Raw genomic sequence first — 72,089 nt, 5'->3', positions numbered from 1 at the left:
CTGAAACGAATTATTTGTGACTAGATTCGAGGCATTCGGAGGCCGATTTGCGAGGCAAAAGCATAGCAGAGTAAGTGATAAGGGCGGTGAGTTGTCCGTGCAAATTGTAGCGCTTGGGCTGTAGGAGCCCCTCCAGAGTCTGTACACCCCCAGTGAGCACAGGTACCCATTGAGAGTGAGTAATGAGGGCTGGGTGCCTAGGGAGTGATGAGGGTTGGGAGCCCAGTGAGTGATTGTTGTCCTAAGAGGTTGTACTCATACTAAACCCTGCACTTCGTGTGCAGATCCAGGTGTTCTCGAACATAGCGGGTGTTGATTCTTCCGTACAGCTGATTTTCAGGAGATTTTGAGGTAGCTGTCGTGTTTCGCAGACCTTGTCTCTCCTTCTCTATCTTTTTGTTTACTGTATTTGGTCTCAGACTATTATAGACTATTTTTCAGACTTGTATTCATATTAGATGCTCATGTAATCAGTGACACCAGGTTTTGGGGAGTGTTTGTATTGTATTTAAATATTATATTTTTAGCATTAAAGAGAAGCTTTGGTTTATTGAGATTTTTGATTTGCCTAGTATCGAGATAGGCGCCATCACGACATATTGAGATTTTGGATCGTGACAACAACTTCTAGGTGCTTACGCTACTATAAAATTCCACGCGAATCCTCTACAATTCTTACGCAGCCACGCGGTAAGAGCAAAGCGAACTATTCTTTCGCCTTTTAATAAAGAATACCGTCTGTGTGCCGCAAATAGTGGCTTACGCCTATTTTTTGGAGGGTTTCTCATATTGAGTTCCCCTGCAATTCTAGTTCGCCGCAAATAGTGGCATACGCCTATTTTTTGGAGGGGTTCTTAAATTGAGTTCCCCTACAATTCTAGTTCTAGTGTAATGATTAGATCTCGTTTTCTAATTATAAGAGGTTTTGTCAAAAACTTAATTTAGAATTTAAGCTTCGTATTTACTGCCTCCCAATTATTACAATTTTTAATGAATTTTAATATATGAATTTATTTTCCGTAAAGCTTCATCCGTCCCTAGTTTTATGGTAACTTGATATTTTTAAACTATTGTTTCAGTTAAAAGTGGTATATTTTTGGTTTAGAGGGTGTTTGGCTAAGCAAACATGCACCCGGTAAAATTAAAAATGCTTATAAGTAAGTGCTTACAAGCTAAAATAAGTCATTAGTGTTATAAAATAAAAGCAATTTAGTAAAACATGAACAAGAAATGTTATGAAATAAAAGCAATTTAGTAAAATATGAACAAGAAATAGAGATAGAGAGAAGGAAGAGATTTTCTTCTTCAATTGTGTGTATTTTTTTTATCTATTACAAGGCCTTTATATATGCATGAAAAGTGAAGAAAAATATGTCATTTAATATGTCATTAAGCATAGAGGATGTCATTCATGGAGGAAGAGTAGACATCCACAATAATTTGATTTTTCTTATAACACCCCCTGGATATCCATAGATAATGTGCCTCGTTAAAATCTTATTAGGAAAAACCCTATGAGAAAAAATCCTAGTGAAGGAAAAAGAGTACACATGTTTAGAAATACGTCTTTTGGTTGCCTCGTTAAAAACCTTGCAAGGAAAACCTAGTGGGACAAAACCTTGTAAGGAAAAAAGAGTACAATGCATATTAACTCCCCATGATGAGAGCATCAATTCACATCCTTGAGCCTTCGCATCCTAATCTTGTATACTAGTTTCTTGAAGGTTGACGTCGGTAGAGATTTGGTGAACAGATCAGCCATATTATCACTTCAACGGATCTATTGCACATTGATATCACCATTCTTTTGATGATCATGTGTGAAAAATAACTTTGGTGAAATTTGCTTTGTTCTATCCCGTTTTATAAATCCTCCCTTCAATTGGGCTATGCATGCTGCATTGTCTTCATACAAAATTGTGGGTAGTTTGTCACACTTCAAACCACATTTGTCTCGAATAAGGTATATTATATACCTCAACCATACACATTCTTGACTTGCTTCATGAATAGCAATTATTTCAGCATGATTAGATGAAGTAGCCACGATTGATTGCTTAATCGATCGTCAAGATATGGTAGTGCCTCCATATGTAAACACATAGCCTGTTTGAGATCGAGCCTTGTGTGGGTCAGATAAATACCCAGCATCGGCATAACCAACAAAGATCGGGATTGCAATCATTGCCATAAAATAATCTCATATTGGTAGTCCCTTTTAGATACCGCAATATGTGTTTGATTCCATTCCAATGTCTCCTTGTAGGAGCAGAGTTATATATTGATAAGACATTAACTGAAAAAGTTATGTCAGACCTTGTAATATTAGAAAGATACATTAGTGCACCAATTGCACTAAGATATAGTACTTCGGGACCAAGAAGCTCTTCATTATTTTCATGAGGTCGGAATGGATGTGCTTTATCCATATAGAATCGCTTTAAAATCTTTTTAGTATATGCTGATTGATGGACAAAAAATCCATCTTTCATATACTCAATTTGTAAACCAAGATAAAATTTTGTCTTCCCAAGATCTTTCATTTCAAATTCTTTCTTTAAATAGTCTATTGTTTTAGGAAGCTCCCTAGGAGTTCCAATGATATTTAAATCATCAACATACACGGTGATTATAATAAATTTAGATCCAGATATTTTTATAAAGACACAAGGACAAATTGAATCATTCTTGTACCCTTCTTTCAACAGGTACTCACTCAGGTGATTATACGACATGCGCCCTAATTGTTTCAATCCGTATAAGGATTTTTGAAACTTTATTTAATAAATTTCTTGAAAACTTTAATATGCTTTAGAGCAATTTAAATCCTTCAATGATTTCTATTATACGCATATCATTTTTCTTGTATTGCCAGATTAAAATGTGAAATGGCGACATCCACCACAGGAGAACATGTCTCTATATAATCAATGCCACGATATTTATAAATCTTCTTGTGACACAAGTCGTCTTTATGTCTATCGACTTGACCTTTTTTTCGCACAAGAACACATTTATACCTCCACTGCTTTATACTTTCAAGTGTTGGGACTATCCATCCAACTTCATATTTTTCAGGTGAAATCAATTTTCATTGCGTATTTTTCATTTGGCAATCATTTATCTGCCCAAATTTCATGACAGATTTGAGCTCAAGATCCTCGTCAATATTAATATATTGAGCACTACATTATATTAACAATATCATCGACGATCATTTTATATCGGTTCTACTATTACTCAATAAAGGCATAACTTATTGAGATCTCTTTATCTTATTATTTGCAGGTACCTGAGCCTCTCCCATGAGGTCTTATGAAGTGTTATGTCGTGGTGCTCTTCTAGAGCACTTGCTTCCTTATTATGACCATCTTGAACATCTGCTCCTCTCCTTCTTCAAGGAGTTTTATCTTTGGAACCGATTAGTCTATTATGCTTCATGCATGCCATAGACTCTATTCATTATGAACTTTATTTTATTTGGAACATTAGCAGCTGAATATGACATTTAGCTTTGGGTCAGCAAATACTCCTGACAATATTTTGCAAATGAATTATCACTTGAACTTCAAGTTCACATTTTCTCGTACGAGGATCTAGATGTACTCATAATAATTCATTACATGCATTACTTTTTCAGCTATCCATTTTCTCCCCCTATTGTTGAGATCACCAACACATATCCTTAGCCTTATTTGGGGATCCATCTTTGTGCATTGTGGTGGAACAATTAAATCATATAGCACATTCATATTTTTAGATGAAAATTATTCGGTTCCTGACCCTGAACCGATTGTGATAGAGAGAACTTATCATAACTTGGCTAGATGCGTACAAGTGTTGTTGTATATTAAATAATACATCACATACCAAATTTTATTTTGGTAGTTTTGTTCTCATAACCAATGGTTTAGATATAATTGGAGGCATACAATATCTGCTAAACCAACTTAGATTTAAACCAATATTATCAAGATAAATCATCATAATTTATATTCTGGAACTGTGCTCTAATAATTTGAGTAATCAATCTTGCAAAAGCCAAACTGCAAGTTGATAACAAATGCACATGTGACCATAGATGTCACGACCCAAAATCCAGCTAGTCGTGATGGCACCTAACCCAACCCGCTAGGTAAGCCAACTTTCAACTATTTAATTCCAATAACAATTATTAAAGAAATTTAAGTAAATAATTATCTTAACCTTATACATTCCCCAAGAACTGGTAGTACAAATCATGAGCTTCTAGGAATAGAATATACAAAGCGAAAATGAAATAATACATAGTCTATTTGAATAATACATAAACAAAGCTTTTATAAATCTACGGCTACCCTGAACAAAAAGCAGCTACAACAGGAACGCAGGTACATCTTCAAGTCCTGCAACCATTGAGCACAGTAACAACAGTAGCCAACATCTGCACGCAATGTGCAGAAGTGTAGTATCAGTACAACCGACCCCATGTACTGAGTAAGTAACAAACCTAGCCGTAGGTTGAAAGTAGTGACGAGCTTCCACCAAGGTTGGTTCCAAAACCAATAGTCCACAACTATCCATTACAACATAAAGCAAATAATGCCACAAGTAACTCACAGATAACATACCCAACCAAATCATGATTTCAAAAATAGTAGTTCTTTCTTTCAAATACATCAGTGAAAAAAAAATCAAATCGTTTGCTGGAGTTGCCAAAAATATGAATAGTTTGAAAACAATAAATTTCTCCCAAAATCTTGTCAATAATAAATAAGATGTTTTATTTTCCTTCCAGATAACCTGTGTAAAAATAAATGCATCACTATGCCCATCTGTCAACAATGTGTGAAAAATCATGAATGATGTGATGCAGTACAGCATGAGGAAATACATCTCTATGCAAGTATGTCATGTGTGCATGCCAATGCAATGCAACTCAATGATAAGATCATAAACAGCCCCTCGGGCAGAACATCACTCATATACAGCCCCTCGGGCAAAACCTCACAGTCACTCGTGCCACTCGGGCATACCTCACAATCACTCTTGCCACTCGAGCATACCTCTCAATCACTCTTGCCACTCGGGCATACCTCACAATCACTCATGCCTCCCAATCACTCATGCCTCCCAGTCACTCAGCACTCAGCACTCGCACTCAGTAGGTACCTGCGCTCACTGGGGGTGTGTACAGACTCCGAAGGGGCTCCTACAGCCCAAGCGCTATAATATGCACGGACAACTTACATGCTGCACGGACAACTCACGTGCTATAATAATAAAGTATGCTGCAGGCGGGCAACCCCAATCCACACTCATCCTCGCAAATCAGGCCCTCGGCCTCACTTAGTCATAAATATGCTGCAGGCGGGCAGCCCCGATCCACACTCATCCTCACAAATCAGGCCCTAAGCCGATATCAAACATGCTGCGGCGTGCAGCCCGATCCCATAAATATGCAACATGCTGCGGCATGCAACCCGATCACATGAATATGCAACATAAATCAGGCCCTCGGCCTCACTCAGTCATAAACCTCTCAAGCCACTCGGGCATCTCAGTAAAACAGGGCATTCGGCCAAAAATATTTATATGCATCAAAATAGAGTCATAAAACGGAGTTATGATATGCAATGAAATGAATATGACTGAGTATGAATTTTTTAATTTAACACAATAATTCACAATAATATGACCTCTGTGGGTACCAATAATACTGGTACATAGCCTCAACATGATTTTTAATATGCTTTTCAGCTCAATTTCTTTAACACATAAAACCGCATGGAAAATGCCAAGATTATTTAACTATAAAATTCCACAGAAATAATTATGTCACAATTTTTATAGTGCACGCCCACACGCCCATCACTTAGCATGTGAGTCACCTCCCAACAATTCACAAAATACATATATTCAGGGTTCATACCCTCAACTCCAAGATTAGAAGAGTTACTTACCTCGAACAAGCCGAATTTAATGTCGAGCAAGCTAAACAATGCTCCAAAAATCCCGTTATGCGTGTATCAACTCCCGAACGGCTCGAATCTACCATAATTAATTTGATTCAGCCCACAAAATTTATAGGAATTAATTCCATATCAAAATACTAATATTTTCACAAAATCCGAAATTACGTCCCAAAAATCACTCGTAGGGCCCACATCTCGGAATCTGATAAAACTCACAAAATCCGAACCCCCATTCAACCACGAGTCCAACCATACCAAAATTACTCAAATCCGACCACAACTCGGCCTCAAATCCTCAATTTAAACTAAGAGAGTTTTCAAACTTTTCTAACTTAACTCACCAATTAAATGATAAAAACAACCATGGATTCGGGTAATTTAACCAATATTGAGTTAAGAACACTTAGCCCGTTGTTTCCTATGAAAATCTCCCAAAAATTGCCTCAATCCGAGCTCCAAATCGTTAAAAATGGAAAATGGGACGAAGTCCCATTTTCTGAACTTAAACTTTCTGTCAAGACCTCTCTTCTTCGCGAACGCGACACGTCCCTCGCGTTCGCGAAGCACAAAATGTGCTTCCCAACATTTGCTCTTCGCGAAGGCGAGACACTGCTCGCAAACGCGATGCTTAACGGAGCCCTTCTTCGCGAACGCGAAGGCAAAACCCAAGCACACTATGTTTCCCTTCGCGAACGCGATACCCCATACGCGAACGCGATGCACAACCCAGCTTCTCTTCGCGAATGCGAGACCTCCTCGCGAATGCGAGACCTCCTCGCGAACGCGAAGAGTAAATCCTGCCTGCCACAAATTCCTCTTCGCGAATGTGAGGGCCCACTCGCGAACGCGAAAGAGAAAATCCGAAAAATGCAGCAACAGATACCAGCAATCTCACCAAGGCCAAAAATGATTCGCTAACCATCCAAAACTCACCCGAGCCCCTCGAGACCTTAGCCAAATATACCAACAAGTCCTAAAATATCATACGGACTTAGTTGAACCCTCAAATCACCTCAAACAACGCTAAAACCATGAATTATATCCCAATTCAAGCCTAATAAACTTTAAAATTTCTAGTTTCTAGAAACGACTCCGGAACCTATCAATTCACGTCCGATTGACCTCAAATTTTGCCCACAAGTCATAAACGACGTAACAGAGCTATTCAAATTTTCAAAATCGGATTCCGACCTTGATATCAAAAAGTCAACTCCCCGGTCAAACTTCCCAAAAATTTAACTTTCGGCATTTCAAGCCTAATCCCACTATGGACCTCCAAATAATTTTTCTGGACACGCTCCTAAGTTCAAAATCACCATACGGAGCTATTGGATTCATCAGAATTAAATTCCGAGGTCGTTTATATATAAGTCGACATCCGATCACTATTTTAACTTAAGCTTTAAACCTTGAAACTAAGTGTTCCAATTCATTCCAAAACCTCACCGGACCCGAACCAATTACCCTGGCAATTCACATAACAACTGTAAAGTACAATTTGATAAGTAAAGGGGGAAGCGGGGTTGTAATACTCAAAACAACCGACCGGGTCGTTACATTTTCCCCCACTTAAACATACGTTCGTCCTCGAACGTGCCAAGAGTTGTTTCCAAGCCATCAAATCACTGTTCCATCTTACCACACACGTACCCGGAGGTGAACCCACGTCACTCTATCCCACATAAGCTTGACTACACAATGCAACTGAAAATCATTAATTTAACCTTAGCCCATAAACCTTGGGGTTTAATTTCCAACCTTTAAAATTTCTTTCAAGACACGAATCTTACATTTACACACTGTATAAGTCCGAATAAGCTGCATCGAGCTATAACTATAACAACAGATATAATCACCCAGCATATTACACAACTCGCATGCTCGTAGCACCATTCCCGATCGCAGTGACTACTCCAAAACCAACCGCATACTACTATTAAACCCACATCGAACCAAACCTCATCCCAAAACCTTCGTACACTATTGATAATAAAAGAAACACGCAGAATCTCGTAACCCTTTATCAAACCAACAAGTCATGGAGGTCTCTTGCCCCAACCGGAACCATAATCACTTTCTGAGCCGACTTTCAATATTATACTCCTGAATATACCGAAATTAAACCTGATAATACCCATTCCAGGTCCAATGACCTTATATTACTAAACATAACTGCTCCACAGACATACCGCACCAATATAACTCGGAGCCACAACTCGTGCCATCCGTGCACTAATATGCAACAATTCAAATGTACCCAGTCATGGAAAATGACTCAAATGAGAGAACTGCCCCGCCAAATTAACAAGTACTTCCACAACGAAACGCTGAAAATTTATCATACACTGTAGAACCATCACCCGATTCTAACACGTGGTTCATATTATATACTCTGAGCCACCCTGCTCCAATTTAATAACGACGGAGAGGCAAATGACAAAAATACCACACAAAACCTGAAAGGACATAACCATTATGCTATCGATCATGCAATACCTAATTACTCATCACACTCAAATTCCGCTATAAAGCTCAAATAGAACCGCACCATCTGTGCACATAACCAATGAATCACAACTCCTCGTAGCATAAAGGAATAACTCACAGATCATCTGAGAACACGAATAAGTTTGACATCAACCAAATGACACATCCCTCAATAATAGCAGTATGGAGCCAACCTTTCCGGCTCGGTGTAGAATACACATCTTAATTGGGCCTACCTATGGACCCCCAAATCAACTCGGGTTACCCATAAATAGATAAAAATTCTTCCAAAAATCCATAATGACTGAATCATAACACATTCTATCATATGGCTAGCTCCGGCCACAACTTCACAGTCCACAACCATGAAACAAACCGCTCCTGAGAACACCCAATCTCCAAATCCATAGAACACGCGAATCACCATATTTGATTCCATCTCCACCGCCCGAATGCCTAATAACTCTCTCATACATGATCATCCCACGAGAAATACTTTAAAAGTTCTTCCATGCCAATTGATAAAATTTGAATATCAACAGTCTATCAACTATGTGAGTACCGCAATACTAATTTATACCTCCGTAAGTAAAAAAGATACAATGCGCCTTATGAAGTCCGCCCCTTTCTCATACAACACCAAGTAGTAATAGTATTTATCTAATTATTTGAAACCGTCCACATTGTCCAACATTCGTTACCTTCTCTTCAAGACTGTACTGCCACCTTGTATATGAAAATTTAGCTTTCGTACAACACGTAACATCTATATTGCCATCATGTGAAAGGCACAAGAATCTTATTATCAACTTTGAGTCACCAATAATTTACATACCATTTTAGTTAGAAACCTTTCTCTTGCTTCTTTCCAGGAGGAAATCACAATACATAACACGTTCTCCACACCGGTAGAAACCATCAAGAATACTTTGGAATCCATTTGCACATAATCAAGCCCTTAAAACTAAATTCCTCTAACTCGACCAAGCCACGCAGGTCGCCAAGTCCAGGTGTATTGCCACAAAGCACCTGTAGAAAACCCCCACATCATAAGCACTCAAAGAACCGATCATATCCATTACCATACTGATCCAACCTACTACCAAGCTGTCCTATTTCTCCAAGTCCCTTCCGAATTTGTCTTCAGATTGATACTTCTTCTTGCTAAAATACCATGATCTTTAACCACAACTTACCCCACAAACATTAGCATAGAACCACAACGCCCTACGGCCCATAAGCAACTGTATTCTTCTTAAGCACCTTCAAAAATACTACAACTATAATACTCACTCTGAGAATACCTTACGTGAATTTGAAATTGTTCTTCTTACCTTCCTTACACAAAAATGTAGAATCCATACACAAGTCCGGAAACATTCTCACTTGCTATATATAATTCTCAAACCCACTGAAATTTTCTTTCTCGGGAGTCACCCACTTTGCTAAAATCTAATTGCACTGCCCAAATGGGCCAAAAGACACGTGCCCCATTAGCACCACAATACTCAAAGAAGTAACTCTACTTTAACACCACATATCAAATTCATACTCCGTGCGTACTACATCATTCACCAATAACAACTCACTCATCCCGCAAATTTTATTTACTCATACGTGAAATATAATCCTTAACCAGAAATTTCCTTATTCGAGTCATCCTCGATCTCAACTTCTACAAGTCATAGCTAACCCACAAGTATGCCTCAGACCAAAATTAAAATTTAACACCTAACCATGAGATTAAATTGTCAATAGCAGACTCCCCCACTTGGCTCAAAGCCATAGATTAAAACATTTCATAACTCACAATACCAATACTCTCTTACTTCCATAATGCCACAGTCAGTCCAACGAAACTTCTTCCCAAGTTCATACAACGCCAACCATAAAAATACCTCAATCATCCGCTAAACTAGTATTCATTCTCTTAACACACAAGTCAACTTTCTCAACCAGATTCAGATTCAAATCTCCACCCATACACCCCGTCGGCAGAAAAGAAACTCTCCACTCACATCATAAGAAATACTCCTACATAGATTACTCCGCAGGGGATAATCCACCTGCTTAGCCTCAATCTGGTATCTTGTTATATCTTTTCGCAGTCACAATTACTATGCAATCACTTAGTCAATCTGCGTCCAAACTCATTACCCAAACACGAGAATTTAATTTACCCTAAAATTTAACAATATAAAAGATCCTTCAAAACATTCATACCCGAGACTGTGCGTCACATTAAAACGAAAATCAAGCATCCCATGGACATTTCTTTACATTTCAAGGAAACACTTCTCGTCATATTCAAATCGTCTTAATACATCCCGCATTTACATCATACTCATCACAAAGCCATTCCGCTGCTCATCGAGCCACAACTTCCACTCGTAGGGTCATTACCAGACATATGAGTCCAAATGTACAGATTACAACTGAAGCTACCGCGCCTAAGCTGCGGTCTAAACCTGGCCTCAAGTCTTCCAGACTGGCCCATCACCAAAACACAGAATACTCACCTCGAACCTCGTTCATAGAATCACAATCCGGTGATGCACAGCTGATACTGAGCGCTCATGTGCGCATACGAATACGTGGAAGGAATTCAAAGAGTTTATATCTCAAGCTGAATCAATCTCGCACGATAAGGAACGAAAAATGGGAAGTATTTATCCTAAATGCCCTGTAGCCTCTCGAAGATAAGTATGGACGTCATCATACCGATTCGCAAGACTCTACTAGACACTTGCTCATGATTTGTAGAACCTATGAACCTAGAGCTTTGATACCACCTTGTAACGACCCAAAATCCAACTAGTCGTGATGGTACCTAACCCAACCCACTAGGTAAGCCAACTTTCAACTATCCAATTCCAATAATAATTATTAAAGAAATTTAAGTAAATAATTATCTTAACCTTATACATTCCCCAAGAACTGGTAGTACAAATCATTAGCTTCTAAGAATAGAATATACAAAGCGAAAATGAAATAATACATAGTCTGTTTGAATAATACATAAACAGAGCTTTTATAAATCTAAGGCTACCATGAACAAAAGGCAGCTACAACAGGAATGCAGGTACATCTTCAAGTCCCGCAACCATTGAGCACAACAACAACAACAGCCAACATTTGCACGCAATGTGCAGAAGTGTAGTATCAGTACAACCGACCCCATGTACTGAGTAAGTAACAAACCTAGCCGTAGGTTAAAAGCAGTGACGAGCTTCCACCAAGGTCGGTTCCAAAACCAATAGTCCACAACAATCCATTACAACATAAAGCAAATAATGCCAGAAGTAACTCACGGATAACATACCCAACCAAATCATGATTTCAAAAATAGTAGTTCTTTCTTTCAAATACATCAGTGAAAAAAAACCAAATCGTTTGCTGGAGTTGCCAAAAATATGAATAGTTTGAAAATAATAAATTTCTCCCAAAATCTTGTCAATAATAAATAAGATGTTTCATTTTCCTTCCGGATAACCCGTGTAAAAACAAATGCATCACTATGCCCATCTGTCAACAATGTGTGAAAAATCATGAATGATGTGATGCAGTACAACACGAGAAAATACATCTCTATGCATGTATGTCATGTGTGCATGCCAATGCAATGCAACTCAATGATAAGATCATAAACAGCCCCCCGGGATGAAATCATAAATAGCCCCTCGGGCAAATCATCACTCATAAACAGCCCCTCGGGCAAACCTCACAGTCACTTGTGCCACTCGGGCATACCTCACAATCACTCTTGCCACTCAGGCATACCTCACAATCACTCATGCCTCCTAGTCACTCAGCACTCGGCACTCGCACTTAGTAGGTACCTGCACTCACTAGGGGTGTGTACAGACTTCGGAGGGGCTCCTACAGCCCAAGCGCTATAATATGCACGGACAACTTACATGCTGCACGGACAACTCACGTGCTATAATAATAAAGTATGCTGCAGGCGGGCAACCCCGATCCACACTCATCCTCACAAATCAGGCCCTCGGCCTCACTCAGTCATAAATATACTGCAGGCGGGCATCCCCGATCCACACTCATCCTCACAAATCAGGCCCTCAGCCGATATCAAACATGCTGCAGCATGCAGCCCGATCCTATAAATATGCAATATGCTGCGGCGTGCAACCCGATCCCATGAATATGTAACATAAATCAGGCCCTCGGCCTCACTCAGTCATAAACCTCTCAAGCCACTCAGGCATCTCAGTAAAACAAGCATTCGGCCCAAAACATTTATATGCATCAAAATAGAGTCATAAAACTGAGTTATGATATGCAATGAAATGAATATGACTAAGTATGAATTTTTCAATTTAACAAAATAATTCACAACAATATGACCTCTGTGGGTCCTAATAATACTGGCACATAGCCTCAACATGATTTTTAATATGCTTTTCAGCTCAATTTCTTTAACACATAAAACCGCATGAAAAATGTCAAGATTATTTAACTATAAAATTCTATAGAAATAATTATGTCACAATTTCTGTAGTGCACGCCCACACGCCCGTCACCTAGCATGTGCGTCACCTCCCATCAATTCACAAAATACATATATTCAGGGTTCATACCCTCAACTCCAAGATTAAAAGAGTTACTTACCTCGAACAAGTCGAATTCAATGTCGAGCAAGCTAAACAATGCTCCAGAAATCCCATTATGCATGTATCAACTCCCGAACGACTCGAATCTACCACAATTAATTTGATTCAACCCACAAAATTTATAGGAATTAATTCCATATCAAAATATTAATATTTTCACAAAATCCGAACCCCCATTCAACCACGAGTCCAACCATACCAAAATTACTCAAATCCGACCACAACTCGGCCTTCAAATCCTCAATTTAAACTAAGAGAGTTTTCAAACTTTTTCAACTTAATTCATCAATTAAATGATAAAAACAACCATGGATTCAGGTAATTTAACCAATATTGAGTTAAGAACACTTAGCCCGTTGTTTCCTATGAAAATCTCCCAAAAATTGCCTCAATCCGAGCTCCAAATCGTTAAAAATGGAAAATGGGACGAAGTCCCATTTTCTGAACTTAAACTTTCTGTCCAGACCTCTCTTCTTCGCGAACGCGACAGGTCCCTCGCGTTCGCGAAGCACAAAATGTGCTTCCCAACATTTGCTCTTCGCGAACGCGAGACACTGCTCGCGAACGCGAGACACTACTCGCGAACGCGATGCGTAATGAAGCCCTTCTTCGCGAACACGAAGGCAAAACCCAAGCCCACTATGTTTCCCTTTGCGAACGCGATACCCCATACGCGAACGCGATGCACAACCCAGCTTCTCTTCGCGAATGCGAGACCTCCTCGCGAACGTGAAGAGTAAATCCTACATGCCACAAATTCCTCGTCGCGAACGCAAAAGAGAAAATCCGAAAAATGCAGCAATAGATATCAGCAATCTCACCAAGGCCAAAAATAATCCGTTAACCATCCAAAACTCACCCGAGCCTCTCGGGACCTCAACAAATATACCAACAAGTCCTAAAATATCATACGGACTTAGTTGAACCCTCAAATCACCTCAAACAATGCTAAAACCATGAATTACATCCCAATTTTTAGCCTAATGAACTTTGAAATTTCTAGTTTCTACAAACGACTCCGGAACCTATCAATTCACGTCCGATTGACCTCAAATTTTGCACACAAGTCATAAACGACGTAATGGAGCAATTCAAATTTTCAGAATCGGATTCCGACCTTAATATCAAAAAAGTCAACTCCCCGGTCAAACTTTCCAAAAATTTAACTTTCGGCATTTCAAGCCTAATCCCACTACGGACCTCCAAATAATTTTTCGGACATGCTCCTAAGTCCAAAATCACCATACAGAGCTATTAGAACTATCAGAATTAAATTTCGAGGTCGTTTATACATAAGTCGACATCCGGTCACTATTTTAACTTAAGCTTTAAACCTTGGAACTAAGTGTTCCAATTCATTCCAAAACCTCACCGGACCCGAACCAATTACCCCGGCAATTCACACAACAACTGTAAAGTACAATTTGAGCAGTAAAGGGGGAAGCGAGGTTGTAAAAACCAAACTACAAGTTGATAACAAATGCACATGTGACCATAGAATAGATGCATCTATTAAAATAATATAATAGTAAACGGTCCACATGGAAGGTGACTGGGCCCATATATTTATCACCATTTATTCGTTCCAGAAATCAAGGGATTCATTCCAACCTTAACTAGTATATCATGAGAATAAGCAGCACAAGAGAATTCTTGAAGAATCTTATATTTCTTCAATATATGCCAATGTAATTCTCAATTAATTTTTCGCATCATAATTGAACCGAGATGGTCAACCGGTCATGCCAACTAATATTTATTTAAGTAAACCTCTAGTTTACTTGTGGTTTGTGATTGCATCATCATACTTATACTTGTGTAGTACAAATAGAAGAAAAGTCAGGTAACCTTTCATATTTACCCGGTATGATTATAGTAATATAAAGATATTCAATCTTCTTTTCATTTATAGTCTCAATATGCCAACCACTTTGGCTAATATATTTGTAAATCAAAATATTTCTTTTGAGACTTACTATAATATTAATGTCATGAACAATTTCATTCATCCGGGTAGTAATAAATTAGTTCTTTCAGAGCTCTTAACTGCTTTTGTACTACAAGATCTTTTGTCACACCATCCATATAATGAATGTCTCCATCACAAAGAGAATCATATCATAATAATTGTCATGTTCAAAAATCATCATAAGCAAAATAATTTCTTGCTTTAATTTTACTTTTAATAACTTTCATAAGGCATGACAAAATATTTTTGGCGTATCACATGTATGCGACCAATGATATATTCATGTAATTACATAGTAATGTTCATTATCTTTCTTTGTCTCAAACCTCCCTTAGATGTGAGTTGTAGTATTTATCCAACCATGCACAAGTACATTATTATGCATAATCTTTATCACATATATATTTTCACATTTCACTTTCAGGAATGAGTATGCATTCTCAATGTTTATCACAAGTCATATTCTCTTCAAAGAATGGAGTATAATCATACAATATGCTTTATTTTTTTTTATACCCATTTGATGGTAAATATTGTCTTGTTCTCCCTTTTAATAATTACCATAGTGATAACTCTTATTATTTTGGCCTTTCGCACGCCCACATTCATTGGCCAACCACTTGTCTTTATTTAGACTTATCATGCATTGCTATCACATTCACTTCAAGAATAGAGTAAATCAAGTGGGACAAGCTTCATGTTTTTTCATGAAAAATACATTATTTTTCTTTAGTTAATATTATTATCAATATGGTGCATTAGGACTCAAATCCAATGCCTTACTCATATAAAGGCATGCTAGGCCATAATGCGTTGGAACTTGAATCCAACGTCATTTCATCAACATAGTGTGTTGGGACTTGAACCCACCATCTTACCCTCAATCTCTGGCATAATATGCCAAAATTCACTAGGACTCGCACTCGAGCTTTTAAAATATTATTACTTCATAATTATAGGCATAAGTAAATTAACTTTCAAGAAGACATATATAACTATTTCAATCTTGAAACAGTTCCTCTGCAACAAAAATGCTAGTTAGGATATATACTAATTTTTATTTATTTATTTATTTTAAAATGAAACAATCACTTTTATATTTTAATAAATTAATCAGGGGAAATGTGCAGATAACCTATAGCCACTTATATTTCAAAGACTATAAGAACTTCACCCAAAAAATCTAATACGGAGGAATGAGCCTTATGTTTTCAGCAAAAATATTTAAGGCTTAATGCACAACCGTGACTATTATAAATTATAACTATAATGAGTTTATATTGATTGTATATTCGAATGCCAAATTTGTAAGGTACTGTAAAATCGCCTACATATTTGATAATTTTTCTTTCAATGAAATACATCATGTGATGATAAAAATATTATTACTAAATTATCTAACATAGTATGTAAACGGTCAGAACATATATATACGTTGGAATATTATCTTTGTCCTATAAGAGATGTAGCAAATAAATACATACCTTTTCAGTTCTTTATTTTACTGGATACAATTGACTAAACACTGCACATAAAATTAATGCAAAGATATGAAAGTATGAATGGGTTTAGATGGATGTAAAACTTATCTTTGTATTATCATCCAAGACATTTTTTATTGTACTTGATCTCATTGTCTGCTTATAATTTATATAGTCTTGACGTAAAAGATCATGAAATGAGCAATTCGTGCTGATAACATGTTATAAAATAAAAGCAATTTAGTAAAACATGAACAAAAAATGTTATGAAATAAAAACAATTTAGTAAAACATGAACAAGAAATGGAGATAGAGTGAAGGAAGAGATTTTTTTCTTCAATTGTGTGTATTTTCTTATCTATTTCAAGACCTTTATATAGACATGAAAAGTGAAGAAAAAATATGTCATTGAATATGTTATTAAACATAGAAATATGTCATTGAATATGTCATTAAACATTTGAGAAGATCCATGAACAAGAAATGGAGATAGAGAGAAGGAAGAGATTTTTTTCTTCAATTGTGTGTATTTTCTTATCTATTTCAAGACCTTTATATAGACATGAAAAGTGAAGAAAAAATATGTCATTGAATATGTTATTAAACATAGAAATATGTCATTGAATATGTCATTAAACATTTGAGAAGATCATGGAGGAAGAGTAGACATCCACCATAATTTGATTTTTCTTATAACAATTAGTTGATTATCCCCAACATATTATTTTTCAATTTATAAGCACTTTAGATTTGACTAAAATACTTACTATTCTATTTCTATACTTATTTTTTAATTTCCAAAATACTCTTTATAGAAATAAAACCCTAACACTCTACCTACCTTTCATTCTTTTACCTTTTTCACGACTTTTCTCGAAAACCAACAACTCTGCCGCCAACCTCAAGAAACAATCAAAAGTTCTGAAGCTCTTCCATGCGTCAAAAGCATGTGAAAGCTTTCTAGTTTAGAAACTCTTAATTCGTTCATCTTCTTTATTTTAAAAAAAATTGTTTGCCCTGTGTTATTGAAACGAACGTGGTAGATGTATAAGTTTTTAGCAAAGAACTGATATGCTTGATGCATAAGTTTTTAGCAAAGTGCCAAATATATTAATTATTATATTATAGCTTATGAGTGTATTTTGGCTTATCATAAATTAATTTAAGTTCATAAAAAATAATCTTATCTGATTAAATTTGTATTAAATAAAAAGAGAAATAAATTATTTTGTACTTGAATCAATTTGGTATCCAAAATCTTGTAAAAGTCATATTTTTATTAATATAAATAACTTTAAGGGCATTTAAGTCACTGTAGCAGAAAAACATGCTTATTATTAATTTTAACACTTTTATCCAAACCCGTAACTATTTATTATTTAAATCAGTTTCACCACTTAAAAGTATTTTTCAGCACTTAGCCAAACGGACTCTTATTCCGTTTTATATTGTCTTTGTGAGGATTTCATGTTTTTTTACCAAATCAGTGAAACAATTTATTTATGTTTTACATGTAGGATGAGATTCCACTTAGAACAAACTTGTTTCTCCAAGAGTTTGCGTATAAGTGTACGTTTTGGCTGACTGTTGGACATAATGAATGAAACATAACTTAACACTCATGCAAGATATCCCATATCGGCTGACACATAGGAAAATCAAAAGCTGCAGGGATATAAAATATAGGGCAGAGCTTCCAGATAACATACTTACCTGGACGGGGTCAATGGGTGATCAATAAGATCCATGGCCTAGGTTGGTGACCTCCATTGCACTTTGGAGGGATGCTTGCCTAAGGTCGATCCAAGTGGTTGAGCCTACGTCATAATTTGTGACAGTGGGGTCTGCGTTCGCGCGGCCCCTATCCAATTCCTAAACAAAACTTTTGGGTAGCTTATGCACTTCCTGTTTTGGAATGGTTTCTTTTTATTATACTTCATAGTCAGTTATCTGATTCCGTGTATGTGCTTTTATACTTCCATCTTAATGTGGAATCTTGTAACTCAAACCAATTCAGATTTTTACAAAATCTTATTTTGGTAACAACACGAGAAAGATGACTTATATGTTCATATCTGAAAATGCTTTGAAGCAATGCTGAAACAAATATTTTGGGGGGGGAGGGGGGCTCAACAAAGAACATGAAAAGATAAAGTAGAATATTTCAAAATATCTGAGGGAGGCAAAAGACAGTTATATAGAGACAGCATTGAAATTTTAGTCTTTAGATGATTTTAAATTTGTTAAAAACTAGAATGGGAGCAGCCACCAGCCCCCTGCTGTAGCACTGCCCTTGTTGTCATGCTTCTTAATACATATACTTTTCCATATACAAAAAATCTATTGATGAAAAAAGTCTCAAAATCTTGCGCCCTCTCATATGCAAATATTTGTTGTAATTACAATCTGAAAGGTTTATCTTCCTTTTTTTAAAGTTAAACATCAACTTATTAACAACTTCAAAGAACCTGATTAATCTCAATCAACTTCCATACCTTCCTTTTCTCATTTCCCAGTTACATGTTCTCCTTGCTGTAAAGTTGGAGAAAAGAAAGGAAAGCAAGGGGAAAACGAAGCGAAAAGTGAAAGACCTGGCCAATTTCTTCTTCTTTTTTTAATTAAGTAGGAAATTTCAATTTTCTACCAGTCAAAGACAAAGACTAATCGAAGTTATTGCTTTAATTAAGGAGTTGTAATGAATTTTTATTACATGTGCGTAAAAGGATGTATAAAACTGAGGTATGTGTCTATAGTACCACATCGAAAGAGAAGGTAACTGCAGGGTGTTTACACTATTATAAAATTCCACGCGAGTCCCTCCGAATTCTCACGCAGCCACGCGGTGAGCACAAAGCGAACTATTCTTTCGCCTTTTACTAAAGAATACCGTGTCCGCGCCGCAAATAGTGGCATACGCCTATTTTTGTAGGATTTCTCTATATTGAGTTACCCCAACAATTCAAGTATAAATTTTAAAACTCGTTATCATCTTAGACTAAATAAATATGAGATGTCTTGGCATTGTTTTATTGTTAAAGTATTGTTTCAGTAAAAAGTGGTACACTATCGTTTAATTTGGATTTGCTAGTTTGGTTTTACACATATTTTTGTGAGTGGAAATACTTATAGGTAAAGCAAAGTAGTAAATTGTAACAAACTTAGTCTCCTCATCCTTTTTTACCTTTGTCAGTGAGGGTAAGCGGGCATACTTGCTTTCCCTTCTTCCAGGATCAAATGCGAAAATGAGACCTCCCTTTCGGTCCCCCCACAAAGGGGGAGGGAGTCGACTGAACATCTCAGCCATTGGCGGGAATTTCGCCCACATCCGATCCCCAATTCTTGTTCACCCCGGATGATCGTGTTGGGTGAATTGTTTCATCGTGGAATTTCGAATTTAAAACTTCATCACAGTACTTACTTATGGGCTAACAGGTCACACTTTGGCCAAGTATCCTACAAAGAGACTCCCGAGAGCCAGAAGTATTAAAGGAATGGCCATAGGAATGGGCGCATCATGACATCGTAAGATGTCTCGCCCGAATGAATTAGTTGGTACTAGAAATGTTAGAAAAAGTGAACGAAAGGAGTAATAAGAAGTGAAAAGGACAGAGACACTTCCCAACCAGGAGATCAACAAGGCCCTGGCCTAGGCTAGTGACCTCCATTGCACTTTGGAGGGGTGCTAGCCTAAGGTTGGCCCAAGTGATCGAGCCTATATCATAATTTGTGGCAGCGTGGGCCTGCGTTCGCGCGGCCCCTGCCCAATGCTTAAACAAAACGTATGGATAGCTTATACAAATCCTGTTTTGGTATGGTTTCTTTTTATTATGTCGCATTAGTCAGTTATCTAAATCCGTCTGCTTTTATACTCTTACTACTTAATGTGGAATCTTATGACACATTTAATATTCAGAAAGAATCCAATAAACTGTTCAATTGGCGGAAGCTCGTCCTGAAACCATATAGGTTAAATTTTACTTGACCCATAGTTGTGATATTAGAACTCGAGACAGGTAATTTATATATTCGTCTCTTTAAAGATATAAGATTACTCAGGAAATCTTTTGAAGCAATGCTGAAATAAAGATTTTGGGAAGTTGGTGGTGGGGAGGGGAGGACTCAACAAAGCACATGAACATATAAAGTAGTTAGAATATTTTCAAAGATTTGAGGGAGGCAAAGGAGATCTATATAGAGACAAAATTGAAAGAACCAGATTTTCCCTTTTTCATGTTCCAGGTAGATGTTCTGCTTGCTGAAAATTTGAGGAAAAGAAGGGAAAGCAAGGAGAAAACGAAGCAAAAATCAATGACTTGGCCTCCTCATTTTTTTTCATATTAAGAAGTTCAATTCGATTTTCTACCGGTCAAAGACAAATCAAAGTAATTGCTTGATTTGCTTCACTTAAGGAGTTATAATAAGTTTCGATTAAAGTACATGTTTATGTCATGTTGATAAACATCTGAAGATTGAAATAAGCAACCTTAATTAACAACGCTACGGTACATATGACATCGATTTTAGAATGAATTAACTTATAAAATGTGGATTAATAAAATGTGTTTTAATGTTTGCTTATTGCCTTGGAGAGCTGACAAAAAGAATCAAAGGTATGCAATTGAGGTCTGTGTCCATACCACACCGAAAGAGAAGGCAATTGCCAAATGCCAAGTGCCAAGTGCTTAGACTAATATAAAATTCCACACGAGTCGCTTAGAGTTCTCACTCAGCCACGCGGTGAGCACAAAACGAACTATTCGAACTAAAGAATACTGTGTGCACGCCGCAAATAATGGCATACACCTATTTTTGGAGGTGTTCTCTTTATTGAGTTCCCCCAACAATTCAAGTATAATTTTTAAAACTCGTTTTCTATTTATACTACGCAAATAAATACGAGGCTTTGTGGTAATTTTTTGTTGTTAATCTTATAGATTGGCCGTTCAGGCATTTACTCAGGGTCTCAACCCCCGAAGCTTCTTGGTTTTGCAGCAGCTGAAACAAAACTTGATAGAATACCCGGCGGTAACTTGGGCCGACGTTCACAATAAGTACCAGTCAAAAATCAGAGTCGAGGATGACCAACTCGGAGCCCCTTCCGGGTCCGTTTATCCCATCAGAACCGATGACATGCCTAAGAGAATAGTCAATCATGAATCAAGGCCGGTCTGAGATCGGTATCAACCATACAGTGTAGATCGAAGGGGAAATAGGTCCGGGCGCAACTCTATAAGAAACGAAAAGAGAAGCGATCGAGGGCCCAATAACCGAGGCCTGATAAGCAAAAGTGGATTCGACAGGCCGATCGGGGGGAGGGAAGCTCCAAGATTGTTAGAGTATAACTTCAACGTTGACGCAACTAGCATCGTATCAGCCATTGGACGCATCAAGGAGACCAAGTGGCCTCGATCATTGCAATCTGACCCTACCCAGAGAGACCCTACTCATGGCCACAGGACCGAGGACTGCCGACAACTGAGGGAAGAAGTTGCACGGTTGTTTAATAACGGGCATCTCTGGGAATTCCTGAATGATCGAGTCAAAAACCACTTCAGGAACAGGGATTCCAACAAACAGGCAGACCAAGAAGAACCTCAACATGTCATCAACATGATCATTAGAGGGGTCGATGTCCCTCAAGGTCCCGTGATAAAGCGCACAAAAGTATCCATCACGAGGGAAAAGCGCACCCGAGATTATATCCTGGAGGGGGCCATTTCGTTCAGCGACGAGGATGTCGAGGGCATCGTTCAACCTCATAATGATGCACTGGTAATGTCCATACTTATAAACAAATCCCGAGTTAAGCGTGTGTTGAGTGATCCAGGAAGCTCGACCAACATCATCAGATCGAGGGTCGTAGAACAGTTGGGGCTAGAAGATCAAACAGTGCCGGCGGTCCGGGTGTTGAATGGATTTAACATGGAATGCGAAACTACCAAAGGAGAAATAACTTTGCTAGTAAATACCGCCGGGACGATTCAGGATACCAAATTCTACATGATCGAAGGGGACATGAGGTATAACGCCTTATTCAGAAGGCCTTGGGTTCAGAACATGGGGGCAGTACCCTCGACATTACACAAGGGACTAAAGTTCTCCACCCCAGGAGGAATCAAGACGGTTTACGGAGAGCAACCGGCCATAAAAGAAATGTTCTCAGTCAACAAGGTGATCTCGGTGCCCATACTCTCGACATCAAAGAACACGAAGCCGACTAGGAAGGAATAAACTAAATAGCAATCACCGATACCGGCCCCGACCAAATCGGAAGAGCGTGGAGCAGGTGAGGATGATGATTACGGAGTCCCTAGGTCGTTCATCGCCCCTGATAATTTTGATGCCACCAAATCAACGGTCGAGAAGCTGGAGCAAGTCATATGGATTGAACACTTGCCCGATCGGAAGGTATACCTGGGCACGAGGTTAACTCCCGAGCTCAGGAAAAAACTCATTAAATTCCTTATAGCTAACATAGAATGTTTCGCTTGGTCCCATCTTGATATGACAGGGATTCCGCCGCAGGTGACCACTCATAAGCTAAGTTTGGACCCGAAGTTCCATACGGTTAAGCAAAAAAGGAGACCACAATTCGAGGTCAAGCATACCTTCATCAAGGACAAGGTATCTAAACTCCTTAAAATAGGATCCATTCGGGAAGTTAAGTACCCGGACTGGCTAGCCAACATAGTGGTAGTACCTAAAAAGGGAAATAAGCTATGAATGTGTGTAGATTATAAAGACTTGAACAAGGCATACCCTAAGGATTATTTTCCTTTGCCTAACATCGATCGGATGATCGGCGCGACGGCCGGGCAAGATCTAGTCAGCTTTCTCGATGCTTATTCCTGGTACAACCAAATTTGGATGGACCCGGGCGATCAAGAAAAGACTTTATTTGGCACTAAATTCGGCACCTACTGTTATAATGTAATGCCTTTCGGATTAAAGAACGCCGGTGCCACCTATCAATGCATAGTAAACTGGATCTTCGAAGAACATATAGGAAATTCAGTGAAAGTTTATATTGACGACATGTTAGTTAAGTCCCTGCAAGCAGTGGACCATTTGAAACATTTACAGGAAACCTTTGACATATTGAAAAAATACAATATGAAGCTGAATCTGGAGAAGTGCGCATTCGGGGTTGGATTGGGAAATTTGCTCGGATTCAATGTATCCAATCGGAGGATCGATATTAATCCTGACAAGATCAAGGCCATAAAAGACATCACCGTGGTGGACAACCTCAAGGCCGTTCAGAGGCTGACCGGGCGTATAGCTGCCCTGGACCGGTTCATAACAAGATCTTCGGACAAAAGCCATCGGTTCTTCTCACTGCTGAAAAACAAGAATAATTTTTCCTGGACCCCAGAATGCCAACAAGCTTTGGAAGAACTCAAATGATACCTTTCGAGTCCGCCACTCCTCCACACTCCAAAAGCGGATGAGCAACGGTACCTCTACTTAGAGGTGTCCGAGGTGGTAGTAAGTGGAGTTTTGGTCCGGGAAGAGGAAGATACGCAATTTCCTATTTACTATATTCGTAGAACTCTAGGCGAGGCCGAAACAAGGTATCCTTACCTGGAAAAATTGGCGCTCGCTTTGCTAAGCGCCTCCAAAAAACTAAAATCGTACTTTCAATGTCACCCCATATGTGTCGTAACCTCTTACCCACTGAGGAACATCATGCACAAGCCCGAGCTCTCGGTCCGATTGGCCAAATGAGCCATCAAAATCAGCGGGGTATGATATCGAGTATCTACCCCGAACTACCATAAAATCTCAATTTGTGGCCGACTTTACGCCGGCCTTAGTGCCCGAAGTTAAAAGAGAATTATTGTTAGCCTCGGGGGCTACCTCGGGAATTTGGACCCTTTTTACGAACGGTGCCTTCAACGCAAAGGGATCCGAGCTCGGTATCGTGCTGAGGCCTCCTACAGGGAATGTAGTTAGGCAATCTATTAGAACTGTGAAATTCATTAACAATGAGGCCGAGTATGAGGCCATGATTGCAGGTCTCGAATTGGCTAAAAGCCTTGGGGTCGAGGTGGTCGAAGCTAAGTGTGATTCCCTCCTTGTGGTAAATCAAGTCAATAGGACGTTCAAAGTAAAATAGGAACAAATGCGAAGGTATTTAGACAAGTTACAGGTAATGCTGCATCAATACAAGGAATGGACCCTACAATACGTGCCCCGAGATCAGAACAACGAGGCTGATGCTCTGGCTAACTTGGAGTCCTCGGTTGATGACAATGAGTTCAGCTCGGGGACAGTAGTATAACTCATGAAGTCGGTAGTAGAAGAAGGTCACACCGAAGTAAACTCCACGAGTTTAACTTGGGATTGGAGTAATAAGTACATAGATTACTTGAATACTGGAAAATTGCCCTCAGTTCCTAAAGAATCGAGAGCTCTGCGTATGAAGGCTGCCAGGTTTAGCTTGTCTGAAGGGACTCTATTCAGAAGAACGTTCGACGGCCCACTGGCCATAAGCTTGGGGACAGGAGATATTGAATATGTCTTGAGAGAAGTTCACGAAGGCACTTGCGGGAACCATTCGGGAGCAGAATCTTTGGTTCGAAAATTAATCAGGGCCGACTACTACTGAATCTACATGGAGAAAGACGCGAAGGACTTTGTACAAAGATGTGACGGCTGCCAGAGATATGCACCGATGATCCATCAACCGGTAGATCTAATCCATTCGGTCTTATCCCCATGGTCGTTCATGAAATGGGGAATAAACATTGTCGGTCCCCTACCGTGAGCACCTAGTAAGGCTCAATTCATATTATTCATGACCGATTATTTTTTTAATGGGTCGAAGCTCAAGCGTTCGAGAAAGTCCACGGAAAAGAAGTCATTGACTTCATTTGAGACCACATAATATGCCGATTCGGAATACCGACCGAGATCGTAATTGAAAATGGGAAACAGTTAGTCGGCAGCATGGTAAATAAGTTCTTCGAAGATCATAAGATTAAGAAAATACTACCAACACCATACCACCTCAGTGGAAACGGACAAGCAGAATCTACGAACAAGACCATTCACCAAAACCTAAAAAAGAGGTTGACCTATGCCAAAGGGAAATGGAAGGAAATCCTCCCCGAAGTCCTGTGGGTGTACCGTATGACTTCAAAATCTAGTATCGGGGCCACCCCGCTCTCACTGCTCTATGGTGCCGAAGCCTTAATACCGGTCGAAGTGGGAGAACCCAGCCCCAGGTTCCAATATGCGACCGAAGATTCAAATGGCGAGGCCATGATCACGAACCAGGAACTATTGGATGAAAGGCGTGCGGCCGCCCTAGTCCGGATGGCCGCCCAAAAATAATGGATATAAAGATACTACAACCGAAGATCCAACCTTCGACACTTCAAGATCGGGGACTTGGTGTTGAGAAAAGTAATATTACACATCCGAGACCCGAACGAGGGGAAGTTGGGACCGAATTGGGAAGGACCGCGCCGAATCATCAGAATTACTGGTAAAGGCTCAAACAAACTCGAAGCGGGAAATAGTGTGCAACTACCAAACAATTGGAATATGACACTTAAAATGGTACTACTGCTAAGGTACGATCTCAACTACTCTTTTATCATGTTATGAATCAAACTAACACTTGCAGGCAACACTAAAGAATGGATGTGGCTATTATGTCTGAAAGCATGCGTTGCACTCTTTTTTTCTTGAACCGATTTTTTCCCAAAATTTGTTTTCCAGCAAGGTTTTTAACGAGGCAACAATAAAACGTGCTAACTTAGATTCGAAAGTCAGTCAAAAATCGGAGTCAATGGACGTTCAGAGCACATCAACAATATTCGATCCCTCTCAAGCTCGACCTCGAATACTGGGGGCCATCATCCCCGGGTTAGGGTTCTTAGTAAGGAAGGGAGAACACTTCGTACTTGAGTAGCTAAGGCTCGGTGGTTAGGATACATCATAAGGGCCAAACGGTCGTAAGAACCGTGCCCACATAGCCCACCTTAGCCATGATATAAATTTTTATCATGTACTTTACACATTGAAATGAAAGAAAGTTCCGTCTTGCTATTATACATTTTCTTGCCTCTTAAAACCCCGTATCCTAAGAGCCCAAGGGCTACCCTACTCAGGGACTATAGAGCCCAAGGGTTACCCCTACTCGGGGACTATCAAATCCAAGGGCTACCATTACTCGGGGACTATCGAACCCAAGGGCTACCCCTACTCAGAGACTATCGAGCCCGAGGGCTACCTCTACTCGGGGACTATCGAGCCCGAGGGCTACCCCTACTCGGGGACTATCATCCGAGAAAAGTTCAGATGAACCGGGCTACTAGATCCAGGGAGCACCAAACCTATTAGACGATGCCCAAAAACAAAAGGCTACGCCGCCAAAAAATGGCTCGGAGACGTCCGAAGCTCGTAATCAAAATAAAGGCCTTTATAAAAATTCAAAACCTGCTAAAAGGTTACCCTCGACAAAAGCACTGTCTAAAATCACTAAAGCATCTTGAAAAAACTTCTGATCGCACCGAGTTTTTAGAGCCTCGAGCAAACAAGCTTGCATCGAAGTCAGGCTCCGTTCGAACTTCTGAAAAAATGGACGCCTATAACTACATTGGACTCTATGCTAAGGCATTAGGAACATTGCAAGAATAGAAATTATTAGAAGATGCTAAAAAAGTAAAGACTCGGAATTGCCAGAAAGGGAATATTTTATATATTCCAGAATATACTTACAAAGGCCCAACAAAAATGGCCTCAAAATAAACAAAAATGTACATAAGACAAAACCAAACAAATTACTAACACATCTACGCTTGATCTTCACCAGGGCCCGACTCTTCGCCAGAGCCGTCGGAGCCTTCAGATCCTTTTGAACCCTCGGAGCCTTCGGTATTTTCGGGCTCATAAAGCTTCTTTGCCTTGGCTTCAATTTTTTTGGCTTCTCCGATCTCAGCCGATAGGTCAAATCCTCGGGCGTGGATCTCCTCGAGGGTCTCTCTGTGGGATAGTCGCTTTATATATTCAGCATTTTCCTTCAGGCGGACGTCGGCTGCCTCCACACCGGCCTTGTATTGGGCCACCATTTTGTCGGCGTCGGTGAAGGTCGTAGTCAACTTGGACTTCACTGCCTCGTATTCTCTACCGAGGGCATCCCTCTCTGTGACAACCAAGCTCAGTTGTGCTCGGAGATCGTCATTCAGCTGAGACCACTCATCAGCTTTCTCCTTCTCCACCCGGAGTTGGACCTAAACTGATGCCAGCTTCGCCTTGGCGGTTTCCTTCCATGAAGCCAGAAGGTCAATTTTGCTTTTCCACCCATCGGCTATGGCTTGAACCTCGTTCATCTCGGCTCGGAGTTGGGCAATCAGGTCGATCTTCTGTTGGACCTGCTAGGAGAGGACTTATCATATCTTGTTGGTCTGATGCATACAAGTATTGTTGTATGCAATATAGAAAATCTTAGACCAATACAGAAAACTTTGTTCTCGTAAGCAATAGTTTACCCATTAATATGAGGTATTCAATGCTAAACCGACTTGGATATAAACCATCATTATTAAGATGAACTGTCTTGATTACATAATCAAAGAATTATGCTTTTAATTGAGAAAAGTAATTTTAAATGCCAAATTGCAGATTGACAATAAACATACATGTAACCATCTTATATATGCATCTATAAGTGGATCACATGATAGGTGAATGTGCCCACATTCACCTTTTATATCTTTCAGAATTCAAGGGACTGTCCTAACTTTAGCTGGTATAATCAATTTAGTATGAGAACAAGCAACACAAGAGAATTTTTAAAGAATCTTCTAGTTCTTCAATATATGCTTATCACAATTCTCAATTAGCTCATCATACTTATATCGGATGGCAATATCGGTTATGCTGACTAATAACTTATTTGCACATATGCTATCTTTCAGTAAACTTCTGGTTTAGTATGGCATAAACTTTTGTATCAGTAAACTTCTGATTTACTGTGGCTACTTTTGTAATAGTAAATTTCTAGTTTACTGTAGCTGCTTTTGCCTCAGTAAAACTTCTAGCTTATTGTGACTGCTTTTGCATTAGTAAACTTTTGATTTACTGTGACACATGATGTAGTACAAATTGAAGAATAAGATGGGTAACTTCTCACATACATATTATTTTACCCCCTATGATTGTGAAAACATGAAGATGTTCAATCTTCCAATCATTTGTAGTCTCAGTATGATAGTCATTTGTATTAGTAAACTTCGGGTTTACTACACCATATATTTTGACCACAATCATATAATATGAATGACATATTTATATATAAACTCTTCGAGAGCATTCGTTTATTATCCACAATTTAATATTATTCGGACACTACTGGTGTCATGTGTCTTCTAAACAAATAGTTAGCTCTTCAGGACTTTTTGATATATTTTGTACTATCCAATATTGTTTAGACACTTCTGGTATCATGAGGGAAAATCATAATCAAATGAATAATATAAACACAATTCTAAATATATAAATGACAAAAATTAAGAATTTCGGCATTTTTACCGCCAACTTTGTGGCAGATGTCTCCTTCATGGAGAAATGCTATTATCATCTGAACGGGGAAATCAATAGCAACTAACCATAATATACTAATATGGTTATAGTAGAAAGCATTCTATAAGAATCCTTTTGCCTTAGATGATACTTAATAAAATTATCCAAGATGTTTTACGTACAATAGGTACGTGTGGCAATGATCATTATGCCACAAAAATAAGATTTATATCATCTGTTATTCTACCTCTTCAGGAGGTGAGTTGTGGTATTTCTTCATTCACTCTAGGGAATAAAAATGTGCTTCAAAAATAACTTTGAATAGCTCATTATTTTGTGTAAGCATAAGAAACCATCGCTCATAATATTTTTCTGCTTCAAGAAGAAATTTTAATTGTTTTACTACTTCAGGAGCAAATTTAAAATATAAAATATTAAATATATATTCTCACAATCATGTTACCTCTTCTAGAGTTAAGTTGTAATACATTTATATAAAGAGCGCGTTCATATTTACAAACTTTATTAATATTGTCTCATTCACTTCAGTGATTGAATTAATATTATCAAAAATTCCCATTCTTCAAGAAATGGAATATAATTATTTGAACGTGCATTAATCATATCAAATTGTGATGGCTTCGAAACTTTTTAAATATATTTGCTACTTCAGGAGCAAATCGAGGTATGCTTGTAATATGCAGAAATTTTTTTTTCTCTTAGTTATCTTTATTGTAACCATAGCAAGCCTAAAATATACCACTTCTAGTAGTTATAGGCATATACCACTTCTAGTGGTTAACAAAATTTAGTTACAATGAGATATACGAAACATAGTCATTTTTGGTGGTTGTATATTTCTTGCAACCTCTGCTGGAGTTTAAGTGGATCTAATAATGTTATCCACATTGTAATCCTTTTTAAAGATAATTAGGACGAAAACAAATATATACGTAGCACATAACCAAGCAAGTGATGATAAAGATATTAAATCAAATATAAGCAAAAAGCTCAAATTAATTTACACAAGTTTGGCCACTCCAAACGTAAGTGATATCTACATTACTACTGTCAAGAAGAAAAGCTCACCACTTCAAGGATATAATATGCCTTACGATACTTGGAATGAACAAGATCTAACCACGAACATAAGAGTGTCACCTTACATCGAAGGTGGACACTGAAATAGAAATTAAATTCGTAGTAAGTGCTCAAAAGACAGAGTCTCATGCTGATAACGTGTTATAAAATAAAAACTGTAAAGTAAATAAACCGAAGGTAAGTATAGAGAGAGACTGATATATTATTCGACTTCAAACTAATCTAATAGTGAACTGAAATCTTCTCTATTTTTAGAAGAAAAGAAGCAGTTGCGAAGCTTTTCAGGAAGCATCTGCGGGGCTTTTCTTGAGCTGCTTATAAGTTGTCTGCATGAGTTGCTCGCAACCTGCATGTTTAATAAGAAGTTGCTGCAAATTATTTCATTGAGTTGCTTGCAACCTGCCTGCATTAGCTACTTGGAGATAAACTTTAATGGAGCACTAAGAAAGATTATCTACAGCGGATTAATAAATGGATATCCACAATAATATTTTCATAACAAAACAACAAAAATTGTGTGGATGTAGGAATCATCTTTCCTTTGTGTTTTTCTTCTGAGAACAATATCTTTAGAAAAATGCTTGTGAGAAAATAAGTATGTTGGTTGTTTGAATATACTTTTGAAGGAAACCATTAGCTATAAAAATTTCGTCAATTGCCATACTGAAATCAACAGTTGAATTCACATTATCGATTAATCTATTGAGCCATTTTACTAATAGTAGAATATTCTTCTTCTGGGCTGGGGCATCATTCATTTTACTTGGATTTCAAGGTCATAGCTCCAGTTATACAAGTTCCCTTAACACTACTCAATTCCATTGTTGAGCCAACCTAAAGGTGGTAAAAGGGATGCAATATATTTTTTTTCTATAACCATGGTGTCCAAACCAATTTGAGCATCTTGACTAAATAATTGCCAGCTGCTTTGTTTTCGGATTGTCTCAATTGGGTCCTCCATTATACACTTAAAAACAAACCTGCATTGGAAACTCAAGATATTAGCATACATTTGTTATACCCTGTGCGTCCCAAGGTGACGTAATGAATATGAGACAGAATATTCTTCTTCTGGGCTGGGGAATCATTCATTTTACTTGGATTTTAAGGTCATAGATCGAGTTATACAAGTTCCCTTAACACTACTCAATTCCATTGTTGAGCCAACCTAAAGATGGTAAAAGGGATGCAATGTATTTTTTTCTATAACCATGGTATCCAAACCACTTTGAGCATCTTGACTAAATAATTGCTAGCTGATTTGTTTTCGAATTGTCTCAATTGGGTCCTCCATTATACACTTAAAAACAAACCTGCATTGGAAACTCAAGATATTAGCATACATTTGTTATACCCTGTGCGTCCCAAGGTGACGTAATGAATATGAGACTTGTTTATCATGATTTAAATGAGTTTAAAGTCATAATATATCTATATATGATATTTGGATAGAAAATATAAAGTTTGAAAAAAATCAGATTAAAGTTGCGGAAAAACTAACTAAAGATTTGCCTTGTAATGGAGCTTTTTGAGCAATAACTTTCGTGTGATATATAAGGTCTTTTTGGGACATATTATATACCAAATTAAATATCTACGAGTCTATTTTAAAACTCATTAAACTTTTCATCAATACGACATAGGAGTAGAGAGATATCCGTATTTTTGCGAGACTGTGCAAGCAGCTCGGTTGGGACCGACTTGAGATGGCCACCGACCCTACGTCTTTTAAAAGATATTTCAGCCTCATTTCGGGTTATTTCTCACCCAAATTTCATCCAAAAGCTCTCCAAAACTCTCCCTAACATATCCCAAGATACCAAGAACCAAACTCAAGGAAAATCAACTCAAATCATCATCAAAGGTCTTAAAGACTATAAGAGAATGCTTCTATGATATTGTGGTGTGATTGAGGGCTATTGTGAGCTAAGTTGAGATACGGTTTCGAGTTGTAGATGATGTCTAAGGTTAATCTTGTGTTCGTTGTGTTGTTTGAGTGAAAAACCATAAGATAGCACTTGAAAGAACATGGGATATGGTTGTCTTTTTGGTTGGACTGTTTTGTTGATAAATATATAGTTTGTGGTGGCTGGAAATTATGAGAAATAAATTGATAATGTTGTGGCTGTTGTTGTTAAGTTTTTTCTAGGAGTTAATTAAGCTGATTGAAGAAGAAAAGATGAAAAACAAGTAATTAGCGATAAACATTAAGGTGCTAGACATATGAGGCTGTTCTGGAAGACATTTTGAACTAGAAATAATATAGTACATATAAGTATGATGTTATGAAGGTTGTAAATTAATTTAAGGAATAAGAGTTGGATTCAATTTATATCTTGTTATGAGTAAAAACGAGCTTGCCGCTCAATATGATTATTAAGATAATCAGAGAAACTCATATTGGATTATATTGTTGTTCTTGTTATTGTTGGTTATAGTTGTTGTTGGGTTGTTGATGACCCTTAGTGGTCTTTGCGATGTATTAAAAATAGGGGAGTTTCTGCCCGATTTTCATTAATCCATACGACTAGCCAAATACGATGGTACGATATTATATGTTAACGGCAATATCATTTCACTTGTTGTAGATGCAAGAAGTTGTGTTAAGCTTGGTTGAGTAATAAGGAAGAGATCATACATGTATGTTAAGGCTATCCTTTCTTTCCTTTTGGCATGATCCATATGATACAACGAAAAGAGCAAGCATGCCACTTTCACGAATGATTCTATTCCTAGAAGTACTACCGTTACCTATGTTCTTGATTCCCCATATGTCCTACTATCATATCATCTGTTCATGGGTCTCATGACATTTCGAGAGATCTTATTGACTTATTTCATTATGCACTGCATTCATTTATACAATTATATTGACCCATGACCAGATGGCGTTATATATGCGTATAGTATATGTATATGGGGTATAGGGGAAAGGTTATGGCGTTATATACGCACCACCACCTGATCAGCTGGTATACGTTTATGATTTCGCCCACAGAGGCTGAGATGATATGATAGGATGCCCTCAGGGGTTTGATGATGTTATGTACGCATATACCTATGCATGATATGACATTTATACACATACGCATGACATTATAAATATTTTCATGATTCACAGAGCTATTCAGACTTAGAGGTTGAGTTCTTTACTCCATGTTTCTTTCATGCTTTTTATATATTGATTTTTATGCCTTACATACTCGATACATTATTTGTACTGATGCCCCTATTGCCTGGGGCCTGTATTTTATGCCCGCAGGTGCCGGTAGGCAGGCTGACGGTCTCCCTCCTTAGGATCCTAGCTCAGCAAGAGTTGGTGTGCTCCATTCGATCCGGAGCTGCTATTATGTTTTCGTACGATACTTTTGTATACATATAAGGGTATGACGGGGTCCAATCCCATCCTTTATATAGTTTTACACTCTATTAGAGGTTTGTAGACAGTCATCTATAGTTGGATAGTATGTGGCCTTGTCGGCTCGCCCTACTATATTTTGCATGTATGTATATATGTCTTTCGAGTATGTCTCCTCACGTAAGTTATTCACATGATTCAGCAGTTTAGGGGCAGATGTTATGCATGACCTACACTTATTTCATATTTATATCTTAGACGTATGCTTAAGGGTATTCGGTAGGTAGAACTCGGGCAGTCGTCAAAGTCCATTAGGTTGGGTCGTGACAATAGTAGTATCAGAGCAGTTCCATCCTAGGGTTGTCTGCAAACCGTGTCTAGTAGAGTCTTGTTTATGAGTGTGTTGTGCACCACACTTATAAATAGGAGGCTACAAGACATATAGGATGTTACCCTCCCTTCTTATCTTAGATCGTGCGATATAAGAATTCATTTTCCTAACGTTATGTTATGTTTTCAGCGATGCCCAAGAAGGCTACAGCTGCCCAGAAGGGCAAGTCCGTGGATGATGAGACTACAAGTCGAGCGCCACCAGTTACCAGGGCTCGGGGAGAGTCACATAGTGAGAATCCATCTTAGACTTCACATACCCTACCTTCTCCGGAAGAGATCCGAGGGGCACCAGCTCCAGCGCCAACCCCAGTACCCCCAGTTCCTCAGCCATAGGCACAGGGTCCAGAGATGAGAGATGCTATTCAGCTATTGACTCGATTAGTGGCCGCACAGGCTCGACGCCAGGAGGTAGGTATCGGTCATGCAGATAGGGCCATCAGTGTGAGGATTCACGATATCATTAATTTAGACCCTCCCATATTCACTGGAGCAGATCCAAATGAGGACCTTCAGGTATTTATTGATAGGTTGCAGAGAACTTTAAGGGTAATGAAGGCCACTACAACTAAGTCAGTTGAGCTAACTTCCTATAGACTTCGGGATGTTGTAGTTAATTGGTATGAGTTTTGGGAGTTGTCCAAAGGTGAGGATGCCCCTCCAGCAGTATGGCAAGAGTTTAGAGAGGCTTTTATTCGTCATTATTTGCCACCAGAGCTTAGACATGCCAGAGTTGATAGGTTCTTGACCCTTCGGCAGGGTAATATGAGTGTTCGGGAGTATAGCCTTCAGTTAGATTCTTTGGCTAGGTATACTCTCACTATTGTAGCTAATATGGAGGATCGGGTTCACCGGTTCGTGATGGGGTTGGAGCCGCACCTGCTTAATGACTGTATGTCAGTATCACTTCAGCCAGGCATAGATATTTCTCGTATTCAGGCATACGCTCAGGGCGTAGAGGAGCGTAAGTAGAAGAAGAGGGCCGATTGTGAGCATGATAGGGGCCAGAGTAGGAGAGCAAGATCTTCAGGTCCTTCTAGTGAGTTTTGAGGTGGTCAGCGATAGCAGTACCCGAGGTAACCAGCCTAACCATCGGCTAGTGCACCCCCTCAGTTTACCGGTAGGAGATTGGATAGTTCCACATATTCAGGGCCTAGTCAGAATTTCAGGGCCTCTAGTTCTCAGTATAGGGGTGAGTCAAGTCAGATGAGGCCACCCTTGCCACGATGTGCTCAGTGTGGTAAGCAGCATGTCGGGTAGTGCCTTGTAGGGTTAGGTGTTTGTTATACTTGTGGTTATCCAGGCCACGTTATGAGAGATTGTCCGATGAGAGGTGGTGCAGGTATAGCTCAGACAGCGAGATATGTAGCCAGTTCGTCATCATCAGTACGCCCCCCTGGGCAAGGTTTACAGGCACCAGCTGGTCGTGGTAGAGGCAGAAGTGGAGCATCTAGCTCGAATGGTCCTCAGAACTGTATTTATGCATTAACGGGTCGACAGGATCAGGAGTCATAACCTAATATTATTACATGTATATTATCAGTCTCCTCATATGATGTATATGCATTGATTGATCCAGGTTTCACCTTATCATACGTCACTCTATTGGTTGCTAGTAAGTTTGGGATAGAACTTGAGTTGATTAAACCTTTTGAGGTGTCTACACCTGTTGGGGATCTAGTGATAGCTAGACGGGTATATAAAGACTGTATAGTAGTAGTTCATAGTCATTCTATAGTAGCAGACCTGATTGAGTTAGATATGGTGGAATTTGATGTTATAATGGGTATGGATTGGTTGGCTTCTTGTTATGCTAATGTTGATTGTAGATCAAAGACGGTCCGGTTCCAGTTTCCAGGGAGCCAATTCTGAAGTGGAAAGGTAATATTGCATCGCCAAGAGGTAGGTTTATTTCCTATCTCAAGGCAAGGAAGATGATCAGAAAGGGCTATATTTATCACTTAGTTCGGGTACAGGATGTGAAAGCAGAGTCACTGACCCTTCAGTCTATCCCGGTGGTTAATGAGTTTCCCGATGAGCTTCCAGGCCTTCCGCTAGAGTGGGAGATTGAGTTTTCTATTGACACATTACCAGATACCCAGCCGATATCTATTCCTCCATATAGAATGGCACCTGCAGAGCTGAGAGAGTTGAAAGAACAACCGAGGGATTTGCTTGAAAAAGGCTTTATCATACCTAGTACATCACCGTGGGGAGCACCTGTGTTATTTGTAAGAAAGAAAGATGGTTCCTAGCGGATGTGTATTGATTATAGGCTGTTGAATAAGGCGACGATCAAGAATAAGTACTCGCTCCCGAGAATTGATGATTTATTTGTATCTGTTACAGGGTGCCAGATGTTTCTCGAAGATAGACTTGAGGTCTGGGTACCATCAGGTAAGGGTTAAAGAGAAAGATATTCCGAAGATAGCATTCAAGAGCAGATACAGGCACTTTGAGTTTTGAGTTATGTCATTCGGGTTGACCAATGCCCCAACAATATTCATGGACTTGATGAACCGTGTGTGCAGACCTTTTCTAGATCAGTTCGTGATTGTATTTATAGATGATATTTTGGTTTACTCCCGTTTAGAGGCTGGGCATGCAGATTATTTTACTGTACTCAATGTTCTACAAGAAAGGAAGTTGTATGCAAAATTCTCTAAATGTGAATTCTGGTTGAATTCTGTAGCCTTCCTTGGTCATATTATTTTAGGTGAGGGTATCCGGGTTGATACACAGAAGATTGAGGCAGTGAAGACTTGGCCTATACCCATGACACCGATGGAGGTTCGTTGCTTCCTGGGTTTGGCAGGTTATTACAAGAGATTTGTAGAGGGTTTTTCTTCTCTTTCAGCACCATTGACAAAGTTGACTCAGAAGGCAACTAAGTTTCAGTGGACTGATACTTGTGAGCGGAGTTTCCAGGCATTGAAGGAAAGATTGATTGCAGCACCGGTTCTAACACTTCTATAAGGAACCGATGGTTATGTTATCTATTGTGACACTTCAGGCGTTGGATTGGGTTATGTATTGATGCAACATGGTAAGGTTGTTGCTTACGCTTCTAGACAACTAAGAAACCATGAGAAGAATTACCCGACCCACGATTTAGAGTTAGCCGCGATGATTCATGCACTAAAGATGTAGAGGCACTATTTGTATGGCATTCATGTTGATATTTATACAGACCATAAGAGCCTTCAGTATATATTCAAGAAAAAGGAATTGAATTTACATCATAGGTGATGGTTGGAGCTACTGAAAGACTATGATATTGATATTTTATACCATCTAGGGAAGGCGAATGTAGTAGCCGACGCCCTCAGCCGTAGATCTATGGGTAGCCTATCATATTTATAGCCAGAGAAGAGTGAGATAACTCGTGAGATTCATCAGCTAGCTAATCTTGGAGTTCAATTACTAGATTCATGTGGTACCAGAGTTACTATTCAGGACACGACAACATCCTCTCTAGTAACTAAAGTGAAGGAACGCCAGTATGAAGATCCTGTGCTAGCTCACTACAGAGATATAACCCTTCAAAAGGAGAAGACACCATTTGAGATTACAGGAGATGGAATCCTCAGATATCGAGGTCGACTATGTGTTCCTAATATGGCAGGGTTGCACCAGCAGGTTATGAGAGAAGCTCACTATTCTTGTTATTCTATTCATCCAGGAGAGACGAAGATGTATCATGATATCAGGGGAATATACTGGTGGGACGGAATGAAGAAGGATATAACAGAGCTTGTTGCTTAATGCCCTAATTGTTAGCAGGTTAAGATTGAGCATCAGAAACCCGGTGGATTATTGCAGGCTATAGAGATTCCAACTTGAAAATAGGAAGTGATTAATATGGATTTCATCATAGGCTTACCTCGTACCCAGTGTAAGTTCGATTCTATATGGGTTATTGTTGATAGACTTACAAAATTAGCTCATTTTCTGTATGTCAGGACTAGGTATTTAGCAGAAGAATATGCAAGGCTTTACATTAAGGAGATAGTACGACTTCATGGTGTCACTATATCTATTATCTTAGATAGAGGTACTCAGTTTACAACTAATTTTTGGAGGTCCTTTCAAAAAGGATTGGGGACTCAGGTAAGTCTTAGTACAACATTTCATCCCCAGACAGACGGTCAGGCTGAGCGTACTATTCAGACACTGGAGGATATGCTACAGGCTTGTGTGATGGACTTCAAGGGTAGCTAGGATGATCATCTTCCACTTATTGAGTTTGCATATAATAATAGTTATCATTCCAGCATTCAGATGGCTTTATACGAAGCTCTTTACGGACGAAAGTGTAGGTCTCCTATCAGATGGTTATAGATTGGGGAAACTAAGTTAGTAGGACCAGAGTTGGTATAGCAGGAAGTTAAGAAGATTAAGCTTATAAGTGAAAGGCTATCAGCAGCTCAGAGTCGTCAGGAGTCCTATGCAGATATTTGACGACAAGACTTGGAGTTTCAGGTAGACGACTGGGTATTCCTAACGGTATCACCGATGAAAGGCGTTATGAGATTCGGTAAGAAAGGAAAGCTTAGCCCTCGGTACATTGGACATTATAAGATTAGACGCAGAGTAGGCCAAGTATCATATGAGTTAAACTAACCTTCCAACTTGGAGTTTGTACATCCAGTCTTTCATGTGTCTATGCTCCGTAAGTGTATTGGATATCAATCTAAAGTCATTCCAGTTGATGATGTTTAGGTTACAGAGCAGTTATCATATGATGAAGCTCCCATTGCTATACTAGATAGACAAGTTCGAAGATTGAGAACTAAGGATGTAGCTTCGGTTAAAGTACTTTGGAGAAATAATAATGTGGAGGAGATGATTTGGGAAGCTGGAGAAGAAATGAAGACTAGGTATCCTCACTTGTTTCCGCTTTCGGAGGAGGATCGGACTGAGACATCACAACCTTTAGGTACGTATATGATACTTGACTCTTATGTTAGTTATTATTATTAGTCGTGTGAGGCTATTGGTGTTATTGATGATTGTGGCCCTGTGTGGATTTGTATTGTTGGGTTTGCTGTGTGACAGGTTGGTAGTAGTACCGTTACAGAGGAGACTCTGGCAAAATTTCTATAGATTTTTGGGAGTTTAACATTCGAGGACGAATGTTTCTAGGGGGGAAGATTGTTACACCCTGTGCGTCCCAAAGTGATGTAATGAATATGAGACTTTTTAATCATGATTTAAATGAGTATAAAGTCATAATATGTCTATATATGATGTTTCGATAGAAAATATAAAGTTTGGAAAAAATCGGATTAAACCGTTCATCGATACGACATCGAAGTAGAGAGATATCCGCATTGTCGCGAGACTGCGCAAGCAAATCGGTTGGGACCCACTTGAGATAGACACCGACCATACGTCTTTTAAAAGATGTTTCAGCCTAATTTCGGGCCATTTCTCACCCAAATTTCGTCCAAAATCTCTCCAAAACCCTACCTAACATATTCCAAGATCCCAAGAACCAAACTCAAGGGAAATCAACTCAAATCATCATCAAAGGTGTTAAAGACTAAAAGAGAATGCTTCTATGATGTTGTGGTGTGATTAAGGGCTATTGTGAGCTAAGTTAAGATGGGGTTTCGAGTTGTAGCTGTTGTCCAAGGTATGTATAACATCTTTCTTGATTTTACCTAAGGTTAATCTTTTGTTGGTTGTGTTGTTTGAGTGAAAAACCATAAGATAGCACTTGAAAAAACATGAGATAATATTGTGGCTGTTGTTGTTAAGTTTTTTCTAGGTGTTAATTAAGTTGATTGAAGAAGAAAAGATGAAAAACAAGTGATTGACGATAAAAAGTAAGGTGCTAGACGTATGGGGCTGTTTTGGAAGGCATTTTGTGGATGTTTTGAACTAAAAATAATATAGTACATATAAGTATGATGTTCTGAAGGTTGTAAACTAATTTATGGAATAAGATTTGGATTCAATTTATATCTTGTTATGAATAAAAACGAGATTGCCGCTCAATATGATTGTTAAGATAATCAGAGAAACTCATATTAGATAATATTGTTGTTGTTGCTATTGTTGGTTATAGTTGTTGTTGTTAGGTTATTGATGACCCTTAGTAGTCTTTGGGATGTATTAAAAATAGGGGAGTTGCTGCCCGATTTTCTTAAGCCATACGACTAGCCAAATACGATTGTACGACATTATATGTTAACGGCAATATCATTTCACTTGTTGTAGATGCAAGAAGTTGTGTTGAGCTTGGTTGAGTAATAAGTAAGAGATCATACAGGTATGTTAAGGCTATCCCTTCTTTTAATTTTATATGATCCATATGATACAACGAAACGAGCAAGCACGCCTCTTTCAAGAATGATTCTATTCATAGAAGTACTAGGGTTACCTATGTTCTTGATTCCCCATATGGCCTACTATCATATCGTCTGTTCATGGGTCTCATGACATTCCTAGAGATCTTATTGAATTATTTCAGTATGCACCACATTCATTTATAAATGTATATTGACCCATGACCAGATGGCGTTATATACGCACCACCACCTGATCAGCTGGTATACGTTTATGATTTCGCCCACAGAGGCTGAGATGATATGATGGGATGCCCTCAGGAGCTTGATGATGTTATGTACGCATATACCTATGCATGATATGACATTTATACGCATACGCATGACATTATAAATATATTCATGATTCACAGAGCTATTCAGACTTACAGGTTGAGTTCTTTACTCAATGTTTCTTTCATGCCTTTTATATATTGATTTTATGCCTTACATACTCGGTACATTATTTGTACTGACTCCTCTATTGCCTGGGGGCCTGCGTTTCATGCCTGCAGGTATAGGTAGACAGGCTGATGGTCCCCCTCCTTAGGATCCTAGCTCAGTGAGAGTTGATGTGCTCCATTTGATCCGGAGCTGCTATTGGATTTTGGTACGATACGTTTGTATATATATAAGGGTAGTTTTACACTCTATTAGAGGTCTGTAGACAGTCATCTATAATTGGATTGTATGTGGCCTTGTCGGCTCGCCCTACTGTATTCCACATGTATATGTATATATGTCTTTCGAGTATGTCTCCTCACGTATGTTATTCACACGATTCAATAGTTTAGGGGCAGATGTTATGCATGACCTACACTTATTTCATGTTTATATCTTAAACATATGCTTAAGGGTGTTCGGTAGGTAGAACTCGGGCACTCGTCAAAGTCCATCAGTTTGGGTCGTGACAACATTCCATGCGACCAGGGGCGCATTTGCCATACGACATATAGGTACACATGAACCCAGTAACTTTTGCCTAGATAGTGTGTATGTGTTAAAAATTTCACTAAATATCTATAGATATTTAATTGTGAACCGAGTTATTATTATAAATTTACTTAAAGTTATCATAGGAACTCATAAAATTCAAATCTTGAATCTCCCTCTGCATGCGACATTACATATGCTAGCTTCCAGCATCTAAATAACAACATACCCATTATAATCCCATATAATGTAGTTTGGGGAGGATAGTGTATACGCAGACTTTACCCCTACCTTTGTGGAGGTAGAGAAGGTGTTTCCAATAGACCCTCGGCTTAGGCAAGCATAGGTACCACAATAATAACAAGAAACAAGATGGGACAACACCGAAAAACCATGTAAAAGTAGCATACACAACAAGATAGTAAGATGATCGAAATGTAAAAAAAATGACATGTATTCAAATAAGACTACTACCAACCAAATGCGAGAGTACGCACTAACACTACCTGTCTGAATAATCTAGACTACCTAACCTACTATCCTAATCTTCGACCTTCACACCTTCCTACCACACATCATGTCCTTGGTCAGCTGTAGCTGCGCCATGTCATACCTAATCATCTCACCCCAATTCTTCTTCGGCCTACCTCTACCTCTCCTGAGACCCTCCAATGTCAACCTCTCAGACCTCTTTACCGGAGCATCTGTGCTTCTCCTCCTCATATGTCCAAACCATCTAAGTCGTGCTTCTTGCATCTTTTCCTCAATAGGGGTCACACCCACCTTATCCCGAAAAACTTCATTCCGAATCTTATCTAATCTGGTGTACCCTCACATCCATCTCAACATCCTCATCTCTGCTACCTTCATCTTTTAGACGTAAGAGCTATTGACTGGCCAACACTCAACCCCATACAATATAGCCGGCCTGACCACCGCTCTATAAACCATGCCTTTAAGTTTTGGTAGTATCTTTTTGTCACACAAAACACCGAAAGCAAGTTTTCATTTCATCCATCCCGCCCTAATACGATGTGTGACACCTTCATCAATCTCCCCATCCCCTGTAAAATAGACCCAAGGTACTTAAAACTCCCCCTCCTAGGGATGACTTCTGAATCCAGCCTCACCTTCCCTTCCACTCCCTAAGTAGTACCGCTAAACTTACACTCCAAGTATTCTATCTTGGTTTTGCTCAATATTAAACCTTTAGACTCCAGGGTCTGTCTCCACACCTCTAATCTCGCATTAATATCATCTTGCGTCTCACCAATCAAAATAATGTCGTCTGGAAATAACATGCACCACAACACCTCCCCTTGGATATAGCGAGTCAGTACGTCTACTGCCAGGGCAAACAAAAAAGGGCTGAGTACCGACCCCTGATGCAACCCCATCATGATCAAAAAATGGTCCAAGACCCCCCCCACTGTCCTCACACAGATCTTCGCTCTCTCATACATGTCTTTAATCATCCTAATGTAGGCCACAGGTACCCCTCAAGCCTCCAAACATCTCCACAGAACCTCCCTCGGGACTTTAGCGTAAGCTTTTTCTAAATCGATGAACACCATATGCAAGTCACTCTTCCTCTCCCTATATTGTTCCATCAATATCCTAACAAGGTGAATGACTTCCGTAGTCAAACGTCCTTGCATAAACCCAAACTGGTTCTCGAAAATAGACACTCTTCTCCTCACCCTTAGCTCCACCACCCTCTCCCATACCTTCATAGTATGACTAAGCAGCTTAATACCCCGATAGTTGTTGCAATTTTGGATATCATCCTTATTCTTGTACACATGAACCATTATGCTCCATCTCCACTTTTCGGGCATCTTTTTCGTCCCAAAAATGACATTAAATAATCTAGTAAGCCACTCCAAGCCCGCCCTGCCCACACTCTTCCTAAACTCCACCGGGGATCTCATTTGGTCCGGTAGTGCTGTCCTTGCTCATCTTACGCATAGCACCCACAACCTCCTCAACTCTAATCCGCCTGCAATACCCAAAGTCGCAACGACTCTCGGAGGATCCCAAATCACCCAGAACAATGTCTCTGTTCCCATCTTCGGTCAGGGGCGTATCTATGTTAGCAAATGTGGGGCACATGTACCCATCCTCTTACCAAGTAAAAGCAGATTTTATGTACAAATTTTCAATGGTTTAGCCATATAGAGTAGATGGCACCCATGCTCAAATTCTGGTATTGGTGCCTCAGGTCGAGACCCCATTGACACACATTAATATAATACTACGTATTTAGTTTGTACCCCGTAGCACTTTTTTTATTTTAGTTCTATTTTTTTTCCTTCTTATCATTTTTTCTTTTTTATCTCCTTCTCCAAGTTTTCATGGTAAACAACAACTTAAGGAGTCAGAAATTAAACTACTTATTACTTCCATTGAGATTTGTCTTATCTTGAACCACTATAAATTGGTTTTATTATAAATAATTTATGTGACAATAAGATCTAAGTCTATGATGAGACTTGTTTAAATATTTTTATCCCAAATTATTGCTTAAACATATTTGAATTTCAATCAAATTATTAAAATTCTTTTTCAAAATTTATAGGATAAAATATACTTTTCTTTTTTTGGATAAGCAAGTCACATATAAAGAACTTGTCATATGCTCTAAGAGCTTTTTGATATTTTCATTTTCTTTTAGCTATAAAATTTGTAAAGTTTCAATTTTTACGGTATTAAATTTTCATTAGTATTCTACTTTTCCTTTTTATTTTGAATTATATGCTAAAGCCTGAACATGTTTTAAGATAAACATTATGCCATGATTGTCGAATTATAATTGATAATATCAATGACAAACACAAATTTAGAATAGTAAGATTATAGCTTATCTCGTTGAATAATGTGCAAAATTATTAATATGTCATAAAACACTAAAAGAAATATACATCACTTAATATTATGACAAGTATCGTGGTGCACCCATGGTCTTAAAATCGTGGACCCGCCTCTCTGTCCTCGTTCAAGAGACTATGGAAGTACGTTTGCCATCTCCGACGATATGCGCCTCATCCAACAAAACTCTACCTTCTTCGTCATTGATGCACGTCACTTCGTCCAAGTCGCAGGTCTTTCTTTCTCTCACCTTGGCTAGCCTAAAAACCTCTTATCCCTGCCTTTACCCTCAAGTTCTTCGTATAAACGACTAAATGCTGCAGTCTTAGCCGCCGTAACTATTAACTTCGCCTCCTTCCTAGCCAGCTTCCAGCATCTATTTTTTCAAAATTACCAAGAACCTTAAATGAATAAAAATAATAGGTGTGAGTTCCAGTCACCCCAAGAGCAAGGTGGGGAGTTCTTGGAGAGAGGGAGCCGAGAGTCTATCGGAAATAACCTCGCTACACACTACCCTCCCCATACCCCACTAGTGAGATTATACTGGATTGTTGTTGTTGTACTCTAAACCACAGAAGAGAGCTGACTCCCACATCATAAAAGAAAGAGTAAGCCCAAACTTCTTGTTAGATATAAAAGGTTACTTAAGCACAATGCAAAACTCATGCAACTAACGCAGTGAGCACAAAGCAACTTTTCTTTCTCCTTTTACTAAAGAATACCGTGGGCGCGCTGCATTCAGTGGCATACACCAATTTTTGGAGGGGTTCTCAAGTTGAGTGCCCCCTACAATTCCAGTTCTAATCTTTGATTTTTAATAGGGATATAAGTGAAATTAACTGGTAGACTTTGTGGGTTTTTCTATGTTAATCTTTCTGAATGAAAATGATAATTTGTTACTGCAGTTGGGAGTAACTTTCCTTTATTTATATTTTGGAAACATATACACAACATCCGAAGCTATAAATTCTTCCCATTTGATAATAATATGAGCCTACTGATATTTATAAGTTTGAACAGAACAATAAAAACCGAGTAAGATTATCCAGCGGAATGCCCCTGCTCATCTTACGTCTAGCCCCCCCAACCTCCTCAACTCTAATCCACCTGCAATACCCAAAGTCGCAACGGCTCTCGGAGGATCCCAAATCACCCAGAACAATGTCTTTGTTCCCATCCTCTTTCAGGGGCGTATCTATGTTAGCAAATGTGGGGCACATGCACCCATCCTCTTGCCAAGTAAAAGCAGATTTTATGTACAAATTTTCAATGGTTTAGCCATAGAGAGTAGATGGCACCCATGCTCAAATTTTGGTATTGGTGCCTCCGGTCGAGACCCTATGGACACACATTAATATAATACTACGTATTTAATTTGTACCTCGTAGCTCTTTTTTTGTTTTAGTTCTATTTTTTTCCTTCTTATCATTTTTTTTCCTTTTTTATCTTCTTCTCCAAGTCTTCAGGGTAAACAACAATTTAAGGAGTCAGAAATTAAACTACTTATTACTTGCATTGAGATTTGTCTTATCTTGATCCACTATAAATTAGTTTTATTATAAATAATTTATGTGACAATAAGATCTAACTCCATGATGAGACTTGTTTTAAATATTTTTATCCAAAATTATTGCATAAACATATTTGAATTTCAATCAAATTATGAAAAAAAAAATTCAAAATTATAGGATAAAATATACTTTTCATTTTTTGGATAAGCAAGTCACATATAAAGAACTTGTCATATGCTCTAAGAGCTTTTTGATAATTTCATTTTCTTTTAGCTATAAAATTTTCAAAGTTTCAATTTTTACAGTATTAAATTTTCATTAGTATTCTACTTTTCCTTTTTATTTTGAATTATATGCTAAAGCATGAACATGTTTTAAGATAAACATTTTGCAATGATTGTCGGATTATAATTGATAATATTAATGCCAAACACATATTTAGAATAGTAAGATTGTAGCTTATCTGGTTGAATAATGTGCAAAATTATTAATATGCCATAAAACACTAAAAAGATATACATCACTTAATATTATGACAAGTATCGTGCTGCACCCATGGTCTTAAAATCCTGGATCCGCCTCTTTGTCCTCGTTCAAGAGACTATGGAAGTAAGTCTGCCATCTCCGACGGATATTCGCCTCATCCAACAAAACTCTACCTTCTTCGTCCTTGATGCACTTCACTTGGTCCAAGTCACGGGCCTTTCTCTCTCTCACCTTGGCTAGCCTAAACAAACTCTTATCCCCGCCTTTACCCTCAAGTTCTTCGTATAAACGACTAAATACCGTGTGCGCGCTGCATTTAGTGGCATACGCCTATTTTTGGAGGGGTTCTCAAGTTGAGTGCCCCTACAATTCCAGTTCTAATCTTTGATGTTTAATAGGGATATAAGTGGAATTAACTGGTAGACTTTATGGGTTTTTCTAACTGCAGTTGGGAGTAACTTTCCCTTATTAACTTTTGGAAACAGATACTCAACATTTGAAGCTATATAGGAAATTCTTCCCATTTGATAATAATACGAGCCTACTGATATTGATAAGTTTGAACAGAACAATAAAAATCGAGTAAGATTATCCAGCGGAATGCACATTGTATTTCTATAGTTGATTATATCACACTTTTTTCTAATATTAGGTTGTATGTGTAAAACACCCTTAATCCAGCACTAGGGGTGACAAACGGACAGATCGGATCAGATATGAGCGGATTGAAAACGAATAATGTAAAAATGGATAAAATATCCGACCTGCTGGATTCAATATGGATAGAAAATATATTAATTAGTAGATAATTATAGGTATTTATTCATGGCTTCTTGAATATGGTCACTTTTGGGAGAATTTCTAGTCCTCCAATTTTGAGGAACCTCAATTTGAGTCTTTACAAATGTAAAAGTTAAACTCATTGATGTATCTATTTTTAATCGGATAATATGGATTTTATCCTCTCCTTTTTTAAAAAAACATGTTCATTATCCAATTTATTTTTTAGTGAATAATATAGATGAATAATTATTTTTTTAATCCATTTTGCCACCACTATCCAGCACAGTACCAGTCATTTGACTTTGTCATTGAAGATGGATCACATGATTTGTTCACATTATAATTGGGGAGAAAATTTCAACATTTTACGAAAAATGCTACCTATAAGAGGAGCGGAGAAGAGAAAAGATAGTTAATTTTAAGATGGCTAAAATTTTAATACTTTTCTTGTATCCATCCATCTATCTATATTATTATAAAAGCACGAATAATTTATGCTAAATGTTGAACGACTAAAATAACCTTGAAATATTGATAGACTTTTATGATTTTATGAAATAACCTTGACTTTTATGAAATATTGTTGAACGACTTTTATGATTTTGTGGGATATATGGCTGATTTGGTTTCTACATAGCTCAACTTTTTTTTTGTAACCTTTTCCTTTTTTTACAACAATATTTTTTCTTATTTAATCTTCTCCCATAGAATTCAGCTTACTCACCGCCAACTTTTTTTAGTAGCCTTTTCCTTTTTTGACAACAATTTTTTTTTTAAAATTTAATCTTCTCCCATAGAATTCAGCTTAATTGCACGAATCCATGTAGGAAAAGAATAAGCCAGTTATTCCTATAAAAGATAATATTGTTCCATATTGTTCATTGTTCTCTAAAGGTTTTGGTATAGAACGAAGCAATTTTCTCCAAATCCGTTTTTCGTAATTGATTAAGTTCTCATTTTTCGTAATTGAGTAATGCTTTAGGGTCAAGTATATGAATTAGAGAGAAAAACAATGACATCTTAACTTTTATTGTAATTATTTTTGTGTCGTACTTCTTTATTTTTCGGCGTAGTTTTTTGTTTTAGATATCAAAGTCTTTTACATTGACGTAGTATTATGTTTAAATTGTATATCTTAGAGATTAATGGTTTGTGTTATTTCAACTAATGTTAGTGTAAGAATATTAATTTTCAGGTATTACATAATATTTTGCAGCTTTTACTTATATATTGCAGGTATTTCGCGCAGTGTAATGGAATCGGATTTGAACACACGTGGCAAAAGTAATAAACAAATTAATTCAAGTCAATACACAAGAAACACACAACAAAAATATCTAAGAAACACGCAACATAAGTTTCACATATTGACTATATGAGACCAAATATTTCTCCTCCTTCATACAGTTAAAAGACACAAAACGAAGCAAATTTTCATGATTCAATCTATTAAGTCTTCTCATGTGCATAAAAGTCTTCCTTGTCCATTTTCTCTATTTAATTAAGAAAAGTATAGTGATAAGAAAATGAATTAGCTAATAGTAGCAATCTTTTGTATCATAAGGTGTATGACATTAACACTTTCCTGGTAATCAGTATATTCACAAATTTTATGTTAGTTATTACACACGCCTATTGTTATACGTGCGAGGCACATACATAGAGACTAGTACTATATTAAAAGCATGAAGGCCCTTAGTGAAATGTCGTTCGCCTTTTTTACCCATTTAAAATAGAGTTTACACTGGACAAAATAGTCATTTGATTATTTTTCTAATATATAGGAATAGTCATTTAATTATTTTTATTATATTTAAGAATAGTCATTTAATTATTCTCCTAATATTTAAAACTTTAATTTTTCTTACTCCTTCCGATTATGGAATTGTAGACGCTTATTATGATTTAGTTATAAGCAAATTGAAATGGAAAAACTATGCATAACCTACGTCTCTAATTTGCAATTAAAACAATATCCTCCTTTATTTAGGAGTTAATAGCTTTTTGGCAATTAACTATTTTCTAAATATTTGATTTAGGTTAGAGCTCCTAATATTAGGAAATTTAAATTATAAATCTCTTGCTTAATATTTTTAAAACGTTAAAATTAACTAAGATTTTAAGGACAAATTTATAAAGGTATGTAATTATAGATTCTGTGTTTGAAAAGGTGAAGAAGTGTTTGATTAAAGGGTAATGGACATACCTCTGTATGCGAGACAATCAACATATTTTTTTTAATAAAAAGTCTTTCTCTGCTATCCTTTGTATTATTACTTAAATAATTTAATCTTGTAGAGTTAATTGATTTTAATTTCATGACAAGATATAAATCTATAATCTAAGTAGGAAACTATAACTAATTCGTTGACACGCCTTTGATTTTATTATTGTTAGTTAAAACATTTATAGCCGATCATAAATTTAAATCCAATTAATTCAATACAATTAAATTAAATTATCTTAGTAAAAGTAAAAATAAAATAAAATGACTTTTTGTGAAAAATTGTGTTTGATTCTCTACGTATCCAATAGTATGTCCATTACCCTTTAATTAAATATATATTTTATAAAATTTATGTACCAAAATATAAAAACACATTCTAATAAATACTAATTATCATTCACTATTATGATATTCTTTAACTCAATAGCAAATGTTAGAAATACTTTCAAAATGATATTTAACAATTGCATGTTAGATATACATAATTTAATAATGTTATTATAATTTTTAAAAGTTTTATACTTTTTGATATGGGGACACGCGCTTCTAAAACTAGTTTGTTTAACAGTAGGAAAGTATAGAGAAGCAACAAGAGTTAAAATAGGTTTTCGTATGCAATATTAAGTATTAGTAGAATACGTTCTACTAATGCTTACAATAAGTTTTCTTTTAAAGTTAACTTCTACCTATAAACAAAACCAGATTAATCTCCAACTAATTTCATTCTGCCCTATTTCAAATCATGGTGTGACATTAAATTGAAGGGGAAAAAGGAAAGAAAGGGGTTTATATATTTGTACATAAAATTATTATATGGATAGGCATCTTAATTATACTTGAAATAAACAACATTCAGTAGCAATAAAATGTTTCGGAGAGAATATAAGAGGGATAGATTAAGCACTGGATTTCCCTCATCGGCTGGCACAAAGAAAAAAAAGGAGTTGGAGGGGGTATAGAAGCATGGCAAGGAGCTACATGAAACATACTTACCTGGACGGGGTCAATAGGTGATCAATAACACCCATGGCCTAGGTTGGTGACTTCCATTGCACTTTGGAGGGATGCCCACCTAAGGTCGACCCAAGTGGTCGAGCCTACGTCATAATTTGTGGTAGCGGGGGCCTGCGTTCGCGCGGCCCCTACCCAATTCAAAACCTAAAATTGTTTGCTCATTTGGTTTTATGTTGTCTAATGGCCTGGAATTCCCACAATGAGTTTTTTTTTTTTTTGCTACACGAAAGAAAGCTATCTTAATGTAACTATAAAGGATTCAATTCAAACAACCTGCAACTGCTCTGTTTTCTGCAATTCAATCACAAGAAAGACAAAACCTTCATTGGAAGTAAAAGATATTTAGTCCAACACATTCTATGCAACTTTTCATCATAATCAGGTTATGAGCTTATATTTCTTCGATGAAGAGACTAAAGCGGAAGAAGAGAGCTGACTCCCACATCATAAAAGAAAGAGTAAGCCCAAACTTCTTGTTGATATAAAAGGAGTACCCGCTTAAGGTCGACCCAAGTGGTCGAGTTTACATCATAATTTGTGGCAGCGAGATCTGTGTTCGCACGGCCCTACCCAATTCTTTTACAAGAATGTTCTGCATGTTCCTAAAGGTCCTGCGTTCAACAAGCTAATTTTATATGCGACTTTTTTGTCAGGCAGCTTGTTAGCATGTAACTAATCAAACCTTTTCAAACAGTTAAGCTTAATCTGATCTTACTATGATTGTGCTCACTGAATATTCAAGATTAGTCCAAACATTATTTGCGAAAACTGTGGTGTATCATTACTATGTTTTATTTTGCTGAATGAAAATGACCAAAGTTTAATATTACAATTGTTTGTTTCATTTTTACTCTATCTTAGAAAGTTTATTTATTCCTCGTTCCAGCTTCAGTAAATGGTTGAAAAAATGTCATTTAGCGAAGTATATAATAGTTAAAAGGACACAGTGTCTATTTTGTTGTTACCGTCTGTATAAGGGTAAAACCCGGGTAACCTATACGGGGTCAAAAGAAGCAAAGGCACGACTATACGGGGTCGGAATCAAAGCCGGAATGCCTCGTACTAAGGTCCGAACGGAGTGGTCGCCATCGGCCTTAATAAGACATTACTTCTCTGATCCCGAAACGAGCTCCGAGACCTCGGAAGACACGATAACGGTTACCCACGACCAACCGAGGGCATCGATATCCGCACCCCATCGGTTATCAGTAGCGGATTAGTGATTAACGAAAAAGAAGATTTTTTTACCTTTCTTAGAATTGTACTAGGGGTGAAACTCCCATACTATATAAAGAGGGTAGTTTTTATTGAATCACCACATTGTAACACGCATATCAAAACAATACAATTTCATTTTTACTGCTCTGTAGCTATAGCAAAATCGTTGTTCATTCTCTATTGTCTCCGAACCGAGGGTCCGATCGAGGACAAAACTATTGTCCAACCTAAGTTCCAGCTGGGCCATAGCATTACAACTGGTTTGATTATTCGTTTTATCTTTCATTTATTTATCTAACATCCTCAATTACTTGTATTGAATCAATTCTTAAAACCACGCATAAATTTAATTGTTATCTATTTTAAGGGTAAAAGTTTGGCGCCCACCGTGGGGCTAAGGATAATAGAGGTGGTTCGATACAAATCTCCATAACACACTCTATTTTACACTTATTTTTTAAGGTCTCAATTTCAGGTCAACTTAAAAATGTCAAACTCTCAGTCGCTCACTTGAACGTTGAGGATGGGTCTGGCGAGCTTGGCGAAAACAACAATCTAGTTCCTAGCAATGAGGTGCTCCCTGCTGATCCCAATGGGGTCCCAGTCGCAGACCTAGTCGATGCTAACTCACATGTGGCCATCGACGCCAACCTTCCTACCGACCCCGAAAACAGCGTTCGCGGAGGAGCCTGACCAACGGCTCAAAGAGCACCCGAAGGAGAAGGCGACGGGGTCAGTCTACGATTGATCTTCGAAATGATGCAGGCTCAGCAGGCGATGATAGCGCAGCCGCAAAACTAAAGCTGTGCCCCCAGCAGAGTTGAACCCGAACCGCCCCGGGAAAACACACGAAGAAATGACCAGATCACCGAAAGGCCGGGCGAAGTTGAGTCCGGTGTCAACCCTGAAGTAATGAAAATGTTAGAGGCATTAATGAAACGAGTGGAATCTGGTGAAAAGAAAATCGAGGCAAACAACAAGAAGGTAGAGACATATAATTCCCTGGTTGATCAAATACCAGGAGTGCCTCCAGTATTGAAGGGCCCGAACTCCAAGAAATTTGTCCAAAAGACTTTCCCTCCGAGCGCGGCACCAAAACCAATGCCGAAGAGGTTTCGTATGCCGGATATTTCAAAATATAATGGAACCATGGATCTAAATGAGCATGTGACCTCCTACACATGCGCTATCAAAGTAAACGACTTGGAAGACGACGAAATCGAGTCAGTGTTATTAAAGAAGTTTTGGGAAACTCTGTCAAAATGAGCGATGATATGGTACCACAACTTGCCCTCAAATTCCATTGATTCATTCGCTATGCTCGAAGTTGATTTTGTGAAGGCTCATGCCGGGGCCATCAAGGTCGAGACCAGAAAATCCAATATTTTCAAGGTTAAGCAAAGGGACAACGAGATGCCAAGGGAGTTCGTGTCGAGGTTTCAAATGGAACGGATGGACCTGCCTCCGGTTGCGGATGATTGGGCCGTTCAGGCATTTACTCAGGGACTCAACCCCCGAAGCTCCTTGGCTTCGTAGCAGCTAAAACAAAACTTGGTAGAATACACGGCGGTAAATTGGGCCGACGTCCACAACAGGTACCAGTCAAAAATCAGTGTCGAGGATGACTAACTCGGAGCCCCTTCCCGGTCCGTTTATCCCATCAGAACCGATGACAGGCCTAAGAGAATCGTCGATCATGAATCAAGGCCGGTCCGAGATCGGTATATACCATACAGTGCAGATCGAAGGGGGAGCAACTCTAATAACCGAGTCCCGATGAGCAAAAGTGGTTTCGACAGGCTGCTCGGGGGTAGGGAAGCTCCAAGATTGTCAGAGTATAACTTCAATGTTGACGCAACAAGCATCGTATCGGCCATTGGACGCATCAAGGAGAGCAAGTGGCCTCGATCATTGCAATCTGACCATACCTAGAGAGACCCTAACTTGATGTGTAAGTATCATGGAACTCATGGCCACAGGACTGATGACTGCTGACAACTGAGGGAAAAAGTTGCACGGTTGTTTAATAACGGGCATCTCCGGGAATTCCTGAGTGATTGACCAAAAACCACTTCATGAATAGGGACTCTAACAAACAGGCCGACCAAGAAGAACCTCAATATGTCATCAACATAATCATTGGATGGGTCGATGTCCCTCAAGGGCCCGAGATAAAGCGCACAAAAGTATCCATCACGAGGGAGAAGCGCCCCCGAGATTATATCCCAGAGGGAGCCATTTCGTTCAGCGACAATGATGCCGAGGGCATCATGCAGCCTCAGAATGATGCACCGGTAATATCCGTACTTATAAACAAACCCCAAGTTAAGTGTGTGTTGATTGATCCAGGTAGCTCGGCTAACATCATCAGATCGAGGGACGTAGAACAGTTGGGGCTACAAGATCAAATAGTGCCGGCGGTCCGGGTGTTGAACGGATTTAACATGGAATGCGAAACTACCAAAGGAGAAATAACTTTGCCAGTAAATACCGTCGGGATGATTCAGGATACAAAATTCTACATGATCGAAGGAGACATGAGGTATAATGCCTTATTCGTAGGCCTTGGGTTCACAACATGAGGGAAGTACACTCGACATTACACTAGGCACTAAAGTTCCCCACATCAGGAGGAATCAAGACGGTTTATGGAGAGCAGCCGGCCGCAAAAGAAATGTTTACAGTCGATGAGGTGATCCCGTTGCCCGTGCTCTCGACATCAAAGAACATGGAGCCGACTAGGAAGGAAGAAACTAAATAGAAATCATCGATACCGTCCATGACCGAACCGGAAGAGCGAGGAGCATGCGAGGATGATGATTACGGAGTCCCTAGGTCGTTCATCGCCCTTGATGATTCCGATGCTACCAAATCAATGGTCGGGGAGCTGGAGCAAGTCATATTGATCGAACACTTGACCGATTGGAAGGTATACCTGGGCACGAGATTAACTCCCGAGCTCAAGAAAAAACTCATTAAATTCCTTATAACTAACATAGATTGTTTCGCTTGGTCCCATCTTGATATGACTGGGATTCCGCAGGAGGTGACCATTCATAAGCTGAGTTTGGACCCAAAGTTCCATCTGGTTAAGCAGAAAAGGAGACCATAGTTCGAGGTCTAGCACACCTTCATCAAAGACGAGATATCTAAACTCCTTAAAATAGGTTCCATTGGGAAAGTTAAGTACCCGGACTGGCTAGCCAACGTAGTGGTAGTACCTAAAAAGGGAAATAAGTTAAGAATGTGTGTAGATTACAAAGACTTGAATAAGGCATTCCCTAAGGATTCTTTTCCTTTGCCTAACATCGATCGGATGATCGATGTGACGGCCGGGAACGAGCTACTTAGCTTTCTCGATGCCTATTCTGGGTACAACCAAATTCAAATGAACTCGGGAAACCAAGAATAGACTTTCTTTATCACTACATTTGGCACCTACTATTATAATGTAGTTCCATTTGGATTAAAGAACGTCGGTGCCACCTATAAATGCATAGTAAACCGGATGTTCGAAGAACAAATAGGAAATTCAATGGAAGTTTATATTGATGACATGTTAGTTAAGTCCCTGTGAGCAGAGGACCAGTTGAAACATTTGTAGGAAACCTTCGACATATTGAAAAAACACAATATGAAGCTGAATCCGGAGAAGTGCGCATTCGAGGTCGGATCGGGAAATTTCCTCGGATTTATGGTATCCAATCGGGGGATCGAGATTAATCTGACAAGATCAAGGCCAAAGAAGACATCACCGTGGTGGACAGCGTCAAGGCCGTTCAGAGGCTGGCCGGGCGTATAGCCGCCCTAGGCTGGTTCATTTCAAGGTCCTCGGACAAAAGCCATCAATTCTTCTCACTATTGATAAACAAGAATAATTTTTCCTGGACCCCAAAATTCCAACAAGCTTTGGAAGAACTCAAATGATACCTTTCGAGTCCGCCACTGCTCCACACTCCGAAGGCAGATGAGCAACTGTTCCTCTACTTGGCAGTGTCCGAGGTGGCGGTAAGTGGAGTTTTGGTCCTGGAAGAGGAAGGTACGTAATTCCCTATTTACTATGTCAGTAGAACTCTAGGTGAGGCCGAAACAAGGTATCCTCACCTAGAAAAATTGGCGCTCACTTTGCTAAGCGCCTCCAGAAAACTAAAACCGTACGTTCAATGTCACCCCATATATGTTTTAAACCTCTTACCCACTGAGGAACATCATGCACAAGCCCGAGCTCTCGGGCCTATTGGCCAAATGGTCTGTCAAAATCAGTGGGTATGATATTGAGTATCGACCCCGAACTGCCATAAAATCTCAAATTTTGGCCGACTTTGTGGCCGAATTTACGCCGGCCTTAATGCCCGAAGTTAAAAGAGAATTATTGTTAGCCTCGGGGGCTACCTCGAGAATTTGGACCCATTTTACGAACGACGCCTGTTATAGCTATCAACTCTCAATTACCTACTCAATACCTCTCGATCAGAGTGGTTTTGCCCAATTTAGCTCCAACATCCAACATTCCTGCAATTTTACACATTTCATTAGTTTTGGGAACATAATTCAATTCTTTTAGACTAAAACAAAAGCTAAAAGGCGCTAATAAGTAGTCAAAATCCCCACTTATCAGCGCCTCGAATGCAAAGGGGTTCGAGCTCGGCATCGTGCTGAAGCCTCCTATGGGTAATGTAGTTAGGCAGTCTATTAGAACTGTGAAATTGACTAAAATTGAGGTAGAGTATGAGGCCATGATTGCAGGTCTTGAATTGGCTAAAAGCCTTGGTGTAATGACCTGACCGGTTGTTTTGAGCTCTAGTACATCGTTCGGCGGTTTGAGGCCTTAAGTAGCTTCACTTCGGGTATTATGACTTGTACGTGTGGCCGGAATTGAACTTTGGGAAGTTCGGAGTTGATTGAAAAGAAAAATCTAATTTCGGAAGCTTTAAGTTGTAAGAATTGGCTAAGGTTTGACTTTTTGAGTAAATGACCTCGGAATTAGAATTTAAAGATTTTAATAGGTTTGTATGATGATTCCTACATGGACGTATGGTCGGGTTGAGTATCGGATCACCCTGGAGCATTTCGGCATTTATTATGGAAAGTTAACATTTTGAAAGTTTATGAATTTCATAAGTTTGGTTTGAAGTTGATTTTTATGTAATCAATGTCCGTTTGGGATTCCGAGCCTTGAAGTAGATTTTTTATGTCCATTATGACTTGTGTGTAAAATTTGAGGTCAATCGGACTTGATTAGATAGGCTTTGGCATCGAATGTAGAACTTTGAAGTTCTAATGTTCATTAAGCTTGAATTGGGGTGCGATTCATGGTTTTAGCGTTGTTTGATGTGATTTGAAGGCTCGACTAAGTTCGTATTTATTTTGGGACATGTTGGTATAATTTGGTTAAGGTCTCGAGGGTCTCGGGTGAATTCAGGATGGTTAACGGATTGATTTTTGGACTTGAGAAATGCTGAAGCTGGGCAGCAACTGGTGTGATCGCTTATGTGGTGTATTGGTCGCAGAAGTGGGGTCGAGTTTACCAGAAGCAAAATAGAAAGGGCCATGGCAGTGGCCACAGGTGCAAAGAAAATTCTGCACCTGCGGAATCGCAGAAGCGAGAATGAAGACGTAGAAGCGGCTGGTACGCAGATACGCGATTGGCCATCGCAGAAGCGCCTGCGCAAAAGCGAAAACACTTTCGCAGATGCAAGGTCTCAGTTGGGTAGTGTACTCAGCAGATGCATATCTTGGCTCGTAAAAATGAGGTCGCAGATGCGCAAATATATCCGCAGAAGCGGAAACTGGGCAGAACATAAGGGGATCGAACTTGGTCATTTCGTCATTTTCATTTGGGATTTTTGGAGCTCGGTTCTTGGGCGATTCTGAGGAGTTTTCATCATGCATCACAAGGTAAGTAATTTCCCACTTGTAGTGAGCTTAATGTAAGGTTTATATGTGGATTTAAGAGGGAAAATTTAGGAAAAATTTGGAATTTTGGTAGAAAACCTAGAATTTGGTATTTTTAGATTTTGACCACAAAATTGGACATGGAATTGAGAATAAATTATATATTTGAGTTTATAGTGTTATGGGTAAAGATTATCTTCAAAAGAATTTGGAATCCGAGCACGTTCGCTTTAGGGTTGTCTTCGTCGACTTTTCGAGCGGAGTTGGGAATTGTTTAAATTGATTAATTATGGGTATTAGAGTATCTTTTGATTGGTTTGCACATTGTTTGAATAGTTTTGGATAGACGGGATTTGGTTTGAGGTGTTAGAGAGGCCTTGGAGCCGGTTTTGGAACTTCGGAGCGAGGTAAGTCTCCTGTCTAACCTTGTGAGGAGGAAAGTACTCCCTAGGTGATATTTATTGTTATATGCAACTAGTTGTGGGTGCTACGTATGCACGAGGTGACGAGAGTCCGTACGTAGCTAAAGCATGTTTATGTACGGGTAGACTTAGGATCTTATTTTGTAATATTTGAATTATTTGAACTCATGTTGTTGGCTTAATTAATTGAAGTTATAAATGAAATTGATTTGGAAATAAATATATGTATACTAGGCCAAGCCTTAACACTTTGATTTGTGGGTGTGTTATTTGAGAAACGGTAAAGATTATATTCATTTTGTACCCATGTACGGTATTATAAATACGTGCCTCGTAATTCGGTAACTTTCTTCCTTTTCTTGTGGAGCGGGCCGAATGCCTCGACAGTATATAGATGCATCTATGGATCGTGTCGCACGTCCCTCGGCAATGTACACATTATTCTGGATTGGGGCAAATGACCTTGGTAGGAAATCGTGCGTTATAACGCTATTAGTCTGAATATTCACTAGATAAACTTTCCAATAATTCTCGGCATTTTATATGGTAATCCTTATTTATTTTTTAATGGCACTTGACATTTTATGAGCTATTAAGGTAGATTACAAGATTTAGAAATTCATGCTTTAAAAGAAGTAATTGGAAGATTATGTTACTTACAGATTCACCCCCACCATTGTCGTATGCTTCATATCTGCTCATGTTTTATTATATAGTTTTATTGGACCTTTAGTAAGTGTCGATGTCGACCCATCGTCACTGCTTCTCCAGGGTTAGGCTAGATACTTACTGGGTACGCGTTGATTTGTGTACTCATGCTGCACTTCTGCACTAAATGTGCAGGAACTGACAGGTTCATTGGATGATCATCTTGGCGCATAGGCGCATCTGTTGAGGAGACTTTATGTGAGCTGCAACCCAGGCTACGCATTGCAGTCCGCCGAGTCTCCATCGTACTAATTATTTGTTCCTGTCTTTTTTATATTCTGGACAGATGTTGTACTGTTGTTGTGCTTTTTAGAAAAATGCTCATGCACTTGTGACACCGGGTTTTGGGGGTTCCTTCAGGTTATTCATTATTTTGGATCGTGTAAATATTTTTATTTACTCTGTAAATTCTCTTTTCTACAGTTCAATTAAGGAAAATTATGATTTCAAAATACTAAAATAAGTAATTATATTGGTAAATCACCGTTGGCTTTCCTGACGACGGCGCTAGGCGCCATCACGACCTATAGTGGATTTTAGGCCGTGACAGCTTGGTATCAAAGCATTTGGTTCACTTAGGTCTCACGTGTCATGAGCAAGTTTAGTAGATTCTTGCGGATTGGTACGGAGACACCTGCACTTATCTTCGAGAGGCTTCGGGGCTGTTAGAAGCACTTCCCTTCTTGATTTCCTCATCATGCAGTTTGATTCCATTGAGGCTTGTGCCTTTGTTTCCTTCATACTCAATCTTATACGATATGAAGCGCTTGTTGTCAGTTAGGCGTCGGGTAGTGGTATTGGTACTGCAGACATAGTGCAGGATTTTTTTCCATGCATGTTCGGGCAGGCTATTATCGTCGCCTTGCGAAAGGGTGTTCTGTCATTTCAGTTCAGTATCGGTACTTCCTATGGTTTTGAGGCTATGCACATATTGCTATGATGTTCATGCGTTGTTATCGCACAATGTTGGTGTAATGGTAGGGTGGTTGTTTATGTGTCGAGACAGTGAATGACTAGATAAGAGGATTTTTCAGTGCATGATTTTGAGGTTTAGCATTTAATTCCAGCAGAAGAAAGGCAATCAGACTATGGATGTTCAGGCTTTGTTGATGGAGTAATGAGACTTGAGATTTTCGAGCGTGGTGGAATTTTCGTTATGATGCGGTGTCGTCATCCTTGTTTGAATGCATTACGGTTCACCGGCGTTATGGTCTTCTTTGATTTTGCCTTCGGGGCAGGGTGTTGTGAAATGGTGCTTGAGAAGCAGTTGTCAGAGATAGCGGTGTGTAGCGGTTCCGGGATCGGAATGGTGTTTCTAATGTTGATGGCAAGAAAAACGATCTTCCAAAAGGTTTAGATTTGGTAGCGATTTATCAGTTCAGTTGCTAAAGGTATGGTTTGATTTGAGACAACATTTAGGCAGCAAAGTATGAGGGAAGGACATGGCGGGAGGTGTCTCGCGGTGGTTGAAGTACTAGCAGGTCAAGTATGAAAAGAAAAGGTTGAGAAGTTGCTTAAAGGAGATGGTTTGACCGAAGTAGGAGTGTTAGAGTAGCGTATAGATTCTGTGGTAGGATAGCCACGTGCTTTGAGAGAGTTTAGAGTGATTTTGGGAATCGTAATGAAAGGTGATTTGGTCTACGGATGTTATTTGGGATGGTGGTTACTGTACTGAGGAAGATTGAATACGGCGGAAAAGGAGGTTGCTTGGAATGAAGAGGGGTATGAAAACTTGATTATAGTTAGGATGCAACATGACTTCGAGTTTGGAATGTGTTGTCACATTTTTAGTTGATGTCAATGGGGAATGGACGGACTTGTATAGTTAGTAGGGCGAGCATGGGCTCAGGAGGGTTTACTGAATTCGTGGTAGTTGTAACCAGTGCAGCGCCGTTGGAAGATGTCGGTAAGGAGTTCCACAGGTGGGTTATCTCTTGTGAATAGGTTTACGGTGCGTGATGTTGATGAAGCTTCTACGAAAAATGCTACTTGCTACTCGGTATGAGGTCGAATATGTGACTGTCAATGATTATTCAGAATGTTCATGAAAGGCTTAACAAAAGACTTCAAGAAATTTTTGCGGGTTGATGATGCGATATCATGGTAATTGAGGAGGAGAAATCTTGGTGGGTTCTAGGTTTATGCAATTGTAGCTTTAAGCTAAGTGGGAGAGCCCCACCGTCTACGATTAGATCGCGTAGTTGTCGGCTTGTGCAGTTTCTGGTTCTCGGTGCATTGGTGGATTATTTGTGACTAAAAAAGGGAAACATTAGGGGCAATTCAAGCAGAGAAATTGTTAAATGTGTGCTATATTCCGCCTTATCGATTCATGTGTAGGCTATGGGAAGACTCCGAGTTTATGCTTCTTGTGGATGTAATGTACAAGGAAAAGAATTCAGTTGGTCGCTTCTTTGAGAGTGTGTTCATATGCTAGCAGAGCATTGAAGTTTGATTATATTCGGGATCAGGTCAGAGTGGGTGACTCTCAACAACAGTTCTAGTGGGTTTAAGAATTAAAGTGCAGTGCCTAAGGATTTCGGGTCCGTTGTGTGGTTAAGTATCAGGTCTTCACAATGGATTACGAGCGGGACATGGAATGTTCAATGTTATCATCGAGTACGCGGTCAATATTGGAGGAAAGGAAGAAATAGCTTCGGATTTGCAGAAGGTCTTGCAGAATGGGTGTACCAGTTGGAGATGCTATTGTGCGCATAAAAAGGGTATGAGATGGCTCATGAGTATTGAGACGATGTGATCTCGTGATGCAGGTCACTCGGGATGAGTGCAGATTGAGTTCGTTATGTTGTGAATTGAGCTATTATTATTTCTAAGACTAGTCGAGAGTAAATTGGAAGAAGTTGGATCGGTTAGTATTGATTGAATCAGCATGATTGTGGCAGTGATTAATTCCTTCGGCATGAAGTTATACATGTGGTTTGTGGTTGTACGTGTGGGCTTGAGAGCCACCACGACTTGATTGATTTGGGAGGTATTTGATTCAAATGGCCTTGTTGTGTAAATGGATTCCGGAAGAGTCATGATGGTTTAGACCACGACTTGAGGTTTGTATTTTCTGCGATTTTGGAATTCAGTTGCGTGTTGCATTGGTTCTTCTGAAATGAGCTAAGTGAAAGGTTTCTAGCCTATGAAGTGTTTATTCTACCAGTAGTTCAGGGTTTATGATGAATTCTTGTATTCTCGCATAGTGGCATGATAGGGTAGTGAGCGGCATGGGAATTTGAAAGTTGAGGACCAAGGTTGCGGTTCGGTGTCGACAAGAATGTCATGAGCTCGGATGAGTAGGGGAGGATTCAAATGTTTAGAGTAAGCTGGCATCTTCTTTAGTGTCACCTGAGAACAACGTTATGTGTAAGAGGCCTTATGTATTGATTTGCAAATTCTTGAATTGCTTTACAAAATTAGTACGGTTGGTGGTATGGAGGTGCAGACTTTGCTACCTAATGTGGAAGGTCGTGGGAGCGTACCCCACGGGGAGATTTGTATGAGTGTGACATGTTAGTCACATGATTGTTAAAGATTGAAACCCAGTACGAAGATTTTTGTACTATCGTTAATATGAGAGTTTATGCCTGGAAGGCGCTCTATCCTTTGGTTGTAAACTGTGGGAGTTTGGTCTGGAGTGGACGGCTGCCCGTGTGTGTCATGAATGGGGCCATTGTGGATCCTTGGAAGGTTATTGACCCAGTATGGTAGGATCAGAATCGGTTTGAGGTCCATTGGTGCGCCTAATGTGAATGTGCGCTCCACGCCAGGTCGGATGTGTTCATTCTTCATAGAATTACTTACGGAAGTGTCGTCGGGCATTGGATGTTATTCCCATCGTCGGCTATTCTATGATAATCTCTATTGTGCCATGTGGGTTGTGAGATGGTTGGATTATTCGCACATGTGTTGAGGTCCCGTGTAGATTGTCAGCAGGATGGCTCTCGAGATGCATATCATATATCGCACCTTAGTTCTACTTGGGTTTCGTAGCATATGGCGCTATCCGTATCCCCAGGATTTGTATTGTGCACTTGGCGTGCTTGTGTTCGATATTCGAGCATTTTGTAAGTATAAGCGTTGCGGCTTGATGTGTCTTTCTTCTTGATTGTTAGGTGCGAATCGGGTGGCACGCCGCCACGGTATATTATTAGATCAGGTTGCACGCAACAACAGTGAGATGTTGAGCATAGTTGCTTACATTTATTTTTGTGTGCCTTGTTTTCATCCCTAAGGTAGGTTCATAGCATCTATTGGACCGTTTTATTCGTTATGCAGGCTGGGTACTTCCCTGTCAGAGTTCGTTCTTCCTTATGAGTTATATTCGAGTGGTAGCTTGTCGGCGCTTTGATGGTGCGGCATAAGATCTTGGTCAGCGTTTGAGGTGACTCATTGCCTGAGCAGTGTGTACTGGGTGAGACGAGATTATTGGACCTGAAATTTGTGCAATCAGATTTATATAAGGTACATTAAAGAGAAAATATCGTTATTCAAGTTCAGAATGAGGTGATGGTTTCGGTCAGGAGGAGAGGCTCAATGAATTATTAATTCGGCAGGTGGTTATGAGTTTCCACATGTATCTTTCGTCGTGGCAGTATTGCGAGCGTTGGAACATGACTTACATGTGTCATGAGGTGTATTGTGGGCAACAGATTCGTGAAATTTCAGCTATTATGGTCGGGGGATGTTATTATGGACAACCGACTTATGTGGTGCCTGGTGTTATTTTAGCATAGATGCATGATCATGTTTTGGTATAGTGTGTGGTGATTGGTACTGTGTTCGTGTGTTAGAATCAGGCCTTGTGAAGAAATTCGGAAGTTGGCACTTGGTTCTAAAGCTTGTTAGCTAAGGTTATAGAGAGTATTTTCAGTCTGGCTCGAGCTAATGTGTTCAACTGGAATGTGGTGGCATGGGTAGGTGCATGAGGTATTAAACAATGATTTTGGACAACTCCGGGAGCATCCTTTAGCACGTTCGAGGACGAACGTATGTTTAAGTAGGGGAAAATGTAACGACCCGACCGGTCGTTTTGAGATCTACTGCGTCGTTAGGTTATTTGAGGCCTTGAGTAGCTTCACTTCGGGTATTATGACTTATACGTGTGGTCGGAATTTAACTTCGGGAAGTTCACAGCTGATTGGAAAGAAAATTCTAATTTCAGAAGCTTTAAGTCGGAAGAATTGGCTAAGGTTTGACTTTTTGAGTAAACGACCTTGGAATCGGTATTTGAAGGTTCCAATAGGTTCGTATGATGATTTCACACTTGGGCGTATGTTTGGGTTGAGTATCGGATCACCCGGGAGCATTTCGGCGTTTATTATGGAAAGTTAACATTTTGAAAGTTTAAGAATTTCTTAAGTTTGGTTTGAAGTGGATTTCTAATGTACGTTTGGGGTTCCAAGCCTTGGAGTAGCTTCGTTATGTCAATTATGACTTGTGTGCAAAATGTGAGGTCAATCGGACATGATTAGATAGGCTTCGGCATCGAATGTAAAACTTTGAAATTCTAAAGTTCATTAAGCTTGAATTGGGGTGCGATTCATAGTTTTTGCATTGATTGATATGATTTGAAGGCTCGACTAAGTTCGTATTGTATTTTGGGACGTGTTGGTATATTTGGTTAAGGTCCATAGGGCCTCGGGTGAATTCCGGATGGTTAACAGATTGATTTTTGGACTTGAGAAATGCTGAAGCTGGGCAGCAGCTGGTTTGATCGCTTCTGCGGTGTCTTGGTCGTAGAAGAGACATCGCAGAGGCGGGGTCGAGCTTGCAGTAGTGAAATGGGAAGGGCCAAGGCAGTGGCCGCAAATGCGAAGAAATTTCCGCACTTGCGGAATCGCAGAAGCAAGAATGAAGATGCAGAAGTGGCTGGTCGGCAGATGCGCGATTGGCCATCGCAGAAGCACCTGCGCAGAAGAGAAAATGCTTCCACAGATGCGAGGTCTCAGCTGGGCAGTGTACTCCGCAGATGCGCATCTTGTCTCGTAAAAGCGAGGCTGCAGATGTGCAAATATGTCTGCAGAAGCGAAAACTGGGCAGAACATAAGGGGATCGAACTTGGTCATTTCGTCATTTTTATTTGGGATTTTTGGAGTTCGGTTCTTGGGCGATTCTGAGGAGTTTTCATCATGTAACACAAGGTAAGTAATTTCCCACTTGTAGTGTGCTTAATGTAAGGTTTATATATGGATTTAAGAGGGAAAATTTAGGAAAAATTTGAAATTTTGGTAGAAAACCTAGAATTTGGTATTTTTGGATTTTGACAACGAAATTGGACATGGAATTGAGAATAAATTATGTATTTGAGTTCGTGGTATTATGGATACAGATTATCTTCAAAAAATTTCAAAATTCGAGCACGTGGGCCCGGGGGTAGTCTTCATCGACTTTTCGAGCGGAGTTGGGAATTGTGTAAATTGATTAATTATGGGCATTAGAGTATCTTTTGATTGGTTTGCACATTGTTTGAATAGTTTTGGATCGACGGGCTTTAGTTTGAGGTGTTAGAGAGGCCTTGAAGACGGTTTTAGAACTTCGGAGCGAGATAAGTCTCCTGTCTAACCTTGTGAGGGGAAAACAACCCCTAGGTGATATTTATTATTATGTGCAACTAGTTGTGGGTGCTACGTACGCACGTGGTGACGAGAGTCCGTACGTAGCTAAAGTATGTTTTTGTCCGGGTAGACTTAGGATCTTATTTTGTAATATTTGAATTTTTTGAACTCATGTTGCTGGCTTAATTAATTGAATTTATAAATGAAATTGACTTGGAAATAATATATGTATACTAGGCCAAGCTTTAACACTTTGAGTTGTGGGCGAGTTATTTGAGAAACGGTAAAAATTATATTCATTTTGTAACCATGTACGGTATTGTAAATACGTACATCATAGTTCGGTAACTTCCTTTTCTTGTGGAGCAGGCCGAACACCTCGGCAGTATATAAATGCATCTATGGATTATGCCGTAGGTTCCTCGGTTGTGTACACGTTATTCTGGATCGGGCTGAACAACCTCGGCAGAAAATCGTGCGTTATAACGCTATTAGTCTGAATATTCACGAGATAAACTTTCCAATAATGCCCGGCGTTTTATATGGTAATCCTTATTTATTTTGTAATGGCACTTGACATTTTCTGAGTTGTTAAGGTAAAATACAAGATTTAGAAATTCATGCTTTAAAAGAAGTAATTGGGAGATTATATAACTTACAGATTCACCCCACCATTGTCGTATGCTTCATATCTGCTCATGTTTTATTATATTATTTTATTGGACCTTTAGTAAGTGTCGATGTCGACCCCTCGTCACTACTTCTCCGGGGTTAGGCTAGATACTTACTGGGCACGCATTGATTTACGTACTCATGCTGCACTTCTGCACTAAATATGCAGGACTGACATGTTCATTAGATGATCATCTTGGCGCATAGGTGCATCTGTTGAGGAGACTTTACGTGAGCTGCAACCCAGGCTACGCATCGCAGTCCACCGAGTCTCCATCGTACTAATTATTTATTCCTGTCTTATTTATATTCTGGATAGATGTTGTACTGTTGTTGTGCTTCTTAGGATTGCTCATGCACTTATGACACCGGGTTTTAGGGGTTCCTTCAGGTTATTCATTATTGTGGATCGTGTAAATATTTTTATTTACTCTGTAAATTCTCTTTTCTAGTGTTCAATTAAGGAAAATTATGATTTTAAAATACTAAAATGAGTAATTAAATTGGTAAATCACCGTTGGCTTGCCTGACGGCGGCCTTAGGCGCCATCACGACCTATAGTGGATTTTTGGGTCGTGACACTTGGGTTCAAGGTGGTCGAAGCTAAGTGCGATTCCCTCCTTGTGGTAAATCAAGTCAATGGGGTGTTCGAAGTAAAAGAGGAACGAATGCGAAGGTATTTAGACAAGTTACACGTAACGCTACATCAATTCAAGGAATGGACCTTGCAGCACGTGCCCCGCGATCAGAATAACGAGGCCGATGCTCTAGCTAACTTGGGGTCCTCAGTTGATGACGATGAGTTCAGTTCGGGGACAGTAGTACAACTCATGAAGTCGGTAGTAGAAGAAGGTCACGCCGAAGTAAACTCCACGTGTTTAACTTGGGATTGGAGGAACAAATACATAGATTACTTGAAGACTGGAAAATTACCCACTGGCCATATTCTTGGGGCCGGGAGATACCAAATATGTCTTGAGAGAAGTTCACGAAGGAATTGGCTCCGAACCGAGGGTCCGATTGAGGGAAAAACTATTGTCCAACCCAAGTTCTAGCTGGGCCATAGCACGACAACTAGTTTGATTATTCGTTTTATCTTTCATTTATTTATCTAACATCCTCAATTACTTGTATTGAATTAATCCACATATCCTTAAAATCGCGTATAAATTTAATTGTTATGCATTTTAAGGGTAAACACAGTCCAAAAATAGTACTTCCTCTTTAAGAAGAAAGTATAACATTACTTAATATAGATGTTTTCACAATAACAATTTACTAAATGTAAAGTGTAAACATCTGTACAAAAGAAAACTAGAAACATGTTATAAAATAAAAACTGTAAAGTAAATAATCCGAAGACAAATATAGAGAGAGATTGATATATTATTCAACTTCAAATTGATCTACATAATGAACTGAAATCTCTTCTATTTATAGAAGAAAGGAAGCAGCTGCGAGGCTTTTCTTGAGCTACTTCTAAGTTGTCTGCATGAGCTACTCGCAACCTGTTTAATAAGAAGTTGTTACAAGTTATTTCATTGAGTTGCTTGCAACCTGCCTGCATCAGTTGCTTGGAGATAAACTTCAATGGAGTACTAAATAGATAATTTTTTTAGGAAGATTATCTACAGCGGAGTAATAAATGGATATCCACAATAACATTTTCATAATACTCCCCCTTGGATGTTCATTATTAAGTGCCTCGTTAAAACCGTACTAGCAAAAACCCTGTGGAAAACATATCCTAGTCGAGGAAAAAGAGTACTCTAATAATATACATTCCAAGCTGCTTGATTTAAAACCTTATCAGGAAAACCCAGTGGGAAAAAGCCCTGGGCAAGGAAAAAAGAGTACAATGCATACTTTACTCCCCCTGATAAAGATGTATCAAATATCCAAGTTTCAGCATTCTAATCTTGTATAACATATTCTCGAAGGTTGCAGTTGACAAAGATTTGGTGAACAAATCTGCCTGATTTTCACTTGAATGGATTTGTTGCACATTAATGTCACTATTTTTCTGAAGATCAAGTGTGGAGTAATTTTGGTAAAATGTGCTTCGTTCTATCTCCTTTTATAAATTCTCTCTTCAATTGGGCTATGCATGCAATATTGTCTTCGTATAAAATTGTCTTCTATCACATTTTAAACCACATTTTCCTCGAATGAAATGAATCACTAATCTCAACCATACGTATTCCCTACTTGCTTCATGAATAGCTATTATCTCAACATGAATTGAAGAAGTAGCTACAACAAATTTCCTTATTGGAGCGCCATGATATGACAATACCTCCACATGTGAACACGTAGCCGGTTTGAGATTGAGCTTTATGGTTACCATAATAAATAACCTGCATCTGCATAACTATCACGACCCGAAATTCCCACCTTCGAACCGTGATGGCACCTAACATTTCACTTGCCAGGCAAGCCAATGTTAGAATAATATTAACCAACTTTTAAACAATTTTTAAATTTATTAATAACAAAGAACGATTGCGAAAGTAAAGTCTGAAATATAGTGAATAATCCATAAAAACAACGGTGTCTAAATACCATCTCAGAATTTGGTGTCACAAGTACACGAGCTTCTAGAATAATACAAATAAGGGCCTGAATAAAATAAAGCTATTTGGAAATAAATATACAGCTAAAGTAAAGTAGACGGGGACTTCAGAACTGCGGACGTTGTGCAGTTATACCTCAAGTCTCCTCTGAGTAGCTGAAATCCGAACAAGTCTATGGTACGCTGCTGGGACCAACTCCAAAATCTGCACAAGAAGTGCATAGTGTAGTATCAGTACAACTGACCCCATGTACTGGTAAGTGCTGAGCCTAACCTCGACGAACTAGTGACGAGGCTAAGGCGGGTCACTTCATTACCTGTACACAATATTAGTAACAACAACAATAATAGAAATAAATCAGGTAACTCATTTATAATAATTGAAGCCAATTCAGCAGTCATAACGAATTATCATTTCCATCAATTCTGTTGCAGTGTGCAACCCGCTCTCACAATATTTTCACATTCAATTATGTTGTAGCGTACAACCTGCTCTCACAATATATTCATTTTCAATCCTCTCATATAATTATTTTTAATCAAGTATATATATTGACTTTTAAATAAGTCTATTGCGGCGTGCAATCCGATCCCCCAATATGGACTTTTTAATAAGTCTGTTGCGGCGTGCAACCCGATCCCCCAATATGGACTTTTAATAAGTCTGTTGCGGCGTGCAACCCGATCCTCCAATATATCCATTTCAATCAATTCTGTTGCGGCGTGCAACCCGATCCTCCAACATATCCATTTACCCTTTCTTATAGAAGAAAATTCCCCAATAAATACAACAATTAATATAAAATTATAAGACAACAAGCATACAATAATTATGATTTAATTATGAAACAAACAATGACAAATAGCAAATATTATGAAAATCAGGGAGAAAGTAGGCAGTTTAATATTTAATATGCGAAGTGTCAAATAATAATTAAGACACATAATTCAAATAGCATGTAACAATTAATGCAGGAATTCGAGAATTAATATTTGACAAAGAATAGGAGAGAAACAATTATTATAAAAATTAATTTATGATTTAAAACAATTAATGATTTTTCAAGTAATTATGCAAACAATTAATTTGACGACGTATAGACACTCATCACCTCGCCTATACGCCGTTCACATGCATTTCACATAACAAATAGTTTAAGGGTTCTATTCCCTCAAGTCAAGGTAAACCACGACACTTACCTCGCTTTGCAAATTCCAATCAATTACTCGACCACAAATTTTCCTTTTAAATTTGTCTCCAAAAGCTTCAAATCTATTCATAAACAATTCAATATACTCAATACGAATCATAGGAATTAATTCCATATGAATTTATTAATTTTTCGGATAAAAATCTAAAATTCATTAAAATATTCGACAGTGGGACCCACTTCTCAAATCTCAGAAAAACTTACGAAATCCGAACACCCGTTCCGATACGAGTCCAACCATACAAAAGTTTTTAAATTCCGATGTCAAATGGACCTTCAAATCTTAAATTTTCATTTTTGGAAGATTTTATAAAAATCTGATTTTTCTTCCATAAATTCACATATTCATGTTATAAATGAGTATGAAATCATGAAATATAATCAATATAGGATAAGGAACACTTACCCCAATGTTTTCCCGTAAAAATCGCCCAAGAATTGCCTTACCCGAGCTCAAAAATTGGAAATGGTTGAAATTGGGTCGAAACCCCATTTCCAGAATTTAAGTTCTGTTTTATTTCAGATATTTATTCATCGCAATCGCGGAAATTCGTTCGCGATCGCGTAGAATAAAATTTGCCCAGGTTTGTTTAACACTATGCGATCGCGTATAAGGCCATGCGATCACAGAGAACAATTTCTCAGCCTTACGCGATCGCGTACAGGTTTATGCGATCGCGTAGCATAATTTTGGTGCTTCAGCTTCTGCCTCATTCCTTCTTCGCGATCGCAGATTTGAGCTGGCGTTCACAGTGCACTGGGAGCTAGCCTTTCGTGTTCGCGTGCCTATCTTTGCGAACTCAAAGAGTAAAACTCATGGCTTAAAATTTTCTCTTCGCGATCGCAGGAATGGCTTCGCGATCGCGAAGCACAATGCACCAGATGACAGCAGAAGCTCAAAACCCAGATTTTCTAAGTTCAAAATCATCCCGTAGCCTATCTGAAACTCACCCGAGCCCTCGGGGCTCCTAACCAAACATGCACCCAAGTCCTAAAATATCATACTAACTTGCTCGCGCGATCAAATCGTCAAAATAATACCTAGAACTACGAATCAGACATCAAATCAAAGGAAGTTTTCAAGAAAACTTTAAAACTTATATTTTCACAACTGGACGTCCGAATCACGTCAAATCAACTCCGATTCTCACCAATTTCGGCAGACAAGTCATAAATATTATAGTGGACCTATACCGAGCTCCGGAGCTAAAATATAGACCTGGGGTCAATAAATCCAAAATCAGAAATTTCTTAAAAATCATTAAGCTTTCAAGTTTTTGATTTTTCATCAAAATTCCATATCTCGGGTTAGGGACCTCGGAATTCGATTCCGGACATATGCCCAAGTTCCAAATCACGATACGGACCTACCGGAATTATCAAAATACTGATCCGGGTCCGTTTCCTCAAAATGTTGACCACAGTCAACTCAGTTGAGTTTTAAAGCTCTATTTCATATTTTAATCCATTTTTCACATAAAAACTTTTCAGAAAATTGTACGGATTGCGCACGCAAGTCGAGGAATGATAAATGGTGCTTTTCGAGGTCTTAGAACACAGAATTACTTATTAAATTTAAAGATGACATTTTGGGTCATCACATTCTCCACCTCTAAAACAAACGTTCGTCCTCGAACGGAGTTAGAAAAAAGTACTTGAGCTGGTGAATAAGTGTGGATATTTACTCCGCATGTCCGACTCGGACTCCCAAGTAGATGCCTCTATCGGCTGACCTCTCCATTGCACCCGAACTGAAGGATAACTCTTAAACCTCAACTGTTGGACCTGCCGGACTAGAATAGCCACTGGCTCTTCCTCGTAAGTCAAATCTTTGTCCAATTGGACTGAGGTGAAATCTAACACATGGGACGGATCACCATGATATTTTCGGAGCATAGACACATGGAACACCGGATGAACCGCTGATAAACTAGGTGGTAATGCAAGCCTGTAGGCTACTTCACCCAACCTTTCAAGAATTTCAAAGGGTCCGATATACCTAAGGCTCAACTTGCCCTTCTTTTCGAACCTCATTACACCTTTCATAGGTGAAACTCGGAGCAATATTCTTTCTCCAACCATGAATGCAATATCACGAACTTTACGGTCGGCATAACTCTTTTGCCTAGACTGAGCTGTGCGAAGTCGATCCTGAATAATCTTGACCTTATCCAAGGCATCTTATACCAAATCGGTACCCAATAACCGAGCCTCTCCCGGTTCAAACCAGCCAACTGGCGAACGACATCGCCTTCCATATAATGCCTCATATGGAGCCATCTGAATGCTCGACTGGTAGCTATTATTATAATCAAACTCCGCTAGTGGCAAGAAATGATCCCAAGAACCTCCAAAGTCTATAACACAAGCGCGAAGCATATCTTCTAATATCTGAATAGTGCGCTCTGACTGTCCGTCTGTCTGTGGATGAAATGTTGTACTCAACTCCACCCGCGTGCCTAACTCACGCTGTACAGCCCTCCAGAAATGTGAGGTAAACTGCATACCTCGATCTGAAATAATAGACACGGGCACACCGTGAAGGCGGACAATCTCACGAATGTAAATTTCAGCTAACCTTTCTAAAGAATAGGTAACTGCCATTGGAATGAAATGTGCTGATTTGGTTAACCTGTCCACAATAACCCAAACTGCGTCAAATTTTCTTTGAGTCCGTGGGAGTCCAACAACAAAATCCATAGTGATACACTCCCATTTCCATTTAGGAATTTCTAACTTCTAAAGCAAACTACCAGGTCTCTGATGCTCGTA

The 72,089-nt window shown here is 38.9% G+C and overlaps 5 non-coding genes and 2 pseudogenes across 5 annotated transcripts; all 7 read left to right on the top strand.

The window, feature by feature from the left end:
• The first annotated feature begins 681 nt into the window (after positions 1 to 681).
• On the top strand, positions 682 to 798 carry LOC142177701 (U5 spliceosomal RNA). Its single transcript, XR_012706266.1, has one exon. It is a non-coding gene; the product is annotated as a U5 spliceosomal RNA (small nuclear RNA).
• Positions 799 to 18,227: 17,429 nt separating this feature from the next.
• LOC142177819 (U1 spliceosomal RNA) lies at positions 18,228 to 18,387 on the top strand. Its single transcript, XR_012706369.1, has one exon. It is a non-coding gene; the product is annotated as a U1 spliceosomal RNA (small nuclear RNA).
• Positions 18,388 to 19,355: 968 nt separating this feature from the next.
• Positions 19,356 to 19,472, top strand: LOC142177692 (U5 spliceosomal RNA). The gene has a single exon (XR_012706260.1). It is a non-coding gene; the product is annotated as a U5 spliceosomal RNA (small nuclear RNA).
• A 661-nt stretch (positions 19,473 to 20,133) lies between these two features.
• LOC142177914 (U1 spliceosomal RNA) lies at positions 20,134 to 20,283 on the top strand (annotated as a pseudogene).
• A 967-nt stretch (positions 20,284 to 21,250) lies between these two features.
• On the top strand, positions 21,251 to 21,358 carry LOC142177712 (U5 spliceosomal RNA; annotated as a pseudogene).
• A 23,348-nt stretch (positions 21,359 to 44,706) lies between these two features.
• Positions 44,707 to 44,822, top strand: LOC142177710 (U5 spliceosomal RNA). Its single transcript, XR_012706274.1, has one exon. It is a non-coding gene; the product is annotated as a U5 spliceosomal RNA (small nuclear RNA).
• Positions 44,823 to 50,030: 5,208 nt separating this feature from the next.
• Positions 50,031 to 50,191, top strand: LOC142177784 (U1 spliceosomal RNA). The gene has a single exon (XR_012706339.1). It is a non-coding gene; the product is annotated as a U1 spliceosomal RNA (small nuclear RNA).
• The last annotated feature ends 21,898 nt before the right edge of the window (positions 50,192 to 72,089 follow it).

The sequence above is a fragment of the Nicotiana tabacum genome, chromosome 23, assembly GCF_000715075.1.
Source record: "Nicotiana tabacum cultivar K326 chromosome 23, ASM71507v2, whole genome shotgun sequence".
NCBI classification, from domain to species: Eukaryota; Viridiplantae; Streptophyta; class Magnoliopsida; order Solanales; family Solanaceae; genus Nicotiana; species Nicotiana tabacum.
This window is presented reverse-complemented; position numbering and strand designations above follow the sequence as displayed.